The 60,948-nt window shown below is 49.1% G+C and overlaps 6 protein-coding genes, 1 long non-coding RNA gene and 1 pseudogene across 7 annotated transcripts in view; 6 read left to right on the top strand and 2 right to left on the bottom strand.

Annotated features, from left to right (window-relative positions):
- The first annotated feature begins 7,635 nt into the window (after positions 1-7,635).
- LOC112936839 (uncharacterized) lies at positions 7,636-10,515 on the top strand. Its single transcript, XM_066305144.1, has 5 exons — positions 7,636-8,396; positions 8,489-8,787; positions 8,880-9,147; positions 9,402-9,936; positions 10,034-10,515. The coding sequence occupies exons 1-5, from the start codon at positions 7,716-7,718 to the stop codon at positions 10,339-10,341; spliced, it is 2,091 nt and encodes a 696-aa protein (XP_066161241.1). The 5' UTR covers positions 7,636-7,715; the 3' UTR covers positions 10,342-10,515.
- A 483-nt stretch (positions 10,516-10,998) lies between these two features.
- On the top strand, positions 10,999-12,206 carry LOC4350163 (probable carboxylesterase 18; annotated as a pseudogene).
- A 3,056-nt stretch (positions 12,207-15,262) lies between these two features.
- Positions 15,263-31,156, bottom strand: LOC107279308 (uncharacterized). Its single transcript, XR_003239215.2, has 3 exons — positions 30,906-31,156; positions 29,828-29,884; positions 15,263-15,592 (listed from the first exon to the last, which is right to left on the bottom strand). It is a non-coding gene; the product is annotated as an uncharacterized lncRNA (long non-coding RNA).
- Positions 31,157-35,953: 4,797 nt separating this feature from the next.
- On the top strand, positions 35,954-37,449 carry LOC9267725 (probable carboxylesterase 18). The gene has a single exon (XM_015760118.3). It carries the CDS (start codon positions 36,000-36,002, stop codon positions 37,101-37,103), a length of 1,104 nt encoding a protein of 367 aa, XP_015615604.1. The 5' UTR covers positions 35,954-35,999; the 3' UTR covers positions 37,104-37,449.
- Positions 37,450-39,638: 2,189 nt separating this feature from the next.
- On the top strand, positions 39,639-40,644 carry LOC107275683 (serpin-Z2A). Its single transcript, XM_066305210.1, has 2 exons — positions 39,639-40,086; positions 40,174-40,644. Exon 1 carries the CDS (start codon positions 39,674-39,676, stop codon positions 40,058-40,060), a length of 387 nt encoding a protein of 128 aa, XP_066161307.1. The 5' UTR covers positions 39,639-39,673; the 3' UTR covers positions 40,061-40,086; positions 40,174-40,644.
- Positions 40,645-45,432: 4,788 nt separating this feature from the next.
- Positions 45,433-47,027, top strand: LOC107275734 (serpin-Z2B). Its single transcript, XM_015760701.3, has 2 exons — positions 45,433-45,858; positions 45,956-47,027. The coding sequence occupies exons 1-2, from the start codon at positions 45,499-45,501 to the stop codon at positions 46,808-46,810; spliced, it is 1,215 nt and encodes a 404-aa protein (XP_015616187.1). The 5' UTR covers positions 45,433-45,498; the 3' UTR covers positions 46,811-47,027.
- Positions 47,028-54,039: 7,012 nt separating this feature from the next.
- LOC107275426 (serpin-Z2A) lies at positions 54,040-55,595 on the top strand. Its single transcript, XM_066305082.1, has 2 exons — positions 54,040-54,496; positions 54,596-55,595. Exons 1-2 carry the CDS (start codon positions 54,101-54,103, stop codon positions 55,472-55,474), a joined length of 1,275 nt encoding a protein of 424 aa, XP_066161179.1. The 5' UTR covers positions 54,040-54,100; the 3' UTR covers positions 55,475-55,595.
- Positions 55,596-57,760: 2,165 nt separating this feature from the next.
- The window catches only part of LOC4350158 (disease resistance protein RGA5), a 12,506-nt gene continuing 9,318 nt past the window's right edge, over positions 57,761-60,948 (bottom strand). Inside the window, exon 3 of the mRNA XM_026021417.2 lies at positions 57,761-57,781. Within this exon, the coding sequence (XP_025877202.2) occupies positions 57,761-57,781 (21 nt within the window). The remainder of the gene's footprint in view (positions 57,782-60,948) is intronic.

Below are 60,948 nucleotides of genomic sequence, written 5' to 3'. Positions count from 1 at the left end.
AAACTGAGTCGGGTCAAGACTTATTTTTCCAGCACGTGAATTTTAAAGGTGCCGTTTAGAATTCAGCTTTTATAGGGATGAATTAGAGCATGTACAATAGCACTATTAACATTAACAGTGCTGGCTATAAACATATTTTAATAAGATAAAAGATAAGAGAGAAGAGCAGCGGGCTATAGATCTGTAGCCAGCTGCAGCATAGGCTTCAAGGCGCAATGTATGTATGACAGGTGGGACCATATATTAATAGTAGGAAAAAGTATGAATTACCCCATTAACTATCGTGGTCGACCGAATTACCCCCTAAACCCAAAAACCAGACATTGCTCACCCTAAACTTTCAATACCGGATGAATTAGCCCCCTCAACTTAATTCAGAGCAGTTTTGTCCTACGTGACTACACGTGACAACCCAATCAGTATTTTCTTTAAAAAAAAAAGTTGTGGGACCCACCTGTCATATCTCCCCTTCCCCTCCTCTCTCTCTCTTCACACTCTCTCCCTCTCTCTCTCTCATGGGGCGGCACGGAAGGAGTACCTAGTCTCGGGCAGGCACCCGAGCGCTGCGAAGAAGTGCAAGAGCACGGTCAGCGGCGGCGCGCACGCCGGGAGGTCGCCGGCGAGGAGCGCGGTGAAGCCGCACGGGATGGAGCACCTTCTTCTTCTAAAGCTTTTCTGCCATTGCAACGGCGGCAGTGGAGCTCGCTGCTCGCATCGCATTGCGGAGAGTAGGGAGGTGTGGTGACTTGAGGCGGCTCCGGTTGATGGGCATTGGCAGCAGCTCGAAAGAAGGGGAGCCCCAGGAATAGTGTGCATTTGTGTGTCAGTGAAAGCTTGCTATTTTGGGAGCTCAGCGAGTGGCGGGAGTGTCGTGTCATGTCGTCGAGTGTTCTTCTCGCTCCCGCCGCGTGCATGGCGCCGTGGAGCGGCTTCTGGGCCGGCAGCAAGCCCGCCCTCGCCGGCGCCGGCGAGACGCCGGTCGTCGTCAAGATGGACAATCCCAACTGGTCCATCTGCGAGATCGACATCGACGCCGACGCCGACGACGACGACGGGGAGTTCTTGGCCGGCGGACGACGGCGAGGCAGGGGCAAGAACGCCAAGCAGATCACCTGGTGCAGCTGCTCAGGCGCACCGCGCCGCGGGGTGCCTCGCCTCCGCCGCCGCGTCGCCGCCGGGCGGACGGATGATGCCGACGCCGAGACACCGTCGCCGCGTTCCCGGCTCTACGCGTTCATCAGGGCATCGCTCCTGTTGTCCGTCTTCCTCCTCGCCGTCGAGCTCGCCGCCAACGCCAACGGCCGTGGCCACGTCCTCGTCGCCTCCGTCGACTCGTTCCCTTCCTCGTGGGTGTGCTTCCGCGCCGCCTACGTCGCCCCGCCGCTCCAACTCCTCACCGACGCCTACGTCGTGCGCTTCCTCGTCCAGAGCGCCGACCGCCTCGTCCAGTGCCTCGGCTGCCTCTACATCCATCTCAACCGCATCAAGCCTAAGCCCATCTCCTCGCCGGCGATAGAAAGAGAGCGGGGGGCTGGGAGAGAGGTTGGGCGAAGAGAGGGATGACAGGTGGGCCTAGGGGTTATTTAACTTTTTTATTTTTGCTGACAGGTGGCGCCACGTGTACTAGCTCAAATCAAAACCGCTCAGAACGGTGTTGGTCATTAGTCCGGTATAAATAGTTTAGGGTGTAAAATGTCTGGTATTTGAGTTTACGGGAGGTAATTCGGTCGACCGCAATTGTTTAGGGGGTAATTCATACTTTTTTCTTAATAGTATAGTAATCAACTATTGTATGAATTGACTATTAGATTAGCTATAGATGAATTGGAGTTAGTAGTGGACTGTACTAACTTGCTCTTAGAAGAATAATACTCGAGGACAACGAACAAGATGAGTGTGGGCACCTTCGATCAAAGACAGAGCGGCTTTCGCTAGCATTAATCATGGTCGTGGTTTCGGTTATTCAGTAGTAGATGCATTTGCTGCAATCAATGTACGCAAGGATAAGGCCAATAGGGAAACCCTACGTAATTAAAGTTTAACGTTCTCCCCGTTTTCTTCTGTAGATAAAATTCCTATCAAGTAGAGCATTTAGTGCGTATAGGTTTTGACGACTTCCTTCTTTGTTTACAGAAAAGTTAGCCGATTTTTTGAACTACTCGTCCTATGTTGTTATCCTCGTAGCGAACTAGCGCAACGAAACATCCCGTACGTAGTAATTAGCCGGTGACAGTCGGCACAATGTCAACTAGAGGAGGGAAGAGAAGATAGATAAAAGTTTTGCACGGTAATATAATTAGTAGCCTATTATCATTTGTTCGTTCACATGTCAGCCTAAAAAAATAAATTACTCCATCCGTTTCAGGTTATAAGACGTAAGTCGACGAAGTTTGTATAAAAAAGTATTAATATTTCCAACCCAAGATAAATTTATTATGAAAATATATTTAATTAATTATTTAATGAAACTAATTTACTATTATAAATATACTATATTTGTCTATAAACTAAGTCAAACTTTAAACAGTTTGACTTTGACCAAAGTCAAAACGTCTTATAACCTAAAATGGAGGGAGTAAATAAACTTAATTATAGTTGTTTCTACTTAAGACTTATGTTTCTATGAATTTTTTTCATCGCAGTGTTATACTTCCTCTATTTTTTAATAGATGACGCCGTTGACTTTTAAACATATGTCTGACCATTCGTCTTATTCAAAAATTTTATACAAATGTATAAGATATGAATCATGCTTAAAATACTTTGAGTGATAAAACAACTCACAACATAATAAATTATAATTACATAAATTTTTTTGAATAAGACGAATAGTCAAACGCATGATAAAAAATCAACGGCGTCATCTATTAACAAACTGAGGTAGTATTTTTTTAACCCTTTGCCTTGTAAACCACGAACAATACATTTATATTTATATATAAATACTGTACCTATAAATTATCTTTTTATTATTATTTGTTGATATTTCTATATCGCTTATCAGTTTGAAAGACACTTGTTGCAAGATAAGGGCACACATTGAAACACTGTCAGCTCGTCACACGCCATATATCGAAACCGTGTGCTGTTGCGTTGGTCAAATGTGAAATGCCCTACGGCCGACACGCCCCCGCTGCAGGTACACTTGCATCTCCCCAAATGACGGCTACATACACGAGTAGTTGCACTAATTGCACCCATGGGTAACATCGCAGTTAATAGCGTCGTCACCGTAATTACCCCCAGTTGCATACATATGGCCGGCGACGGCGACTAACTAGACTACTAGAGCGGCGGCTGTGGCCCCACCCGTCAGCCACCGGTCGCCTCCTATAAATAACCCACACGCTTCCGCATCCGACAAAGCGAGCTCAGCGGAATTTTTTTGAGGATTAATATTATTTTTATGGAAAATCGCAAAAGTAGTGGCCAACCGGGGAAAATCGTGAAAGTAGGTCCCTGTCGAACGGGTGCAATTCGATAGGGCATCTATCGAACGACGGGCAGTCGACAGAGCCCTGTCGAACGGCTGGCGTTCGACACGCTCGCCTGTCGAACGGAGGGAGTTCGACAGGGCCCACCACCCCGCGCCGCCAGGCCTGTCGAACCGGGGGCGTTCGACAGGTCCCTCCACCGACCCTGTCGAACAATGGGCGTTCGACAGGCCGGTTTAAAGCCCCGTCTCCCCAGCCCGCGATGCTTGTTCGATTTATTTGAGGACCACATCGCCAGCCGCCGTCGAGAGTCGCCACATCGTCGCCGTGAGCACCGGAGGGAGCGAGGGGAGGGGATAGCAGGCCGGAGAGGAGGCGCCGGCCGGGAGGAAAGGGTTGGCGACGCCCTCCAGCAGTGAAGTTAAGGTATACATTAGTAATCCCTAAGTACAATGCATATGAAAGTTTAATAAAAAATTGGTTTAAGAGTTGTTAATTGTTTCGCATTGTTCAATGTTAGTATGTATGGTTAGCACATATTTGTTATTGCTAAATGTTGGTAGAGGTATTTAAGTAATTGTACGGTTAAATTAGTTCTTAGTTAGTACATATTATTGATATGTTGTGTGTTAAAATATGTACAAAGGTGTTATATTTTATTTGGATTATTAAACTAGTTGTTTGTTACTAATAGTTGTAAATTAGTACACGGCAATGTAGTATAAGTTGTAATAGGGTAATTATCGAATGATTAAATGATTAAACGTGAGACTATTTGTCATGTTTTATCAGGATGTCAGGTGATATGCCCATTCGTCTGTATTATGGCGATGCTCCTATACAAATATGTGATAGCGGGGTGGATTTGACTGTATATGCCTTCCATGATACTAGTCTGAATGCACCGGAGCATATGGGTTTGAACGACGTGTTAGGGTGGTTGTATAATATGTTTGGGGTAGATCCAGTGCATGATAAATTTGTCATAAATGCCGTGTGGCCAGTGAGGGGTCAACATGGATGGCAGTGGAGAGTAGTGGAGGTTGCGTCAACTGGGAGTTGGAGGAAGTTTGTTAGTAAAGTAAGGGAGAAAGGCTATAGCCTGGCAATAGTGGTGCAGAAGACAAAATGTGTTGATCGATCGGGGGAGTCAAGTCATGCCGTGGTGGAAGAAACTCCGTTGGAAGGTGGACAAGCTGAAAATGTTTGGCGGACTGAGCAAGGTCGAGGGGAAGAAGTAGTAGAGGGTAATACACAAGGAGAGGTCATTGTTCGTGGTACTAATCGTGAGGCCAACGACTCGGACGATGAAGAACCGGATTCGCCTATGCGTGTTGATGCAGCGGAGGAGAATGAGGCGGTAGTGGATCAGATGGAAGTGGAAAACGAGGAATACATTGCGCTTGTAGTGGAAGGAGAAGATACAACACTGTGGGACAACGAAACTTACATACCCGATAATTGGACGACCATATCAATGAGTCGTATGAAGGTAAACGATGGTTTAGATGCCCACTGGTGTTATGATAGTAAGCAGGTGAAAGTTGGACAGATGTTTCATGACAAAGGTCACTTACAAGATGCGGTGAAGAGGTGGGCATTTGTCCAGAAGCGTGAGTTCAGGGTGAAGGTTTCAAATAGGACGACGTATGACGTGAAGTGCATACAGGGTGGATGTCCTTGGAGAGTGCATGGTTACAAGCCACAACATGACACTTTATGGGTAGCTTCGAGGGTTGAGCAACATACGTGTTTGTTGGAGAATACCCGTCTGGTGCACAGAAACCTGACAGCGGCATTTGTGGCACAAATGGTATATTCAAAGGTGGTTAGAAAAACATCTTTGTCCCCTTTCACCATAATGCATGACGTTGAGAAAGAGTACGGATATGAGATATCGTACGACAAGGCTTGGAGGGCAAAACAGAAAGCATTGGAGATGAGGTTTGGAACTTATGAGGATTCTTATCACAATCTTCCCCCACTATTGGAGGTGATGCAGGCAAGAAACCCGGGCACACACATGGCTATTCTCGATGAGGTGAATGAATATGGGGAGAATGTTCTTCGTCGGGCTTTCTGGTCATTTGGGTGCATGATAGAGGCCTTTAAAAATTGCATTCCTTTGCTCTGTGTTGATAGCACTTTCATGACAAGCAAGTACAGAGGAACAATTCTAACCGCGATCGGAGTCGACGCGGATAGCCATGTCGTTCCTGTTGCTTTTGCATTTGTTGAAAGCGAGAACACATCAAGCTGGCTATGGTTTTTGCGGCACATTAAAATGTGTGTTGTTGAAAACAGACCAAATGTGTGTGTTCTGCATGACCGACACGCCGGTTTGCTATCAGCGATACAGAAGCTTCAAGAAGATGTCACACAGTCCGTGCCATGGCCAGATTTACATAGCAGATGGTGCATGCGACATTTTGGGGCTAATTTTTATAGACAATTCAGGAGTAAGAGATTGATGGACCTGTTCAAGAAGTTATGCAAGCAGAATCAACAAAGAAAGTTTGATGCCATATGGGAGCAACTGGATCATTTGACCACTACACACATGGAAGAGGTTAGGAAAAAACCCATAGTTGCCAGACAGGAGGAGCCGGAGGGACTTGAACCCATTCCTAATGAAGCACCAAGTATTACTCGGCGCAGGAAGCGTGGAAGGGCCACGAAGTGCTTCACGGAGTGGGTAGAATTTGAGCCAAGGGAGAAATGGTCGTTGTTGTACGATACAGATGGATTGAGGTATGGTGTGATGACAACAAATCTTGCTGAAGTGTATAATTGGGTTATGAAGAATACACGACCTCTACCACTTGTTGCTATCCTGGAGGGCATCACGAGGGGTACACAGAAGTATCTCTGTAAAAGGTATTCCATGGCTAGTCTGAACCTCAGCAAACCCAGTGTTAAGTATAGCCCCGCTATTACACAGTACATGGATGAGAAAAGTAAGAAGGGAGGAATCCACAGAGTGTGGCCTGCTGGGAATAGAGAGTTGTTATTTGAGATACGACTTCGTGACAAGAGTGGTGTCGGCATTGGGACTACTGACATCACATTGGAATGCACGTTGTGGCCAGAGTATCACGCTTGCAAATGCAATTGCAACAAGCCTTACCTGTTACATCGGCCATGTTCCCATGTTCTTGCTGCTTCCGCAAAAGGGGGTGTTGATGGAAACATTTTTGTTTCTCCCTACTTTAGAAAGGAATCGTGGGAGGCAACTTGGCGTGGTGAATTGCGTGGTTGGCGTGCCGTGTGTGATTTCACTCGTCCTCCTCCAGGGCAAGCCAATTGGGTTCCTGACTCAAATTTATTAGTTGATACTAAGGGTCGTCGCCAGTCACGCAGGATCAAGAACCTTATGGATGAAGCTGAAGTGAAAGATCGTTCTCGTCGTAAGAAAGCTTGCATTCTTTGCGGGGAGAACCATTCCCGTAAAGATTGCAGCATGTACAATGTAGGGCAAGATGCCACAGGCGCTGATGTTCGTCGCGTTCCAAAGGGGAAGTCGAAGAAGAAAAATAATCCTTAGTTCGCTATTATCCTTGGTGGACTCCCTACTTTGAAGATCGTTATCGTTCAATTTATGTTTAGTGCGTCTGTAATTTTAATTTGAACTTTCTTGCACTTTTATTACCCGAATCTATTTGTAATGGCCTTGTAATTTTCATTTTGAACTGCACTGCACTTTTAATATCGTCATGTATTTGTATTGGTGGACTAATTTAAATTTCGAACTGCACTGCACTTGTAATATCGTAATATATGTGTCGTGGGCTTGTAATTTTAAATTGAAATGTACTGAACTATTCTTATCTGTATCTATGTGTGCTGGTACTGTAATTTTAAATTGAAATGGCATGCAAATTTGTTAATTGAATTATGTTGCATACATTTATTGTACTGTTACCATACGTGCATTGTACTAATGTGGTTTTTGATCTGCAGGTATGGCTGATCAAAATGATGGGCAGCTGATAGACAAGGAGATCGATAGGAACCATCGATCGCGACGTCTTAGTACAGGAACTTTCTGCAATGTGCTAAAGATGCGAGGACCGGATCAATATTGGCGTATTGATCCTCGTTGGGTTCCAAGGTGTGTGAAAATATATTGTTTTTACTAATACAAGGTGTTTATATTTTCATGTATTAATAACTTGCGCTCTGTCATGTTGTAGGCTGAGAGCAGCTGGGTTGTTGACATTTGCACGGTTGGTCGAGCCTTCACGTGCAAGGTCCGAACGAATCCACATTGACGCGGCGCTTATGAGTGCTCTTGTCGATAGATGGAGGCCTGAGACCCACACTTTCCACCACACAGTTGGAGAGATGGTGCCCACTCTGCAGGATGTGTCTTATTTGTTGGGGCTGCCGATAGCTGGGCCAGCAGTTGGCCCAACAATGGTGAATGCTGGATGGGCGGATGACCTTCTGGCCAGTTTTGGTGGTGTGCTGCCTGTTGCACTGGAGGATCTCACAGATGGGCACGGGCCTACGAAAAGTTGGTTGAATCAGTTTCGACAGGATGTCTTCCCTGATGACCAGGAGGAGTGGATCGTGCAGCGGCACTTAGTCGCTTACCTGTTGTGGTTGTTTGGATGGGTGATGTTCACGGGAACTCACGCTGACTCCGTGGACAAGCACTTCATCCACTTTGCGGAGCAGATTGCAGAGTTACCTATCGCGGAGATTCCACAGTACAGTTGGGGGTCGGCGGTACTTGCGGCGACATATGCCGAACTGTGTGATGCTTGCGTGAGGAACAGCAAGCAAAGTTCACTCCCTGGATGCCCGTTGCTACTTATGTTGTGGGCGCACGAGCGCTTCGACATTGGGAGGCCTCAGCTTGACTCGTACGCAAACTACGGTTTGCGAGAGATGTACAGGTCTGGTGTTGATGACATCGACGATCGTCCCACTATGGGATCCTTGTGGACACACCGTGAGGTAATTTTTGTTAAATTCGTTTATGTTATCATTATGAATACTAGTTCACAAACTTTCCTTATATGACTAATGAAAACTACTACTTGTTACAGCCGCAGTGGGTTAGCGGGACGACACGTCGTGTCTACACTCAGTTTGTAGCTGACTTTGATCAGCTTACGCCTGACCGTGTTCGGTGGACTCCCTACACTCAGCACGATGTCAATGATCGTGCACCGCACGGTCTCGCGGATCTTTGCACGCGAGATATGCAACTCTGGAGGACGACTTGTCACCTCGTGGTGGACGTGCACGTCGAGCCACACAATGTCCACAGGGTTCTCAAACAGTTGGGCATGTATCAGGACTTCCCTCCGAGAGATGGTCGTCCTTTGGCTGATAGTCTTCATAGGTTAGTTCACATCACAGTTGTTTAATCCTACATTTTTTAAAATAAATCACTGCACAACATTTTTTCTGATGTGTGAATTTGTTGTTGTGCAGGTACTCCAGAAAGGGGCTCGGGCTTTCCTACGAGCTAGTTATTGTGACCACGGTTCAGCCGACGGTACAAGAGTGGGAGCACGCAGCTGATAACTTGGCACTTCAGACACCTCCAGACGATGGGAGTTATTATGGAGCTTACCTTCGTTGGTACCGCAGTGTTACACGATGGAGGTGTTTTCCTCCACAAGGAGATAGCACCGTCCCCCACCAGGCAGCGATTACTGACACGTTTGCCCCTCAGCCTAGATCAGCTTACAACTCAATGGTACGTGTTTATTTGTGGAATTTGAGCAACTAGTTCAATATTTTTAAAAAGTTAGCAAGTAGTTCAGTATGTCTAATAAATGTGCAATTGGTTCACCTAGTTCCTTTTCTTACATAAATGTGGAACTAGTTCAGTATTTATAAATGATGTGCAACTGGTTCATTATTTCTAACAAATGTGCATCTTGTTAAATACTCTTAATAAATGTGCAACTGGTTAAATAATTTTAATTGCCTTGATTATTTGTGGAACAGGCGGAATTTGTTGAGCACGTTCACGTGGAGTCCGACACCCTGCTGCAAAGACTAGAGGCGAGACCTCCAGTCGTCAGGTCTGACGACGTGACGAGTGTCCTTCGCAACTTCCGTGCACGTGCTGCCGCACTACTACGTCGTGTCTCCTGTCGGAGCGCGGCAGATGTGGTGCAGACGTCGGGCCGACGGCCATCACCACCACTACCCCGACGTTCCAGCGTGGATCGGAGTGGTCCATCCTCTTCACGTCGCGGGTACGAAGCGGCCCACACATCTCACGGTCGTCCTTCCTTTCAGCACACCCCAGCACCGGAGTACACCAGGGGGTCAGCCGGATCAGGGGTACCCACGTCGAGCACGGCACCACCACGTCCGCAGGTATTCCAAACTCCGCCTTATGTTCACCCCTCGCAGGGAGCATCTGGGTCGGCACACTTCCCTTACATGCCAACGGGGGACAACGTGTTGAACAGACCAGCATGGGGACTTCATATCACTCCGCGTGCGCCAGAGCAGGGCCACACACAGCACACATGTAAGTCATTTTAAACAATAACACGCTTTAGTTTCTAATTATATGTATCGTTACTAACTACGCCATATTTTTTGGTTTCTCCCTCTTGTACAAACAGACGATGAGTACGGTTCGGCGTCGACGCATCACGGAGTGCCTGCTTACTCCCCTCGCACAGCATTCATTGAGGACTTCTTTTCCACTGATCCTCCCCAGGGGGAAGTAGGGATGGATTACTGGCACGCAGCACCTCAGGTCACACAGCCGACGCAGGAGACGGAGGCCGGTCAGGGGCCAGACGTGACACCACAGCAGGCAGCTAGAGATAGGCACCCCCCTGATAATTTGACATATCCCACTGAGCAGATTAGGCGTAGGAAGAAGGGAGGACCTAGCAAGCGTGCGAAGGGCACTGATCGTCCTTGACTTATCTATTTGTATTAAACTTTTAGTCATTTATGTTCTGTCCGTACTATTTGAGAAACACTTTACGATTAACTTAGTACTATCAGTACTATTTCATAAACTTCTTCGGATAATTACTCAGTAGCATACCCTTCGAATGAATCATGACAAATTATCATTCAAATATACAAATAATGAAACTAAATAATTCAAATATTTTAACCAACAAATAAATACTACAATTTCTGACCAAACATTATCAAAACCCTAAATCACATACATATAACATTACAAAAATATTTTCCTTTCTTACACACTAAAATAAATTACATATTATTAAAAAAAATAACTTATTACAAATAAATGGAGAACGCGACCCTGTCGAACTGTGGCAGTTCGACGGACATCCTGTCGAACTGCGGCAGTTCGACAGCCCAGCCTGTCGAACGGGGGCTGTTCGACAGCCCTGCCTGTCGAACGGGGGCTGTTCGACAGGTCCTGTCGAACGGCAGCCTTCCGATCTCGTCGCCAGTCGCGCTCTGGCCGTTCGATAGGCGCCCTATCGAACTGCACCCGTTCGACAGGGACCTATTTTCGCGATTTTCCCCGGTTGACCACTACTTTTGCGATTTTTCATAAAAATAATATTAATTCTCAAAAAAATTCAGCTCAGCGCGCTGTCCCGAATTCCGAAACGAGGCCATGCATTCGGATTCGGACAAGACGAAGAGGGTGGCGCCGCCGATGACGTGGCCGACGCGCCTGTTCGTCCTCGCCGTCGGCTGCGGCGCCGACGCCACCTGCCGCGTCGACGGCATCATCAGCTGCCGCCTCCTCGACCTCCTCGACCCGCCCGTGCCGCCCTCCGCCGCGCCCAGGGAGGGTGTCGCGACGCGGGACGTCGTCGTCGACCCGGCGATCCCGCTCCGTGCCCGCCTCTTCTACCCCTGCCGCCCCACCGGAGGCGAAGCCGGCGGTGGCGGTGGCGAAGCCGGTGCGACGAAGCCGCTGCCCGTCGTGGTGTTCTTCCACGGCGGCGGGTTCGCGTTCCTGTCCGCGGCGTCGCGGGCCTACGACGCCGCGTGCCGACGCATCGCCAGGTACGCCGGCGCGGCCGTGCTGTCCGTCGACTACCGCCGCTCGCCGGAGCACCGCTACCCGACACCCTACGACGACGGCCTCGCCGCGCTCCGCTTCCTCGACGACCCCAACAACCACCCCCTCGCCGCCGACGACGGCGACGTCCCGCCGCTCGACGTCGCCCGCCGCTTCGTCGCCGGGGACAGCGCGGGGGCCAATATCGCGCACCACGTCGCCCGCCGCTACGCCCTCGCCGCGCACACCTTCGCCAACCTCCGCCTCGCCGGCCTCATCGCCATCCAGCCATTCTTCGGCGGCGAGGAGCGCACCCCCGCCGAGCTCCGCCTCGTCGGCGCGCCCATCGTCTCCGTCCCGCGCACCGACTGGCTCTGGCGCGCGTTCCTCCCGCCCGGCGCCGACCGCACCCACGAGGCCGCGCACGCCGCCTCCCCCGCCGGCGCCGCCGGCATTGACTCCCCGGCGTTCCCTCCGGCCACGGTGGTGATCGGCGGCTACGACCCGCTCCAGGACTGGCAGCGCCGCTACTGCGAGACGCTCCGTGGCAAGGGGAAGGCGGTGCGCGTGCTGGATTACCCGACGCCATCCACGCCTTCTACATCTTCCCGGAGTTCGACGAGTCGCTCGACCTCATGCTCCGGATTAAGGACATCGTCGCCGCCGGCGGCAGCGGCAGCGGCGGCGAGCACTGACTTGTCGGCGTCGCGGTGCACGAGGACGAGCTCCTGTGGTTGGGGGTGAAGTGGTGATTGATTGGTGCTGCGTGATGTGGGAGTGGGTGATGACGTGGAATGATTAGGCAGCATGCCAGCCACGTGTGTCACTAGGCACTAACGACCTAAAGCCAATAGCAAGATGACGCCAATAGCAAGATGACGCGTGGAGTAGTCTTTGTTGCATAGTAGTACCCCGTATACCTCGTGTGTATGAATAATTTGTTAAAAAGTAGAGGTTGCCAATAAATATGATTTATTGTTTGTGAGTTGTGACAGATGAGGTAGTGATTTAAGTTTGAGTTTCGATTGTAACCATTATATAAAGAACTTCCCTCCATTACATGTTTTACTTTTTACTCCATCGGGGTGGTAATACTTGTAAATAAAATTAAAAAAACAAGGTTAAAAACAACTCTAACCGCTGTCTATTGTATTATTAAAACAATTTTAAAATAAGACACCACGTTCGCTGTGGAAATTAGAAATAACCACATTAAATAGAAAAAAGGGAAAGAAGAATTCTGATAGAAACACATTTAGAAATAATTGAAATTCAAAATGAAAAAAAATTAAAAGAATAGTCCATGTAGAACACAATTAGAGATTAATTGAAATTCGGAATAAAAAATTAAATAAAATTGGAGATTGGAAAAAATAAAATAAGAGTTCAAGTAATTTACAAACAACCAAAATTTAGAATAAAAAATAAATATTGAAAGAATAGTCCATATAAAACATAATATGAGATTAATTAAAATTCGAGATACAAAGTAAAATAAATTCCGAAATTTGAAAACGAAAAATAAGAGTTCAACTAGGAATAAAATTTTTAAATAACCAAAATTCAAAAAAAAAAGACTATTGAACATGAGTTTTTAAACGAATCAAACATGACTTGCTCACATATCTAGTTTTTGGAGGTTCACAGCATAAAAAAAAAATTGTTTGAGTGATAATTGTTCGAGCGGAAAAGGTTTCTCCAGTTCATGATTAATGCAAGAGAACGGTACGTTATGAAATGGGTTTTAGTAAACAGGAATATTAACCACCTGAGACATGCATATCGTGCAGATTTTTTTATGTATATGCATGAACCAATACACATCTTCAATGAAAAACGTAGAAAGATTGATAACCAGAATTCTAGCTTGAACAGATAGTCAGAAAGCATCAATCCATGATGACATAGCTACAGATCCACAAATTTGTATATGCACAATTCAGATCAAGAATCATCAGAATATAGGCTACAGTTTTCCTGGGTTGGCATGCAGTTTTCGAGGGCAATATAGGTCATCTGATTAATACAATCTTTTATGCCTTGCCTCCTAAACAAACATATTTTATGGCTTCACTTCTCTATTACATATGGCCATGTTGAACATCAAAAGACAAAACAGAACATTTGGCAAAGGCTAGATTTCAGTCACAATTTTTTTTACATGCCTAATAATGTCTAACTACAATGAAGCTGAGAAATCAAATTCGAAATGGGACATCCAGTTTTACACCAATGCCTATGATAAAATGAGCCATACATTCGTTGTCATTTTGATTGTGTTAGCACTTCATGACAATGCCTATGATAAAATGAACCAGATATCAAATAGTCGAAACCAAATCTATAATGTGTTAAAAAAAAAAACCTCCAGTCGGTGATGGGCTAGCTAATGGCTACATGAATCCTTCCTGTTGGGCTGGCCTGGGGTAGAGTTTCGGCCTGAAGCTGGGCCATAAGCGTAGCTGCTCAGCCGTCTCAACAAATTGGAATAAGTTCACCATCCTTCCCTTAACTTTACGTTGAGTTTGTATGACATCCCTAAACCCCAAAACCAGAAATGTTCACCCTTAAACTTTACAAAACCATGCAATTTCGGTCCCATGGCAGTATGGATATCTGGTTTGCTGACGTGGCATCCTACTCAGCAAAATAAAAAAATAAAAAATTGTGGGACCCACATGTAAGTCTCTTCCTTCTTCTCTCCTATCTTCTCTTCTCTTTTCTTCTTCTCTTCGCTTTTCTTCAACAATGTTGGCAGAGAGGGGAGACTTTCCCAACAAGGAAAAACAATGCGGTGCCGTTTTAGAAAAGGAAAGAAAACGGTCCCGCGAACAGATACGGTTCGTCATGCAAAACGAAACCGCGGACTGAGAAGAGAGTGAATTGGGCATAATTCACGACCAAAGGCAAATGAGGAAGATGTTTATCCTTTAAGTTCTGTTAGTGATTTTCAGAGCAAAGAGAATTCGAAAAAAATTCTTCCTAACAATTCCGATTATTAAATGCATTGCTAACTGGGGTTTTCTTCTGGTTAACTAAAGCAAATTCTTGAAGCCATTTATTAGTGATTTGAAACCTAAGGGAAGGGAAAATCCGAGTGTGACAGACAGGTGGCCGCCAAGCTCCGCCGCCTTGAGCGCCTCGCGACAGGAGGGGAAGGGGGAGAGGGGAGGGGAGAGGCGCGGCGATGGCGCCATGGCAAGCCTCACCGCCTGTGGGTCCCGTCATAGAGGGGGCGCAGCCGCCGCCGCCTCTGGATGACGACTTCGACCACCCTGATGAGGTGTCTCCCGACGCCGTCGTCTTCCTCTCGACAGGACGGCACTGTCCATCGCCATGCATGACTCTGCGGCCACGTCGAGGCACCTGCACAGGAGGAAAGGGAGCGGTTCGTTGGGTGCGGGTGCTGGTCCACGAGGGCGTGGTTGCTGGAGTCCGGCGCTGAGCACGACATTGTCGTCGCACTGGACGGTAAGGCGGAGGTGCCAATGCTGCGCTGCTTTTGATTCGATCACATTTACTGCTACTCGAGATCAAGATCTTGGTATTACTCATCGATTAATTAACTTGTAGTCAAGAGGGTGCGGTTGTTCGTCGGTCAGGAGCCCTGCAACATGGCGGAGGAAGAGATCCTCATTTGGTTTGTGCCGCTGCTCGCGCCGCCAACACCACCATCATCCGCGGCTGCGCCGCCGTGTTCACGTTACAGAGGCGCCTCCGGATGACGACTTGGACCGCCCCGCCGCCGCCGCCGCCGCCGCGTCGTGCACAGTGACGGACAGCGCCGGCCCGTCGCGAGGAAGGCGAGGGCGTCGGGAGACACCTCGTCAAGGCGTGTAGACCCCCATTTTTATAACAGGAATCACTCGTGTTAATAGTACCATTTCCCTGGATCAAGTAGTCTGGTACTCACGATTACATTGCTGAAATATCAAGTGCGCATACATAGATTGTCTAGCGCGAATTATTACATCATAGGCCCGCAGGCAGTCTTAGAACATAGGACCAAATGGTCCGGAATACATCCAAAAGCAGAAATAGATAAGCAGCGGAATCAAGGCAGCGGTGACACCATTGCCACAGGCAACGACCGTAACTAAGACCTACTAAGCGTCGCCATCTTCTTCACCCTCCTGGTAGTAAGCATATGGGTCATCCGAGACTTCATCACCGGCTTCTGATGGAATTTGTAAATAGCAAGAGTGAGTACCAACCGTACTCAGCAAGCCACCATAACAACGATGCATATGATAGAGGATATTCAATGAAAGGCTAATGGTTTATTTGCATAAAGCCAATTTTGCAATTCTTTTCATAAGCCTAAGACCTAGCATAAACTGATCAAGTTTTAACTCCATTGTTCATTAAACAGCGACGGTTCTGTCTACCATCCATTGTGTCCCAAGGATAGCTTCCCGCCACTGGTCGTAATGGTTTTCTGGGGTCTACCCCTTCTCGCCTCTTGAGAAGTTGATCCACAATTACAAAATCATCATGCATATCCCTTCCCTATCATATTAAGAAATTAGAGTCTAGCCAAGTGTAATACATGTCCCGGTGCTCAATAACCGCGAGCACGGCTATTCGAATAGATTGGTTTACTCATACTTCAGTGGATGTACACTTTACCCGTACTCCGCGACTTGCCTAACACATGAGCCTACGTCCCAACGAATGAGACTTGCCACGGCAAAGCCTTTCAACAACCTCACTTTGGCAGTACCCGCTCCATGAACTTGAGTCCTCATGCACTCTAGGCGTATACGGTTTCTAGCAGCGAGAGGAGTTCTGGCGCTCCCGGGATGGGAAAAACACATGCATTCCTACGTTGCTTCCTGTAGTTGAACCCAATCCATGCTGTCCTCTTTTGGTTATCTCCTTGTAGTCTTGTAGTCTTGACAAGTCAGTCTCTGGCCATCCGTATCGGGTATCCGCCATTTGGCCATCCGTTTCGGGTATCCGCCAGTAGACTGCTTGTTCGTCCACATCTGCTTGTTTCGGGTATGCAGGGATACTGCCTCCGCTCGGCTATCTACTCCGCTAGGTCTATACCCATTCGAGAAATACGGATGTACTGGGGTCGATTCATGCTTAACTTCATGGCTCGGTCCTTAACTGACCAGGGACGGCACTAGCCTTTACCGGACACCACCCAAGTCCTCCAGCCGCCTCAGTCGAAAACATTTGTTTAGTTTAATTTTCTTTCACAAATCATCTCATCATTATCATAGCAATGTGGCGCTCATGTCTCCACATGCCGTATGTCAATTACCTTCCCTAAGGTAATTGCCCAAGCATAAAGCATTTTGATAAATATGAATATGCATGAATCTAAATTAGCATGGGCTAAGCATTTGTCAAATATTGACTAAAGACACACGATATCATGGATTACAAAGATTATATGGTGATGGAGCGTGGGGCTCCTCACCGGGAGACCGCGCAGGCCCCCCTTTGCCGGTTCGGCCGGGGACTCAGGGAGAGATTCTAAGCTCTCTGTATGTGGAAGGCTCGCGAGACAGGAAACACACAAGACACGGGCGATGTATACAGGTTCGGGCCGCTGAGAAGCGTAATACCCTACTCCTGTGTTTTGGGAGATCTGTGTATGAAGGAGCTACAAAGTATCAGCCAGCCTCTCCCTTGTTCTGGGTTTCTAATCTGGAAAAGTCCAGTCCCCCCTCTCAGTGGGCAAGGTCCTCCTTTTATATCTTAAGGGGACACCACATGCACCATTTCTCTCTTTTTTGTGGGGACTTACCCCCCCCCTTTTCATAAATGGACGGAGATTTGTATAGTTGCCGTCCGAGTCACCTTCTGATGAGACGGCCCACAACTACCTCCACTTTCGCCGGGAGCAGGTGCGACGTGGAATCGTGGCTGTCTGCTGACGACATGACCGGTATCAGACCAGTCACGTCGGTCATTCTTGTCCACCACGTGTCAGCTTAGCAATCTACATGCTCGCCCTTCTTCACACAACATCTTGCCTGTAATGGTTAGGATGAAGCCTGGCATATATCTGACCAGGACTAACGTGCCATCTCTGGGAGGTAACACGCTAGCTCCAGCTGGGGACGAGCGCCTAGAAGCCCTCGTCCTGACGGGATGGGGCGAGGCGTGCGTCAGATCGCCTGTCGCCACCTAACCCGCGATCTGACCGGTCTGTGACTGGTCACAGACCGGATAAACGAGTGCACTGCACTGCGTTACATGCGGCGTGACACGCTCAGCCAAACCGCAATAAATGTGGTTAGGTGAGCCCCACTGTGCTCACCTAACCCATACGCGGAGCAAAAACCCACGAGGGGTCGGGGCGCCTCGGCCCTCGGGGCCGAGGGGGGTGCGGCCCGACCCCCTCGGGGGGACTAAGAGGAGGGCGAACGCATCACCCTCGGGCCCGACGTCCCTCGGGGGTACCAGGCCACGTGTGCGATTGTGTCTGCCTCAAACCTCTAGTCATGATACTCCTGATCCCATGTCACCGACAGTAGCCCCCGGCGTTATGCCAGGGCGATCGCCCTCTTTAAGGGAAACGGTCGGGCGTGACGCCACTCCTAAGACCTGGTGACAGGTGGGACCGGTCTCCACAATTGGGCAGAAACCCAACGGTCACAAACCACGCACATCGGCAATGGTAACTCGGCTGTCAACAATGAGCGGTCTCTTCAAGACTGCCACATTACTTGAGTAGCACACGAATCTGGACATGGCGATTCGTTTCGTCTGAAGATATGGTAACGTCGCTTCGGTCGGCGAGCGTAATTAACGCGCGCACGATATGATCTATCTCGACTGCCACAACCGCATATCCACCTCATGCGCCGCAAGCGGGCGAATGGGATTAGTGGGAGCGTGGGCGCGAGAAACGAGGGGGCGAAATAGTGGGCGCGAGAAGCGAGGAGCCGGGCACAGCGTTGGCAAGAGTATAAAGGCACTGAGGAAGGGATCTGTTTCCTTCCTTTCGCCATTATTCCCCTTGTCTTGCGCCCTAACTCCTTCTTTCCTGTGCCCTACCTTCGCCACACGCGCTCGCTCTTAATCTTCTCTTCCTCCGGCGCCATGGCACGGGGTTCCGCTCTGCTCGATGGTAGCGTGCTGCCGCCTTCCCGTATCGTGAGCGAGAGGCAGGCTGGGCTGTCGCGCCGCTTCATGCCGGAATCTGCCACCGGCCGGGAGATAGTCACGCTGGGCGAGGGACGCCCGGCGCCAGACTACCCGGGGCGGTCCGTCTTCTTTCTCCCCTTTGCAATGGCAGGGCTGGTTCCACCATTTTCTTCTTTCTTCATGGATGTTCTGGAGTTCTACGATCTCCAGATGGCGCACCTCACCCCCAACGCGGTGATGACATTGGCCATCTTCGCGCATCTGTGCGAGATGTTCATTGGGGTGCGCCCATCTCTTCGGCTGTTCCGGTGGTTCTTCACCGTGCAGTCGGTGTCGCCGCCATCGGTAGTCGGTGGCTGCTACTTCCAGCCACGGGGGCCGGTGCTGAACCGCTACATCCCCTGCGCCCTCCGCAAGAAGTGGGACGACTGGAAGAGCGACTGGTTCTACACTCCCCTCGCCGACGAAGCGCGCCTCCGACTTCCGAACCAGCCCCCGGCGCAGGCCTCCAGCTGGCGGGCGCCGGTAGATCTGGGGGATGGCTATGACGCCGTCCTCGACCGCCTGGCGGGCCTGCGATCCCAGGGGCTCACAGGGGCCATGGTGTACGGCGACTACCTCCGTCGTCGGATTGCGCCGCTCCAGCGATGCGCTCGGGGCGCCTGGGAGTACACCGGGTCCGAAGACTTCACGAGGACCCACCAGGGAGTGAGATGGGACTGGGCTCCTGAGGACTTCAAGATATTGGTCCAACGGGTGCTGAATCTCAACTCCGTAGAGGCGGCCCTCATTCCCCAAGGAATCCTCCCCCTCTGCAGCGATCCAGACCGCGCCTCCATCCTGACCATTATGATGGCGGTCGGGGCCTCAGAGGAGCGAGCTCCAAAGGGCCACGACGGCGCAGGCGGGAGCCGCAGGGGGGAACAATCTACCCCGAGAGGGGGTCGTGCTTCTGGGTCCCGCGACAGGGGCCCGGGGAGCAGCCGCCCTGCCGACGCCCGGGGGAAGAGGAAGCAGGGAGGAACACCTCCCCCATCTCCTCCCCGAGGGGGCGGGGCGGCGCGTGCCAGTAACAGGCGCCCGGAGGGGGCCGCGCCAACATCGCAGCCCGAGGGGGAGCGCAAGAAGAAGCGGCCCCGTAAGATGTGGGAGACAGAACCATCTCGGGGAAACCTCATTTCCCCTCCAAAGTGGTCGTTTAACCGACCCCCTCGCAGGTTCGTCTCTCACCCATCGTGGCTGTATTCATTCTCTCAACGCGAGTTTTCACTCACCCATCTTGTTCGTCTTCTGGTTTTTTCTTTTGTTTCAGCGAGATCCCGTCGCGTCCCTCCCGCCATTCCAAGTCCGGCCAGTCTGAGGCCGAGGATCCGGCGGCCGCAGAGGCCCTCAGGCGGGAATCTGACCGGCGAGAGGCCGCGGATCGCCTACGGGAAGCCGAGGAGGCCGCCCAGGAGGCCGCCCGGGCTCGCCAGGCCGAGGAAACCGCTCGGGAGGAGGCCGGATTTCGCCAGGACGAGGCGATGGCGACTTCCGAGGCAGCTCGCGACGAGGCCGCGGGCGCGTCGCTTGGGCCCACTCCCTCAGGCGACACTCAGGCGACAACTTCCGGGGCAGCTGGCGACGAGGCCGCGGGCGCGTCGCTTGGGCCTACTCCCTCGGGCGACGCTCAGGACCAACCGGGTCCGGGGGACATCCCCGAGTCCGGCACTTCCATCGGCGGCCCGAGCCGCGTGGCATCCTCTCCAAGGCGGCTCTTCCCCACGCCTTCTATCGCCCTACTGAACGCAGAGCCCCTTCTGCAGGCCTTGGCCGCCGCAAACACCACGGTGTTGGATGGGTTAAGTGCCCAGGTGGAGGTCCTGCAGGCAGAGCGGGCGGAGCTCGACGCCGCGTGGGCGCGTGTCGAAGAGGGGCGACGCTCGGTGGAGGCCATGGTGGAGGTGGGCCGTAAGGCTCACCGCCAGCACGTCTCGGAGCTTGAAACTCGTAAGAAGGTGCTGGCGGAGATCGCCAAGGAAGTGGAGGAGGAGCGGGGGGCTGCCCTCATTGCCACCACCGTGATGAACGAGGCGCAGGACACCCTCCGCCTTCAATACGGGAGCTGGGAGGCGGAGCTAGGGAAGAAGCTCGACGCCGCCCAGGGGGTGCTTGACGCTGCCGCTGCCCGAGAACAGCGGGCGGCGGAGACCGAAGCGGCGTCCCGGCGGCGCAAAGAGGCCCTTGAGGCGCGCGCCATGGCGCTGGAAGAGCGCGCCTGCGTCGTGGAGAGGGATCTGGCGGACCGCGAGGCCGCGAGCAACGCTGGCGGCGCACGAGGCTGCCTGCGCCGAAGAAGAGTTCACGCTCCGCCTCCGCGAGGACGCGCTCACCGAACGGGAGCGAGCTCTCGAGGGGGCCGAGGCCGCGGCGCAACAGCTGGCGGTCAACCTGTCCCTCCGCGAGGCAGCGCAGGAGGAGCAGGCACGCCGCAATCTGGAAGGTGCCCGCGCCGAGAGGGCCGTACTGAACCAACGGGCCGCTGAGCTCGAGGCGCGGGCGAAGGAGCTGGACGCGAGGGCGCGCAGCGGCGGGGCGGCCACGGGCGAAAGCGACTTAGCCGCCCGCCTCGCAGCTGCCGAACGCACCATCGCCGATCTGCAGGGCGCGCTGGACTCGTCCGCCGGGGAGGTCGAAGCCCTCCGCTTGGCAGGCGAGGTAGGGCCCGGCATGCTTTGGGACGCCGTCTCCCGCCTAGATTGCGCCGGTCGGCAAGTGGGCCTCTGGAGAGGGAGGACCGTAAAGTACGCCGCCAACCAGGGAGGCCTCGCCCAGCGCCTCTCGAAGATGGCCGGGGCTCTCCAACGGCTCCCCGAGGAGCTCGAGAAGACAATTAAGTCATCTTCGAGGAACCTCGCCCAAGGAGCGGTGGAGCTCGTCCTGGCGAGTTACCAGGCCAGGGACCCCAATTTCTCTCCATGGATGGCGCTGGATGAGTTACCTCCTGGGACCGAGGACCGCGCGCGCGCGCAGGTCCGGGATGCCGCCGACCATATCGTCGACAGCTTCGAGGGCTCGGCCCCTCGGCTTGCGTTCGCCCCCAACTCCGACGAGGAGGGCAATGCCGGTGGTGCAGACGACAGTGACGTCGAGGCCGGCGATCCGGGCGCATCGGACTGAGCCCCCAGACCCCCGCCATTCTTCAGTTTTTTCTTCTTTTCTTTCTTCTAAGGCCTTCGGGCCTCTTTTTTGTATAGATCAACTTAATCTGTAATCAAAAATGAAGAAATTTTTGTGTTAATTTCATCTTGCTGTGAGTATGAGATGAGGATGATCTGTGCCGTGGTCCTTTTGTGTCTTAGCTTGAATAAGGGCTTGTGCCCAGGTTCTGGTCCTCAAAAGGCGCGGGTCGGGGCTAGTGCCTGGGGAGATCCACATGTCGAGACTGGCCAGGCCGGGAACGTGGTGACCGAGGGTTATGGGTGACCCGATTGTGGGTTTTTGCCGATTCCCCCCCGGAGTTCACCACGCCTCGGGGCACGGCTCGGTTCTGGGCCCCGTTTGGCGATTTTAGCCGACCCGAGCCCCCGAGGGCAGGATTGAGCACGAGTGACCTATTTCAAGTCAAGATTCTTCAAAATGAAAAAACAGCACAGATACAGCCTTTAGGAAATTGAAACTGCTTTTATAGAAATTCAGATATAAGAGAAATAAGAATATGCATATGTTGTAGCCCCCGGCCAACCCTGCACGCCCGAGGGGGGTGCGGGGTTGGCGCGAGCCCGAAACCTGACACCCGACCCCCCCCCTCAGGGGTAGAAGCGACGAAGGTGTTCGATGTTCCACGGGTTAGGCAGCTCAGTGCCGTCGCCCGTGGCCAGCCGTATGGAGCCCGGCCGGGGGACGCCGACCACTCGATACGGACCCTCCCACATTGGTGAAAGCTTGCTCAATCCAGCACGCGTTTGGACGCGGCGTAGGACGAGGTCGTCGACGCAGAGTGATCGGGCCCGGACGTGGCGCTGATTTTAGCGCCGCAGGCTCTGCTGGTAGCACGCGGCTCGGAGGGCCGCGCGCCGCCTTCGCTCTTCCAAGTAGTCGAGGTCATCTCTGCGAAGCTGATTTTGATCAGCCTCGCAATACATGGTAGCCCGAGGAGACCTCAGGGTGAGCTCGGATGGGAGAACCGCTTCCGCGCCGTAGACGAGGAAGAAAGGCGTTTCCCCGGTTGCTCGGCTTGGTGTAGTTCGGTTTGCCCAGAGCACCGCTGGCAACTCCTCGATCCATGAATCGCCGTGCTTCTTGAGTATGTTGAAGGTCTTGGTTTTAAGGCCTTTGAGGATTTCCGCATTGGCGCGCTCCACTTGGCCATTGCTTCTGGGGTGGGCAGGTGAGGCGAAGCAGAGCTTGATGCCCATGTCTTCGCAGTAGTCGCCGAAGAGTTCACTAGTGAATTGGGTGCCATTATCCGTAATAATACGGTTAGGCACTCCAAACCGGGCCGTGATGCCCTTAATGAATTTAAGTGCGGAGTGCTTATCGATCTTGACGACCGGATAAGCCTCGGGCCACTTAGTGAACCTGTCGATCGCGACATACAGATACTCAAACCCGCCCGGGGCCCGCCTAAACGGTCCTAGGATATCGAGTCCCCAGACAGCAAATGGCCACGAAAGTGGTATGGTCTGCAGGGCCTGGGCTGGCTGATGGATTTGCTTGGCGTGGAATTGACACGCTCTACATCGCCGGACCAGGTCGACCGCATCATTAAGAGCTGTCGGCCAATAGAAACCCTGGCGAAAAGCTTTACCAACCAAGGTGCGCGAGGCGGAGTGGGCTCCGCATTCGCCTTCATGGATATCGGCAAGAAGCACAACGCCTTGTTCCCGAGGAATGCACTTCAGGAGGATTCCATTAGCCGCGCGCCAATAGAGGGTCCCTTCTACCAGCACGTAGCGTTTGGAGATGCGATGGACGCGTTCACTCCCTTCGCGGTCCTCGGGTAGAGTCTTATCTGTGAGGTATGCTTGGATCTCGGCGATCCAAGCAATCAATCTAAGGGAGTTGGGAGCACTCCCCTCGGGTCCCGAGGCCTGGACTCCGACAGGCCTCGGGGGCCGGTCAGGCGCATCCGTCTCCCCTAAGGGGTCGGGTCGCGCCGACGGCTGGGCAAGCCTTTCTTCAAAGGCGCCCGGTGGGGTCTGGGCTCGCGAGGACGCGAGCCGTGAGAGTTCGTCGGCAATCATGTTATCCCGTCTGGGCACATGCCGAAGCTCAATCCCGTCAAAATGGCGCTCCATACGCCGTACTTGGCGCACGTAGGCGTCCATCTGCGGGTCAGAGCACCGGTACTCCTTACAGACTTGGTTAACGACCAGCTGGGAGTCGCCTAACACCAGGAGGCGGCGGATCCCCAGTCCAGCTGCCACTCTTAGTCCGGCAAGGAGTCCCTCGTATTCTGCCATATTATTGGTCGCTCGAAAGTCGAGGCGGACCAAGTATCTGAGGACGTCTCCGCTCGGAGAGGTCAACGTGACCCCCGCACCGGCGCCCTGAAGAGACAGGGAGCCGTCGAACTGCATCACCCAGTGGGCGGTGTGAGGCAGCTGCGAGGGGTCCGTGCTGGCCTCGGGGATCGAGACGGGCTCGGGAGCCGGGGTCCACTCTGCCACAAAATCGGCGAGGGCCTGGCTCTTGATAGCGTGGCGTGGTTCAAAGTGCAAATCGAACTCAGAAAGTTCGATTGCCCATTTCACCACCCGTCCTGTACCCTCTCGATTATGCAAGATTTGACCGAGGGGGTAAGACGTAACTACTGTGACCCGATGCGCCTGGAAATAATGGTGCAGTTTCCTCGAGGCCATCAGAATAGCGTAAAGCATCTTCTGGGCCTGAGGGTATCGGGTTTTGGCGTCCCGGAGGGCCTCACTAACAAAGTAGACGGGCCGCTGCACCTTTCGGTGGGGCCGATCTTCTTCGCTAGGGGCCGCATCCCTGGGGCACTCTTCGTCCAAGCAGCCTCGCGGGGCGCACTTATCTTCTGTGCTGATGACCTCGGGGTCGGAGGATAACAGGGGCGGCCTTCCCACAGTGGCTTCGGGGCCGTCCTGGGGGTCGGGGGTTCCTGGCGTCGTCGGAAAAGCGGGCAAAGGGCCAACTCCGGTCGTCAGGGGCCTTAGGCCTCCGTTCGGCTCGGGGGCCTCTTCTCCCTGCTCTTTCCCGGGTCGGGTCAGCACAGGGTTAGCCTCGGGGTCGAAGGGCGATAGGTGCGGCCTTCCCACAGTGGCCTCAGGGCCTTCCTGGGGGTCGGGGGCTCCTAGCACCGTCTGACAAGCGGGCAGAGGGCCAACTCCGGTCGTCGGGGGCCTTGGGCCACCGTTCGGCTCGGGAGCCTCTCCTCCCTGCTCTCTCCCGGGCCAAGTCGGCACAGGGTGGGGAAGCGTGAAATGAGAATTGTTCTCATCGCGCTCCACAACCAATGTCGCACTAACTACTTGCGGGGTCGCCGCTAAGTAGAGTAACAAGGGCTCGTCTGGCTCCGGGGCGACCAGAACTGGGGGAGAGCTTAGATACGCCTTCAACTGGGTGAGGGCATTTTCGGCTTCCTCCGTCCAGGTAAACGGTCCGGAGCGTTTGAGAAGCTTAAATAAGGGTAACGCCTTCTCTCCCAGCCTCGATATGAACCGACTTAGGGCGGCCATGCAACCGGTGACGCATTGCACATCCCTAAGTTTGCTGGGGGGCGCATCCGCTCTATAGCCCGTATCTTCTCAGGGTTGGCCTCAATGCCTCGGGCAGAGACCAAGAACCCTAGAAGCTTGCCCGTAGGTACACCGAACACACACTTATCGGGGTTTAGTTTTATGCGGGCGGAGCGGAGACTCTCAAAAGTTTCCGCTAGATCTGAGAGTAACATTTCCTGGTTGCGCGTCTTTACAACCAAGTCATCGACATAAGCCTCAACATTACGTCCTAATTGGTTACCCAAAGAAATTCGAGTAGTACGTTGAAAAGTAGGACCTGCATTCTTTAACCCGAAGGGCATTGTCGTATAACAATAGGTTCCTATGGGGGTAATGAACGCAGTTTTTTCCTCATCCTCCCTAGCCATGCGAATCTGATGGTAACCAGAGTATGCATCTAGAAAACACAAAAGGTCGCACCCCGCAGTGGAGTCGACAATCTGATCTATGCGAGGCAGGGGGTAAGGATCCTTAGGACATGCCTTGTTAAGGTCGGTGTAGTCGATGCACATCCGAAGCTTGCCGTTCGCCTTGGGAACAACCACCGGGTTCGCCAGCCACTCCGGATGGATGACCTCACGGATGAATCCGGCTTCCAGAAGTCGCGCCACCTCCTCGCGGATGAAGGCTTGACGTTCCGGGGCCTGCCGCCGCACTTTCTGCCGGACCGGCCTTGCGCCCGGCCGCACGGCGAGACGGTGCTCAATCACCTCCCTGGGGACCCCGGGCATATCCGTCGGTCTCCATGCGAAGACGTCAGCGTTTGCCCGCAGGAAGGAGACGAGCGCGTCTTCCTATTTGCCGTCCAGAAGACCACCGATCCATGTGGTCTTGGACGGGCCGTCGCCCAGGGCAACCTCCTTGACCGGGACCTCGTCGCCTGTGATCATCCGTTGCCTCGGGGTGGCGGGGGCGGAAGCGCCAAGCCTCTCTTCGCCACCCTCGGGCTTGGATGTAGCGGCGAGGTGGTCCGCGCGCTGCTCCAGACAAGCGAGCGCGACTTTGAGGTCGCCATGGACAGAGATGGGGCCACCGGGGCCCGGCATCTTCATCTGTAGGTAGGCGTAGTGGACCGCCGCCATGAACTTCACCAACGCGGGCCTCCCCAGGACCGCGTTGTAGGGCAGACTGAGGTCCGCCACATCGAAGTTCACCCGCTCCGTGCGGAAGTTGGCGGATCCACCGAAGGTGACCGGTAGGTCGATGTGACCTAACGGCCACGTGTGCCCCGGCGTCACACCGATAATTGGCTGGGACGGCCGGAGCACCATCCCCGGGGCCTTGATGGCGTCAAAGGCCGCAGGGGAAAGGATGTTGAGGGCCGCTCCCCCATCAATGAGGACACGCCCCAACTTCACGTTGCAAACGGTGGGAGAAACCACCATCGCAATCTGCCCTCCCCGGGCAACGCACGGTGGGTGGTCGGTCTGGTCGAAGGTGAGGGCAACCTCCGACCACCGCGCCCGACACGTCGCCTCATGAGTAGGGGCCGCGGCCAGAAGCTCTCGCTTCATGGCCTTGAAGCTCCGGCGAGAAACGTGAGCACACCCTCCCCCATCGACGGTGGCAATGGTGGCCCCAGGCTCTTGGAAACCTAGGTCATCATCGCCGTCATCGATGTCCTCGGCGGGGGCCTTCTGCTTGGCCTCACTTCGCCGATTACCGGAAGGAACCGCCGGGGATTTGCCCTCTCGGCGCTCCTGCCTCCTCTCCTCCTCCCACTTCCTCGTCCGCTCAGCCAAACTTTTGACTGCACGGCAGTCCGCGAGGTCGTGAAGGGAAGTGTTGTGGACGGTGCACCACTTGCCGGTTGGGCGCTCCCTGTTGGGAGCGCCGGCCTCGTTCTTTTTGCCTCCCGCAGGCCTCCCCTTTCGGGTGGCCCGCGAAGCGCCCTCGACGGCGAGGACATGACCCTCGTCGTCGGTATGGGCTGACCTCTTCTTCCTCCTCCTGTCACGCCGCCCTATCTGAGCGGCGGATCCGGGGGTGGCCGAAGCTGCCACACCGGAACCGAAGGGGTTCCAGGTCCATGCCTCCTCCTTACGAGCCACTCGGTCCGCGAGCTGAAAAAGCTCCGCGGTAGTCTGGGGCTCCTTGGAGGCGATCTTTTCAAGCATGCGGTTGTGCCGCACACCCCCCCTGAACGCGTAAATCACCGCGTGCGCAGGGATGCATGGTATGGTGTTGCGGACTTGACAGAACCGCTGAATGTACGAGCGAAGTGACTCATCATCCCTTCGCTGTACTGCGTGCAAGTCCGCTTCCTCACCTGGGCGCGGATATGTGCCTTGGAAGTTCATGGTGAACTGTTGGCACAAATCCTCCCAAGAGTGGACAGACGCGGGTGGCAAGTTCATTAGCCAACCCCGCGCTTGTCCTTTCAGGGCCATGCGAAAGAAATTCGCCATGACCCTGTCGTCACCCCCGGCGGCCTCGATCCCGGTCGTGTAGACCTGGAGAAACTCGGTGGGGTTGACGCTCCCGTCATATTTTTCGGCGATGGTGGGCCGGCACCTTGGGGGCCAACGGACATTCCGAAGGCTCGCCACAAAGGCTCTACAGCCGACACCACCAACCGGGGGCACGGAGGGCTGATCCCCGCGTCCGTGGTGACGGACATTCCGAAGACACCACCAACCGGGGGCACGGAGGGCTGATCCCCGCGTCCGTGGTGAGGTGACACTCCGGACGAGGAGGCGCCCTCCGTTGCGTGGGGAGCACGTCGGCCATTACGCCGGCGCTCGATACTGATGCGAGCATCCGGTTCCCCACGCAGATCTTCCCGGGTCGGAGGCGTTGACGAAGGAGTGGCGGTCGAATGGCGAACAGCGGCTGCCGCTCGCCGCGCCCTCCGTCTTGACGATGCGGAGCCGGTGGTAGCAGCACCAGAGGCCTTGGTGGCGGAGGACCGCCCACCAGCATCTAGGCGCTGCCGTGCAGTCATGACCAATTTGGCCACATCGTCCAGCCAACGTTGGGCTGGAGACTCCGGGTCATGGGCGATGGGCGGGTGACGTAGGAGCGCGCCCGCAGCTTGGAGCGCGCCCTGGGGCGTGCTGCCGTCGCCGTAGACGAGGAGGCGACGCTCCCCATCTCGCCGCCCTTCTCCACCTCCTGTGGGTGTCGAAGTCGCGGATCCTTCGGCCCTCTCGAGCGCCTTCTCCCGCCTAGGACTTTGGCGTGGAGGGGGCGGTGGAGTACGAGCTCGACGGCGTGGGTTTGGCTCCCCGTCGTCACCGCTCATACTCGGGGAGAGGTCGTGCGCCTTTGCTGGCTCGGCCATTGGGCTGAACAAGAAAAGCTTGGCGCACACGAAAGAGTGCGAGAGCTCAGAAAATCCCTCGCAGAGCCCCCTACCTGGCGCGCCAGATGACGGAGCGTGGGGCTCCTCACCGGGAGACCGCGCAGGCCCCCCTTTGCCGGTTCGGCCGGGGACTCAGGGAGAGATTCTAAGCTCTCTGTATGTGGAAGGCTCGCGAGACAGGAAACACACAAGACACGGGCGATGTATACAGGTTCGGGCCACTGAGAAGCGTAATACCCTACTCCTGTGTTTTGGGAGATCTGTGTATGAAGGAGCTACAAAGTATCAGCCAGCCTCTCCCTTGTTCTGGGTTTCTAATCTGGAAAAGTCCAGTCCCCCCTCTCAGTGGGCAAGTTCCTCCTTTTATATCTTAAGGGGACACCACATGCACCATTTCTCTCTTTTTTGTGGGGACTTACCCCCCCTTTTCATAAATGGACGGAGATTTGTATAGTTGCCGTCCGAGTCACCTTCTGATGAGACGGCCCACAACTACCTCCACTTTCGCCGGGAGCAGGTGCGACGTGGAATCGTGGCTGTCTGCTGACAACATGACCGGTATCAGACCAGTCACGACGGTCATTCTTGTCCACCACGTGTCAGCTTAGCAATCTACATGCTCGCCCTTCTTCACACAACATCTTGCCTGTAATGGTTAGGATGAAGCCTGGCATATATCTGACCAGGACTAACGTGCCATCTCTGGGAGGTAACACGCTAGCTCCAGCTGGGGACGAGCGCCTAGAAGCCCTCGTCCTGACAGGATGGGGCGAGGCGTGCGTCAGATCGCCTGTCGCCACCTAACCCGCGATCTGACCGGTCTGTGACTGGTCACAGACCGGATAAACGAGTGCACTGCACTGCGTTACATGCGGCGTGACACGCTCAGCCAAACCGCAATAAATGTGGTTAGGTGAGCCCCACTGTGCTCACCTAACCCATACGCGGAGCAAAAACCCACGAGGGGTCGGGGCGCCTCGGCCCTCGGGGCCGAGGGGGGTGCGGCCCGACCCCCTCGGGGGGACTAAGAGGAGGGCGAACGCATCACCCTCGGGCCCGACGTCCCTCGGGGGTACCAGGCCACGTGTGCGATTGTGTCTGCCTCAAACCTCTAGTCATGATACTCCTGATCCCATGTCACCGACATATGGATAATCAATATCAAAGGTATGGCATATAACAAAGTAGGATATTCACATATAAATAGCATGCAAACTTTATTTAAATCAAAATAAGTTCGCAATAGGTCCAACATGCTCAAAGATTAGTGATGACTTGCCTTGCTCACAGATTTGCTGACCCGGATCTTTGATTAACTCAGCAACTCCTTCGGAATCTAAATTTACGTGCGAAAGATTTGATTTGAATTCAATTAGAATTCAAATAAAATCACCAAAAATTCAAACAGTACAAATTAAATTGATAAAGTGGTACCAATAGTTAGATCTTGATTTTAGATAAATTTAGGTTCAAGTTTCATTCGAATCCGAGTTAAAATGAGTGAGTTATGCTAGTTTAAAGATTCAAATTTGAATTAATTCCAATAATTGTGAAACAGTACTGTTCATAATTGATTTATTTTTATTGCAGCGTTAACAGTAAGTGGTAGTGACTGACAGGTAGGTCCACTCTTATTTTCTTTTCTTTATCTTTATTCTACTAAGGGAAATGTGATGTGCTACTGACAGGTGGGTCCGGCCCCCTGTTGACTGAGGTCAAGCCGGTCATATAATTGCCGGTGGGTCCCCTCTGTCATGGACACAAAATCTATAATTAAGTTTTCTTAGATTTTAATAACAGGGACCCCACATGTCATTGAGTGGGCTAATAACCATTAGGGAGAGCATTACTGTGTGCTAATTACATGTGGGCCCCACACGGTTTCTCTCTCTCTCGTTCCTTTCTTTTTTTCCCCGTCGTCTTCTACCTCTCGCCAGGCAGAGGCAGCCGCGCCATGCGCCTAGCGCGCACGCCGGGACGGCGCGAGGCCGGCACAGAGGCGGCCGGGGAGGATGAGGCGAATCTCCGGTGACCTCCCGCCGGCAGCCACGGCGCACGACGGCGCGGGGGCGAGCGGCGCGGCATGGCCGCCATGGCCGAGCTCCGGGGTGCAAGGGGATAGGGCGGTAGGGCTAGGTTCCAACCAAATTGATGGGTGCGAAAGCTTCTACAGTGTATGGTGATTCCATTTTTCCTAACAAGATGGAAGGGAAAGCCTCCGGGATAGCATGTCCACGGGGACCTCGCCGGCGGCGGAACAGCAGCCGGGCCGGCACGGCCATGGGTGCTAATCGCTAAAATAGGAACCGAGGCTAGCTAATAGTAGGGTAGAGGACGCTACGGACGCGAGGGCTCACCGTGGGATGGCGAGTCGGCGAAACGCGGCGTCGCGGTGGGGAGGCGGTAAGGAAGCAGAGGATGCCGACGGCGGCGAGCGCGCAGCCGTTCGTCAGCAGGTCCTCGAGTTCCAGCAGCACCCGGCGTTGATCCAAGGCAGCAGCAGCAGTAGAGGCGTCCCGAGCCACGGTTCCCGCAGTCAGCTACGCCGGCTTCGGCTCCAACCAGTGATGATGAAACATGCTCACAAGGTGTTCGATGAAATGTATTCGAGGAAAAGGCAGATAAGGATGGAGTTTTTAGGGGGCTTGGCTTGGGGATAAGCCAGGATGGCGTGGAGGATAAGATCGGCAGCTGGTGCACTCAATGGCTGTCTATACGGCCTAGATTAGGGAGGTTGACGCGGCTATGTTTCCTGCTCCTTTTCCATTAAAGTTCTGTAGTAGATCATTGCATCTATGACCCCTATACTGTGTGTTCTAGCTCTAGCTAGAGAGGAAGGCTCCGTTTTACCCATCGTACACAAGGAAGGGCGCTAGTAATCATTAGTTGTGGATGAGGCGGCGGACGTGGCCACGGCAGCGCGCCTATCCACTCGGTTCGCTCCCCAACCCTTGGAGTGGAAGGTTCGTGAGGATGGCGTCTTGACCGGGGTCCGATCGCGGGCCCGCCTGGCGTGGCGCGGCGTCACGGATGCGACGGCAATGACGCGCGCACATGGGCGACGGCAGAGTGGCGGCTCGGTGAGAGGGGGATTTCCGGCTGTAGGGCGGTTGGATAGGGTTTAGGGGTGATGTGGGGTGGCGTCACGGCCGTTACCTATCGGCTCCGAGACGATGGGCGACGTGACGTTGTTGACGCGCGCTCCCGTGGCGGCGCGGCTTTGGCGCGGGTTTCCGGCGGCTCGGTCGGCGGCGGGGCCCACGCGCGAGTGTGGCGCGGTGCGGCGCGTGGTTACGCGGTGCACGGGCAAGGAGGGCGCGCGCGCGTGCACGGGGAGGCGGATGCTGCGCTGGGTGTTTGGCCGGGTTAGACCCGAGTCGAACACCTGGCGCACAATGAACAGTGCCAGGCTGTAAATTTAGGGTTTTGATTGATTTTATAAATTGAGGAAAGAGGGCTATTTCAATTTATATTTTCACCAATGCATTTTAACGACAATATGCAGTATTCAAATGTGAATTTTGTTCAAAATTAATATTGTCCAAAAATTTTAAATTGTACTATACCTTTTATGATTTCCTATACTTTTGGGATTTCGGTATTTATTCGTTTTCACCATGTATTGGTTTAACATAATTATTATATAACTTGTAGGCTTGGACATTTATTAATTAGAATATACTAATATCACCTTATTAATACAATGGCACATTGGTCGAGTTAATTTGGATAACAATGTATTTACACATGGATAGGTTTAATCTATTTATTTCACAAAAGTAAATTGAGACTTGGTACCATATTGATCTAAATGTTTAATTAGACATTCACATAAACATATTATATATATAAAGCTCAATTTATTTGCATTACCATTTACTTTATGTGAGTGAATTCTATTCCATGAGAGACTCAATGAACATTATAAATATTAATGTAAATATTCTAGTGGAACGCTCCTTTTATATATAGAATCATCGTAGTGGCGATTATTTCATGTGTAGCATTTAATATTTGACTTATAAATTGATTTAGTAATTAACCTTCTCTTTGTATTGCTTTGTTGTGTTGTGCATAAATATTTGTAGGGTTCATAATAAATATCATAACTTTATAATTTTTACGTAGTTATATAGCTTTAGCTTAATTTTCATTTGTGATATTTTATAGTTTGGCAAGCAATAACAACCATAACATCCACCATGATGCACAACAAAAGAACCAATAACATCGGCATGATGCAATTTATTTAAAAGTTTTTGAAAGTACTTTAATTTCAGGTTTCGTTTTATTTGTCGAATTTTCAGGGTGTTACAAGGCGGTCCAAGTCATCATCCGGAGGCAGCGGTGGCTGCGCCCTTCCGCGGTGGGACCCACAAGTGGTGAGGCTGGCCATGGCGCCGTCGCCGCGCCTCTCCCCTCCGCCATCTTCTGCCGGCCGCCTCCCCTCTCCCCCTTTCCCTCCCGTCGCGAGGCGCTCGAGGCGACGGAGGTCGCCGGCCGCCTGTCCCCTCTCTGCCTCTGCCGCCATCGCTGAAGAGAAGTGAAGAGAAGAAGAAAACAGAAGAGAAGAGAGGAGAGGAGAAAAAGAGAAGAAATAAGAGACTTACATGAGGGTCCCATCATTTTTTATTTTTTTATTTTGCTGACTAGTATGCCACGTCAGCAAAACCAGAGATCTATACTGTCATAGGACCGAGATTGCACGGTTTTGTATAATTTAGGGGTGAACATATCTGATTTTGAGGTTTAGGATGTTATACAGACTCGACGTAAAGTTGAGGGACGGCTGGTGAACTTATTCCTCAACAAAATTCCCGGTCATTCAATGTGTTAGCAGGAAAGGTCGGTCACCAAACATGGTTGGAGTATCAGTATGGATGCCCATAAAGAGGAAGTACCGGCAAATTGTTTTTCTTTTTCTTTCCTGAGAAAAAAAAGAATATTACAGAGTTTCAATAAGATTTACACAATTCATTTTTTAGCGGTTTTAGCTTGAACATTTCTTTTGTAAAAATTTCAGCCTAGTATCAATAGGTTTTAGAGCATATACAATTTCATTTCTTTTTGTGCGCCACTATTTTGTTTATGTTTATGTATATAAGTCAAAATTTAAAGTTTATAACCTAGTTATGAAGTTGATTTTGTGGTTTTTCATCGTAGTTTAAGTTACGATATTTGTTTGTATATAAAAATTTTATTAATAAATTATATTTTAGTTGGTAATAAGTGATATGGATAAACGTAAGTATAAGCGTAATGACGGGGCTGTTCATTTGGCAAGTGCTATTAAATTTTTAAGAAGACATGAAACGAAGTGTTGCTTGGTTTCGCAGGCTTTGCAGCTCAGGTCTTGTTCAGCTGCACGAACAACTACCCATTTGCTTTCCTACTTGCGTCATGGGAGCTCCATCAAGGTTGTTCCCTCCCTTTCTATAAATTATTGTTCTTCAAATTCGTTTTCCCCGATCCTTTAATTTTGTTCCAATAATACCTCAACGTAAACAAATCCACACACGCGACGATTGTGTAAATCACCTCTAAATTCACCACTCTTCAAACCTTGCCTCTACAAGAAAACCACAATAGACTTCGTCAATTGAGCGGGCATAGCTGTGACTGTTACTGGATCAAAATAGGGATATTTGCAACGGTCATGGCCATTTTCTTACTGTACTTCCTCCGTCCCAATATAGATGCAATCTAGTGCATATATGTAATTTAGATAAGCTTATCGGATTAGTAGTTATGGAACATATTACATCTGTGTAATGTTGCACTTCTATTAAGACGTCGATCACATGTGAGAGCTCCATACTGTTAAGCTTACAAAGACTAGATTAGGTCATTTCAAATATTATACTCGTGAGATATTGATATATAAAAGCAACACTGGCTGATGTGTACTAGGGTTCCCAATCTTCTGAAAGGTTCTGATAACCAACGATTTGAGCGGAGTCGCGACACAAATTGATCCGGCTTCTTGAACAAACATGCTCTTGAGCCCCGCAATCGCAGCACCACGTCTCCTCTGGTTATCACCCGTGTCGAAACGCGGATGACCTCACCGAGAAGACTAATCCCTATTTACCAATCGAAGAACACAAACAAGAACAAGGTAGAATACAACCAAAATTGCAGGTGAAAGATTAAGCTTACAAGTTGGGGTCTTACAAACCGATCTAGCGGCGAAACTGTTCTCGACAGAATAATCTAAGCGAAACCCGACTCTAAACAATGATGGCTACTGATTAAGTATGATTAGGGACGTCCTAGGGTTGGCCTAGGGTGCACAACCCCTTGGGCTAAGCCCACGACACAACTAAAAGGCCCAAAACCTAAATCAGATTCGGACTGGATGAGATACGTGGCTTGTTTTGTAGATTCCTGGCAGCTTGGTAGGAATTTTGACATGGGACCAAAACCATTTGATAGTAGATTCCATAAGCTTTCCAACAAGTACACATGAGCCCCAAAATTCCTTCTAAATCAGCGGCTAGGTCTGTTTGAAGTTGATGCTGTCAGAAGGCCCGAATCCGAATCCAAAATATGTAGAATTTTATCCCTTGTCTTCTATGGACCAAAAGTGACATGGTGAGGTAGAAGTAAACTTGGAGAAGGTCTTGATTTAGTCCCCAATCAACTTCTTTTCCTTCGCCCAAGCAAGTACCTCTGCAAACGAAAACACACAAAACTCATTGTGTAGCAACATTTGTTCAAATATATAATAAGTAAATCTAATATAGAACATATGCACATTTGGTTGATTAATACATAAGGTAGTCATGGTTATATCTAAGCTAGTCGTGTCCTCATCACTGGCTTCGACCAATAGTATAACTAATGTTCTCCAAACGATGATAACCCTGATGTATACAGGAGTAGCTATATTTATGGCGTCATATTTTTCATAAAAAAAATAGTTAAATCATTTTTACACTAAATTACATTCACTCTTACATTGCAATTACACCGTACTTACCATGAAACTCTTATATATTTACATTGTAATTTTCAAATCTTACATGTAAATTTTAAAATTTACATTGTAATTTTCCTCGTCTCTAAATCTAAACCATATTCACAATTGGACTAAACCATATTCACAATTTTCAAACACATGTATATATATACAAAATCGAGAAAAATAATGTATATTTTAAAATTTAATTCCACAATTTTAGCAGTTCCGTATACTTTTTTATTAATAGCCATCCACGGTTGTTGCGAGCTGCCTTTGTGCCTACCCAAAAATTCAACACGAAACCCAATAGCCAATAGACCCAATTGGCAATACGGCACACGAAAACCATCCGTAGCTATCAACCGACGCGACACCACACTCACCCCCATCTCCTACGTCCAATCCCCCATAAATACGTGTGTGCCCCGACTCGGTCTCTCCACCGATCGCGCCCGCGACACGTACGACGGCGACGGCAGCGGCGGCCATGTCGTCGGACGACACGACGCCGACGCCGCTGGGGCGGAGGACGAAGCCGAAGCCGCCGATGTCCCGCCTGATGCGGCTGTCCCTCAAGGCCGTCGACTGGGCCACCGACGCCACGCGCCGCGCCGACGGCACGCTCAACCGCCTCGCGCTGTCCGTCCTCGACCCGCGCGTCCCGGCCTTCTCCTCCCCGTGCCGCGGCGTCGCCTCCCGCGACGTCCTCGTCCACCCGCCCACCCGCCTCCGCGCGCGCCTCTTCTACCCCTCCGCCGCCGCCGGCAAGGACGAGCGGCCTCCTCCTCCTCGCCCTCTCCCCGTCATCGTCTTCTTCCACGGCGGCGGGTTCGCGTTCCTCTCCGCGGCGTCCGCGGCGTACGACGCCGCGTGCAGGCGTATCGCGCGGTACGCGTCCGCCGCGGTGCTGTCCGTCGACTACCGCCGCGCGCCGGAGCACCGCTGCCCGGCGGCGTACGACGACGGGATCGCCGCGCTGCGCTACCTCGACGACCCCAAGAATCACCACGGCGGCGGCGGCGGAGGCGTCCCGCCGCTCGACGCCGCCCGATGCTACCTCGGCGGCGACAGCGCGGGGGGGAACATCGCGCACCACGTCGCCCGCCGCTACGCCTGCGACGCCGCCGCCTTCGAGAACGTCCGCGTCGCCGGCCTCGTCGCCATCCAGCCCTTCTTCGGCGGCGAGGAGAGGACGGACTCGGAGCTCCGCCTCGACGGCGCGCCCATCGTGACCGTCTCCCGCACCGACTGGATGTGGCGCGCGTTCCTCCCCGACGGCTGCGACCGCACCCACGAGGCGGCCAACTTCGCCGCCCCGTCCGCCGCCCCCGGCGTCGACTCCCCGGCGTTCCCGCCGGTGCTCCTCGCCATCGGCGGCTACGACCCGCTCCAGGACTGGCAGAGGCGGTACGCCGAGATGCTGCGGGGCAAGGGCAAGGACGTGAGGGTGTTCGAGTACCCCAACGCCATCCACGCCTTCTACGTCTTCCCGGCGTTCGACGACGGCCGCGACCTCATGATACGCATCGCCGAGTTCGTCGCCGAGAGCGCCGCCGCCGCAGCCGCTGCCAGCGGCGGTGGCAGCGAGTGACCGGGCCACGGAGCAGCAAGGTGTTCGTCCGCGTGTCAGCGTCGACGTGGCGTGCGTGGCGGTGGCGCCGACTTGTTTGGCTGGGTTAGCGTGTGTCTATGATAAGCAGTGCAGTGTATAGTCTCTTGGTGATGTAATTTTTTCGAGGTTTAGGTGTGGTTTGCTTGAGTGATTAAGTAAGAAATAGTTAAATTAATGTGGACGATAATTATATATTAGTATTACTTTTGCTATGTTTGGTATGAGATGTATGAGTAGTGTTGATTAAGTTGGTGATTTCGTGAACGGATGATGAAAACGGCTGATGTGGATTGATTGATGCAATGAGATATTTAATTTATGAACATGAATTCTGATGACGGAGGATTTCTCAGCTCGCTTATCATAAGTCCCATCTTCAGGAATGTTTTAAAATTTCTAAACTTGTTAGGCACATTCATATGTTAATTATGATTATTTTGTTTGATTATTTAGCTTAAGTCATAAATGAAAGTATGTAAAAATTTCAATTCAGGAGTGTATAATTTAATTCATCAAAAGTAATTTATTCACAAATGTAATTTTTGAAATATTTAAAAGTAGTATATATATGTAAAAAAACGTACGCTGTGGTACTGATATTTTTTTCATAGTCCTCTCAGATCTACACTATCAAAAGAGAGTAATAAAAGCTCAAATCCTAGCATGAATACCGTTATACGTAGCGATTTGAAATTTGAATACAGTGAGGATCTAATCTAATTATGGATATTGAGATTAAAATTTTAGACATAAATCCACAAGACATTGGAAATTTAAAAGATTTATAAATTATAATTTGAATATGAAAACATGGTAAATAAGATTATTTCATTATCAATTATATAGAAGATGGTAAACAGGTAAAATATACTAAATAAACATTAATGTTTTGTATGGCTCTAAACTCTGGATAGTTGAAAAAAATATATTATCTTCAGGAACTCGCTTTACGGGTAGGCGTAGGACAATAAAGGTAGGCAAACACGTAAATCTTCCTCTTCCATAGGTTCAACCCTGAATTCACTGCTACAAAATCTTTCACGGGATAAAAAAACCGGCACCTTTAAGCACATATAGTGCCGGTTTTAGATAAAAACCGTTATCGTATCATTTTTTTAAAAAAAATTTGACACAACCGGACCTTAAAAAAAATTGCGTGGGAGCCAAATATCTATAGCTCCTCTCTATACCTTATCCTTATCCTCAGCTCCTCCCTCTCCCACTTAACTTCTCCCTCTCCCCATCCCCACTTCTCCTGCTCTCCTTCTTCGCCGGCATCTCTCCTCAGTGCCCGATGGCCATCACCCGGCACCCGATGGCCAGTGCCCCGCCTCTCTCCAGCCTACTGTGCCGGATTCATCGGCAACGGCGAGGGTGGTGGCACCGATGCCAGATCGAACGGGCCTGAGCTCGAGGGCCTCTGGATCTAGCCCCCGCGTGGAGCCCTCCACCAGATATGCTCTCGATGACCTCAATAGTGGCGGCGATGGCGGGCGGTGGCCTTCACTCGACGTCGTCAAGTGCACTACCCACGGGTTTGTTGATTTGTGGATGTTTTTGTTGTTGATTTTGTGTATGTTCACAATTCTATGATATCAATCGATCTTGATGGTGATCTAATTTGGATTTGGAGATTTGAATTTGGATTCGAGGCAATGGAAGCATCTTATATTTGACTTGTATGGAACAGAGCGACTAATTCACCATTTCAAATTTCCCTAACCAAATATGTTGAAGAACAGGAGAGTCAAACATGGCATGCATGTGTGGGCCTTCAGCGATAATGGTGGCTTTCTTCTCGACGAAGCTCCAAGTATAGATGGCCGTAAAGCTTGAGGCCCGACAGCCCGCCCCAAGCACAACACGGCATGACTGGTGTCGAGCCCATGCCGACCCAGTCCGACAGTTGGGTCATGCCTAGATCGATGCCTCAGCACGGTGGGCCAGCTTGGCAAAGCACGGTTCAATGAGCACGGAAGAAAAATGGTTGAGGGACTCAAAAAAGACACCCAAAGATAAAAGGGATACAAAATAGACTTAGTCCAGCTGTATAATACACGGCCCAAAGAGATTGATGATTGAAAATAGACTTATCCATAAAGAAGTACAATAGACTGTGGTGCCTTCGGGCCGGCTCGGCAATGGCCCGAGTCTAATTCAGCATGCCTGGACCATCGGTGCAGCCCGTGGGTGGGCCCAGCCCGGCCTGGCATGTAGGTCAGACCGTACCGGCCTGACTGATATCGGCCAAGGCCTGGTCGTGCCTGGACCCATTTGGGCATATATATAGCTCGAACCTCGAAGTAGCTTGCATGCGGCGGCTGCACAGGTGAAAGGAAAACCTAGGTCTTAAGCTGGGCCCAACCATTTTATTATCCTTAAATTTGTGTGGTTAATTAATTGGGTAATTGATTATTTGATCTTCTCTATAGTGTGCAAATTCAAGGGAACATATCTTAATTTCCATCTGCCATATATATGCGCACCGTTATTGTAGTTTGAGTTTCACGTACGGTGACCTTGCCTGCGTTGCCATCCAATCAAGAACCATGGATGACGCCGCCGGCAACTGCGACGGCATGACGGCCTTCGCGCTCCGTCTGGCGAAGCGTCTCGCCGACAACGGCGACGACGTCAACAACAACAGAAACCTCGTGTTCTCGCTGGTGTCCCTGTACGCCGCGCTGGCGCTGGTGGCGGCCGGGGGACAGGGCACCACCCTCCACGAGCTCCTCGCGCTGCTCGGCGCATCGTCGCTCGACGACCTCGCGGAGTCCGTCTACCGCGCCGTGGAGGTCGGCCTCGCCAACGAGTCGTCCGCGTCCGGCGGGCCGCGCGTCTCCTACGCCTGCGGCGTCTTGCACGACGAGACGCTCGCGCTGAAGCCGGCCTACCGCGCCGCCGCCGCCGGCACGGCGGCACCTACAAGGCCGTGACGCGCGCCGCAAACTTCCGAAGACAGGTCAGTCAGTTCAAGCGGCTCCCAATTTTTCGGTTTGACGATTTCTGAAATTTGATCAACCTTGGTATGTAAAATTTTCATATGCAGCCAAAGAAATCAAGAAAGAAGATCAACGAGTGGGTGTCCAAGGCGACGAACAAGCTCATCCCTGAGATCCTCCCAGATGGATCAGTTCATCGCCTCACCACCCTGGTGCTCGTGAACGCCATCTACTTCAAGGGCAAGTGGTCCGATCCCTTCCCCAGGGAGAGCACCACCACCGGCAAGTTCCACCGCCTCGACGGCAGCTCCGTCAACGTCCGGTTCATGCGCAGCCGGGAGGATCAGTACATCGGCTTCTACGACGGCTTCAACGTGCTCAAGCTGCCGTACAACGGCGGGTTATGATTATTAGATCTAACAATTGAAAATGATTTTGTTGGGCCGGAGCAAATCTCGAATGGAATAGTCTATAGAATAATAGAGCTGTTATGGCATGTTCAATGATAGAGTCAGCGACACGCCGAAAATAAAAAAAATTCTAATCTAGAGCGAATTTAACCTACTTTTTTTTAACTATTTGGTAACATGTACAGGCATACACACGAGAACCATTGCTCCTTTATTTCATCTACATCTGAAGTGCAAAATGCATTTGATCACTCCCTCTCGCTCACGGGAAAACTGATGGATTTCAGATGGTGAACAGTATCTAACGAAAACTGATGTTTCATATGCTTGCAGCTTTTCTGTTTTTCTTCTATTTATTCTGTGACCGATTAAGCAGCTAGATCCTGAATTTGTGCTATCCCACGAAACGTCTCCAGCTCGGTCAAAGAACTGAAACACGGCCACTACTTCTTCTAACTCAAAATCCACCAACTGAATTCCGGTGCATCTACATTCGACAATGCTCGAAATAAACAATTAGAAGTAAAAACATAATGGGCGCAAGATTAGAGCTCAAGTCAAGATATTAGTCCACGAATGTTTTTGTAAAAAAAAAAATCGTCAAATATTGTGGTCACCCCGTCTACGTCGATCAATGGAATGAATGTTTTCAGTAACCATAAAATATGCTTTACTTTCCGGTAGTGTCAGTAAGAATGACTGTCTATTTATGATTCGACAGAAAATAAGGGGTTGTATCATGCAGATTTTTGAGCCACGGGATCAACACCAAACGGCTCAGATGTTTCAGCAGAAAAACAATTACAAAAATATATATAAAAAGAAAAAAAGGGGATAGCAAGCCTGCCCTTTACCGAGGCCAACTACCCGAGGCCCATTAACAGATCCAAAAATTGTCTAAAGCCAGATTAAACAACCAAACTTTTACCAAGACCCATTAACAGGCCCAAAAATCATCTTAGCCACATTGAACAAACAATTTTGCTATATATTTATCGATAAATTTTCTCCCAAAAATTTGATAGATGTAATTACAGTATAATTATAGTGTAATTACATTGTAACTTGCATGTAATTACACTGTAACTACAATGTAACTTATATGTAACTTTCAAAAATCTCTCTGTAAGATGTTATTTCGGTAAAATGGAGGTTGTTGAAACAAATCCTTTCACATATGTGTGTGCTGCGATTTTTTCTTTCTCACCACAACAAATCTTATAATAGATCTAACGATTCAAAATTACGTGAAACTTACATACAAATTACACTGTAGTTATATGCAAGTCACAGTGTAATTACATATAAGTTACAGTGTAATTACACTACGATTATACTATAATTACATCTGTCAATTTTTTTGAAGAAAATTTATCGATAAATGTATAGATGGTCTTGCGAGCAGCACAAAAATCAAAATTGAACAGCCTTGCAGGGCCCAATTGACTCTGCTCTACAGAGCCCATGTCACCTTGCCACATGTGGGCCGATCCAAGCACACATCTCAAAGAATATCTAACGACCAAAAAATCGCATGATGCAGACCACGGAAATCTGTCGACAGCTAGTTAGCAAATCCGAATAAGTAAACGTCAAACGAACAACATGCTAGAACATATAATAGATTTTCTTACAGGCATCATGTACTACGAGATCGTGGCTAACCAGCAACTTGATCTCCATCCTCTGCTTCTCTACTTCATTTGCACATACTGGTAAGCCTGGTAATGGGCTGGCCAACCCATGGGTTGTACAGGTTGAAACAATAATGGGTTGAAAATGGTGTGTCTTGTATGGGTTATAGGAAGGATAAGGGCAGGGTTGGGTTGGGCCATATAAAATGAGGGTTACGATGGGCTGGACACTGTAGCTCAGAATGGGGTTCAGCCCATGGGCAGTAAAAAAGGGTCTTCTTTGTGGGAGAACCCACAGCGGTAGGAGCTCGGCGACTGGATCGGCGGCCACCGCCCGCCGCCGCCTTGCGCCGCCCTCTCCCCCTCCGCTTCCGCCTCCTCCTCTCCCTCCCCGTCGCGATCCTCCGTCGCTGTCCCGATCCCTGTCCGCGAGCGCCGACGCTCCGTCCTTCCCATCCAGATCGCGCCACCCCGTCCGCCGGCGCGTCGTACGCCTCCATCAGCTGTCGGTCCTCCGCCTCCCGGTCAAGATCCAGCACCGCGCCGCCGTCCTCCGTCGCCTCCGCCTCCTGTTCGAGATCCACAGCACCGTGCAACCCTTTCTCTGCAAGTCGGTTTCTGCAACCAAGGTTTGTTTTCTTTGCTACAGGCATTGCTATTTTTGTTCTTGGTTTCGGTGCAGCAGATTAGATTGCTCTGCTAACATCTGAATGAAGCAAATCTTTATCACATGTTGAAATTGTTGATCCAGCTAGGGATTGCTTATTTGTTTGCCGATTCACAGTACAAACTTGTAAAAAGCTATTAGGATTAGATTAGACATTGAATATAATGTATAAGCTTGTATAGAGAGATCATAGGATTCTCTTAAATAAGAAGTATATGCAGAGGAACGAATATTGTTTCAAGGCATTGTTATTCTTGCTAGTCCCTCTTTGTGTCAAAAGCCTTCTTTGCCACTTTCAGTTGTACTACTGACACTGAAATGATTTTTCTAACGAATATCATGTTTTAGATTATTAGTTCTTTGTGATGATTATTCCGAGAAGTTAACTGTAACTCATATTGAATTTTAGGAATCTATAATAGAGAAAATTCTGGGCATATAATGATTTGTACTTCTGCAACTTGTAATACATTAAGTTGTATATATCTTGGATTTTAAATAAACACACATATATAATCTGAAACTGTGTTGGTCGAACTAGCTGCTCTTCTGTTTGAGATTAACTGAAAGTTGGTGGCCATGTGTTGATCTGAATTTGAGGATACAAGGATCTGATATTCTGCCTTTGAGTGCTGAATATACATTTTTTTCATGCCACTTAGGTAGATGGCGCATTGTGCTGAATATACTTAGGCTGATGCTAAATGCATGCTATTTGTTAGAGGTTGTGTGGCTACAAGTTACTGCATGTCCTTTTGGCCTAAGTGAATTCTTGTGCTATATAGGTAATTTAATTTATACTGTAATAAAACTTACTTGATGTCAACTAGTATAAATTTTCAATTTGTTTCTAAGTAATATACTTAGAGTTACATATCTATTCAGATGTAGCTTGATCTGCACTATATATTTATTGTTGCACCGGATTGTTCTGTCCTCAACATAGACCTAAACTGGTGATAAATGTTTTTAACCCCTGTGTTCAACTTGATTTTGCAACTTCTAATTCTGTTTGTAACTTGATAGACTATGAATTGGTGAATGATTAAGCAACTGGTAGGAGTAAAGCAATTCTGAATTTCCATTGCTTAAGTATAGGAACATGGATTATTGTACTGATGCCTCCTTCAATAGGTTCTAACTTCTAACCTCATTTTGTTTCTACAGGGAGATGGAAACATTGCACTGGACAAGCTGTGGCATAAGAGGAAGGCTGAGATTAAGCATCAATAGATCTTGCTAGTACTTTTGAATGAAAAAATTCTGATATGATTCATAGATGTTTATTAGTTTCAATGCGTGCCTATTTGTGGCCTAATTTTGCTAAACTATTGTGTATGTCTTAAGAAAGTTCAGTCATATACTTAAACCTGGCTTAGTTTGTGGTAATCTCTATTTAACTTATCTGAAAATTATTTGTCTTACTCCCTATAGCTGTGCTATGCATGTATACAAAGCTTCATTTTCATGTATGTGCGAAGGCTCTACAGTTGTTGTACGGTTGACGTGCTGTCGTGCTGAGCCCAATGGGTTAGTCCCTTCATTGTTTATGGGTTGTCCAAGGGTTCACAAAGGGTTAGGGTTCAACAAGCACTAAGAAGGTTACAGGTTGGGGTTGGTCTGTGCTAAATATGCATGTTAGTGGGTTAGGGTGGGGTTTGGGTGCAATATATAAATAGAAATGGGCAGGGGTGGGGTTCGGGGTGGGCCACTACCCATTACCAGGCCTACATACTGGCAGAGGGAATGCAATAGGCGGGGAATGCAATAAGTCGCCTCCCTCTTCCTCTCTTTGTCCGAATCCGAGCAATGAATTTGATAATTTAACACTTTTTATGTTGCGCAATTGTATTAATTGACTTGGGTCAGCTCGTGGATTGTCAGATCCGGTCACTTGGATGTTAGTGGTACGGGGTGTCGGGGTCTGGCCTCCACGATCTCGGTGGCGGTCCGATCCTATCGATTCGGTCCACTCGACGGCACGGCTCTCTCCCCTTCTTTCGGACGTAGCGGTTCTGTCCCTCTCTCCTTGGATCCGGCGAGCGAACAAACTTCTCCACTTACAGCAGGCAGAGGACTTCTCCACGTCGGACTTCTTCCTTTTTGTTGCTCATACACGAATGAATTCAGTCATGCACCAAGTTGACTACTGTTGATTCCAATGATTTAGGATGGAATGCCGTTGATTTTGTGACTCTTTTTTTTTGCGATTTTATTACCTTTGGTGGATTTAAAGCATCAGATCTAATTAAGTTGAGCGCTTTTGTTCTCAATCGGCACAGAAAATCCCCTCTCATCAGTACCTCTTTCATGATGCTGGTTGGGAATCTGGCACCTACACGAGATTTCTAGCCGGCACCAATATGATGTTGTGCAGTGGTGACACAATATCATATTGGTGCCGTCCGCGATGACGATGGCTTTCTTTTCGACTCTCGGCCCGTGTGCTTCGAAGCGCAGCATTAAATCTAGCCTGTATCCTTTGATGAGGCGCGCGGCTACAATAGTAAAAGGGAAATTATGCGTGGTTAATTTGGTAGTTTTATCTTCTCCATATTCTGCAAATTTAAGGGGAAAATATATCTTAATTAACTTCCATCTGCCATATATGCGCACCGACTTATATACAGTAATAACTTGTACGTACGTACGTTTCACAACGACCCTTGGGGCTTTACGTCCTGCACGATCTACCTTCGGTTGCATTGCCATCCCATCGCCATGGAAGACGACGCCGGCAACTGCGGCGGCCTGACGGCGTTCGCGCTCCGCCTGGCGAAGCGTCTCGCCGACGACGGCGACAACAGCAACAGGAACGTCGTCTTCTCGCCGGTGTCCCTGTACGCCGCGCTGGCGCTGGTGGCGTCCGGGGCACGGGGCACCACCCTGGACGAGCTCGTCGCGCTGCTCGGCGCCGCGTCGCTCGACGACCTCGAGGAGTCAGTACGCCGCGCCGTGGAGGTCGGCCTCGCCGACGAGTCCGAGTCCGGCGGGCCGCGCGTCTCCTACGCCTGCGGCGTCTGGCACGACGAGAGGCTCGCGCTGAAGCCGGCCTACCGCGCCGCCGACTTCCAAAGACAGGTCAGTCCAGGTTTCGATATATATTATTTCGGTTTGACGATTTCTGAAATTTCGTAGTAAATTCGATCGATCTGGGGTGTGTAAATTTGACATGCAGCCAAAGAGTTCAAGAAAGAAGATCAACAAGTGGGTGTCCAAGGCGACGAACAAGCTCATCCGCGAGATCCTCCCAGATGGATCAGTTCATGGCGGCACCGCCCTCGTGCTCGTCAACGCCATCTACTTCAAGGGCAAATGGTCCAATCCCTTCCCCAGGGAGAGAACCACCACCGGCAAGTTCCACCGCCTCGACGGCAGCTCCGTCGACGCTCCGTTCATGAGCAGCCGGGAGGATCAGTACATCGGCTTCTACGACGGCTTCAAGGTGCTCAAGCTGCCGTACCACCGGACCATGAAGAACCATGGCGATGGTGGTGACATCACTCCGGCCATCCTCAAACACTACGGCGAGAACGTGGGGTTGTCGATGTACATCTTCCTGCCGGACGCGCGCGACGGCCTGCCGGCGCTCGTCGACAAGATGGCAGTGGCGTCGTCCGGCACGGCCTCCTCCTCCTTCCTGCGTGACCACCGGCCGGGGCGACGGCGGATCAAGGTCGGCGACCTGAGGGTGCCGAGGTTCAAGGTGTCGTTCTACAGCGAGATGAACGAGGTTCTGAAGGGGATGGGGATTGGGGCCGCCTTCGACGTCGGCAAGGTCGACCTATCCGGCATGATCGACGGCGAGCTGGTGGTGGTGGAGAAGGTGATGCACAGGGCGGTCGTGGAGGTGAACGAGGAAGGCACGGAGGCGGCGGCGGCCACGGCCTGCACGATGAAGTTCTTGTGTTTAACTTTAACCTCTCCTGTGGACTTCGTCGCGGACCATCCGTTCGCGTTCTTCGTGGTGGAGGAGAAGTCGGATGCGGTGCTCTTTGCTGGCCACGTCCTTGACCCAACAAGCTTGGAGTAACAACGCAAGAAGATGAGTACTCCCTCTATCTTATACTCCTATATAAGATAGAAACGGATGGAGTAGAATGAAGTAGATAAACATAGTGATATTTCAGTGTTTACTAGAAATACGTAGAATATCTCTAAAGCCAAATAAAGTAAGCTACATTTTGTTTGTTTGGTAACATGTATCAGCATACATGTGAACCATATTGCAGCATTGCTCCTTTATTTCATGAATGTTTTGGTAAAAAAAGAAAATTCATCGATCAATGAAATGAAAATGGTCAGGATGGGCCTGGTGCAGTCCTTTTTTGGACCGAGCTAGGCTGAATAGTTTTTCCTTTAAACAAGCCTATCTATACCTAATTAAAAAATACGTATGGTTTCCGGATGATTTTTTCTCCGTCATTGTCAACATCCGCTACACGATTTTTTTTCCAAGCGAAACGGACGAAACCCTATGTTTCTAGCTAGGTTCGCTTGTCTATGATAGGGCTCGATTCCAAGCTCAATACGAAGCGGATTTGCTCCGATTCTTGGGGAAACGGAAAGAGGCGATGATAGGGCTCAATTCCAAGCTCTATACAAAGCGGATATGCTCCGATTCTTGGGAAAATGGAAAGAGGCGACGAGGATAGAAACCCCTTAAGATTTGCTCCGATTCTTGGAAAAATGGAAAGAGGCGACGAGGATAGAAACCCCTTAATCAATTTTGGATTATCCTCATTCTTCAAGAATACAACCGGATTTTGGGCAACCAAGTGAGTCCGGACGGAGGTTATATAGCGATGGGCCCACGTGACAGTGAGAGGAAGAGCAGGGGACACCAATTAGACTTTCGGTTGCTTGCTGGGCCGAACGTGCGCTTGCGGGCTGAGGGCTGAGGCGGAGGTGAAAAGAAGGGAGGAAAGTGGGCTGGTATTTGGGAGGCTAATTAGACTTTCGGTTGCTATCTGGGCCGAACGTGCGTTTGCCGACAAAGGACAAGGGAGGAAAGTGGGCTAGCTCGGCTGCTGGCTGAGGAAGAACATGGGATGAAAATGGTCCAGAGAGAAAAGATGGTTTGTATTTAGATTTTTATTTAAGTGAATATTGAAATGGTGTTTGTATTATTAAAATTGGCAAAATTTGCTATAAGACACGTAAAAATTGTGTAATTAGCTGAGAGACACCGCGAAAATATGACACTACCCCAGGACACTACAACAACTGTGAAAGTCATAGTAGGACACCAGACGCATTAATTTATCATTTCCTGGTTAAAAGTGGTGAGATTTTTTTCCAAATGCCCAGATTGCCCCGTGCGTCACCACACAAAAAAAAAATCTCTATTAGGATGGTGACGATGAAAGAGTGGTTGGCCAGAGGGGCGTGGCGAGTGGCGGCGGCATACCCGTGTGGCAGGGCGCGGCCTGGCGGCAGCAGCGCCGGTGCAACGAGGGAACGGACGAGCGGAGGAAGAGCTTGGCCGGGTGTTGGCACCAAGCGCGGTGGGGCTAGGATAGCACAGCACGGTGCAGCGACGCTGGTAGACCGGCGGAGGTAGCACGACGTTCGCGAGATGTGTGGCTATGGAGGTGGCATGGCAGCCCTACGGTGGCCGGCAACCCAGCCAAACAAGACGTCGGCGCCGCCGAGTAGCTCTTACGACGCGTCATGCCTAGACGCAGCGGCATCGCTGGCCAGCAGCTCGGCGCGGCACATCCCGCGCCACAGGAAGACGCAGCCGGCATGGTACCAATTCCCGCCAGGCCGAAGCAGCTCCCTCGCAGTGGCAGCTGCCCCAGCATCGGGCCGAGCAAGCTCTCGCTGTCGTCGTGAGCCCCAGCCAAGGTGGTGGTCGCGGCGCCGCTGGACGAGCTCACGGCGTTCTGCGGGGGCTTTAATAGGACGAGTGTTGCAGCATGAGGATGTCCAGCATTAGTGTGACCGACATGGATGTGGACAACCCCGTTGAGCTCCGCCTTTGTCCCATTGAGCACCGCTTGCCTGCGCGCCGACGACGCCCAACCGAGCCGGCACCACCTCCCGTCCTACTCTAGCACCACCTCCGCCGCGTTGAGCCAGCCCCGACCCTTGCGCACGACCGCGTAGCGCTTCCCCAGCCGAGGTGCCGCACCGGACTGCGCCTCGCCGTGCTGCCGCTCTCGGTTGAAGAAAGAGGAGAGAAAGAGAGAGAAGATAAGGAAGAATAAAGAATAAAGAAAAAAAATGAAAGGTAAAACCGTACTTACATGGGTGTTTCTCTCTCAAATTCCATCAGATATAATAAAATAATCCGACGGGTGTCCAGCAGCTAATTACTGGTTTTTTACGGTGTCCTTTAGCAAATTCGCGTTTCTTGCGATGTCCACCAGCTAGTTACGTGGTTTTTGATATCCCGTAGCAAATTTTGCCATTAAAATTAGCAATTGACCTCTAAAAATTATGAGAAAATTCTAGAGAGTGTAACTAGTCATGGATAATATTTTATAAAAATTAAATCCAGCCATATAATTTTATTTCTCACACTTACTTTACAAATTAATTTAATTCTACACCAACCTACGTAGAAATACCAAGTATTCTGAAAATGTTGTATTTTTAATTAATTATATAATGCAAATCTTTCTCACCTTTTTTTTTCTCAATTTTGTTATCTTTTCTTCTCGTTGCAACGCACAGTCTGTTTAGTTTTTTAGTCTTATCTTTCTGTATATCTAAAGCTGGCCGTGTTGACGCCAGCTGATCGGCTCCCACATTCACCAATTAATTTACTGACACGTGGTGAAATACTGGTCGTATGATTCCTGAAGCAGAGTACCCAAGAGAGATGGAAGAGAAAGTGCGTGTGAGAAAAAAAAAACTGGCTACTTATCGTCCATACCCTGTCCAAACAGTACAATTTCACAAAATAATCCCTTGGCTTCTTTTCAATTGCATATTTAACGTCTTCAGAAAATTACATGATAAATTAGAATGTTTGCATGTAGCAAATAAAGCATATACAGTGAGAGTAATTCATCTTCTTTTCTGTATTTTTAGCGATGATAAAAAATGAGCCCAATATATCTAATATATTTAAAGGTTTAAATGTAAAAATAATAATAAAATCAATCGCACAGATTCTTTAAAATTGATTTACCTATAAAATTTCATATAGTAATAAATTAGCAGGAACACGAGTGAAACTAGGGATGAAAACGAAGCGGATTCGGACGGATAGTGGTTATACCATATCCTAAACCATATTTTTTAAGCGGATTCAGAACGGGTGTGGATAGTGTACGGATGCGGATACAGAGCGGATTGTTTCGGATGTCGGAAATGGTGCGGAGTCGGTGCGGAATCGGTTCGGAAGCGGATTAAATTTATCGGATGTTACGTGTATATGCAATCAATGCAACATCGAGTTAGCAATCCAAGGAAAAATAATACAATAATCAGTAAATGACCTATCGTAATAATTACATGATTAAGCGCTAAACAATATGAATACATGATGTCCATAGTATGAAAAATATAGTTACGTGAGTGTGACATGAGACGATAAAAGCCTTAGACTAAAAAATCTATGTTAATTGATGAATTAGGGAATTGGATGTACCAACTTATATTATATGCAATAGATAGAGTGGTTATATATGTTGATAATTTCGGATTATCCGACAAACGGCTTATCAGATAATCCGACAAAAATATCGGATAATCCGCATCCGTCGGATTTTAGAGATACCATATCCGCATCCGCCTCATACTAACCGCATCCGCATCCGTATCCGCCGGATTTCTAAAAGCCCATACCATATCGTTGTTTCGGACAGATTCGGAGCGGATATTATCCGATCCATTTTCACCCCTAAGTGAAACAACAACCCATTTCACAGTGATGGTAAAGAACATTAACACTACCTAACACCATATAAATTTATCAGCGTGTAGGTCAGTGGCAGTGGCGGGCCCAGGATTTTGAACTTGTGTATTCGAAATGGGGAGAGGAAAAAAATTTGTTCATACACCTAAAAACCTAATAATTAGCTTGTATATATAGTATCACACACTAATAATTATATAATATATAGCGTATATAACATAAAATTGAGCATAAGTTCACACATTGATAGAATTGATCATCACGTTTTAACATATAGAAATACTAATTGATAAACATATCAAAGTGCCACCATATGGAATACAAAAATGATAGAAAATGATAAATTGGGAAGAAATCTTACAATTTAGAGATTAACTTTTCGACGCTTGGCTTCGATTTTCCTTCTTTGCAGCAGATTTCTCAAAAAAGACTTCGAATCAATAGCAGGACCCTTCTTCCTCTTCATGTTTCAATTCTGAAAATTAAACAATGAATTGCAACTACAATTCAACAAACTAGGCAACTACAATTCTACAAACTAAGCAAGCAAGCAAGTATACTACATCAATCAATTGCAATTCCCAATCCTAAAATCTTCATTACAATTATTTAAAATTTGTGCTTTTGACTCACTATGCGGCATGGCCCGTCGGCGTCTTCGCGGTCTCGGGTTCTCAGCGAGTGGTGCCTGGCAGGCTGGCCACGGTCGTTGGCGCCTCGGCGGAAGAGGTCAAGGGGAAGGCTGGCCACGGTCGCTCAAGCCGGTGACGCCGACGCATGCGCCGCATGGCCGTTGTCGGCGCTGCGCCGCGGCTGCGCCTGTGCGCCCAGCCGGCGGCCGCCCCTGCCTGGCTTGCTTGCGCTGCCCCATGGTCGCTGGCTCGCCGCGAGGCCGCCGCCGCACGTGGCCGCAACCCGCAACGCACGCCGCTCCCGCGCCGCAACGCACGCCGCCACTGGCCTGTCTGGCTGTCTCTTGCAAATTTAGGGTTAGGGAATTAGGGATTTTTGGGAGGAGGGGATTTTTTTTTTCGAAATGGGCTCAGTAGCGGCTCAAGTAGAGACTGGGATTTATTTCGGGCTGGGAACCAATTTACTCATGATAGGTACAACAAAACATCCGGATTAGTTCCACACCTCTTAACTAGTGGATTGATTTCCGGTCTCTTATTGTCCCTATCATGAGTAAATTGGTTGCCGGTCCGAAATAAATCCCGTGCCGTCCTGTTGGCTAGTGGTGACAATAGTCCTTGGCTGGTAGCCCTGCTGAGTAATCTCTAGATAGGGTCGATGGCCAAAATGAATAGGTATGGGGATAAGGGATCTCCTTGTCAAAGGCCTCTCTTGTGTGCAATTTGCTCTCTTGCGATCCCATTGAGCAACACTTTTGATGATGCCGTCGACAATAGTAGTGTGATCTAGTTACACCACCTGTGGCTAAACCTTTGGTATTGCAACATTTCCGAAAGATATTCCCAGGATACCGAATCGAAGGCCTTTGCTATATCCAATTTAAAGAAGAGGCATGGCTTCCTCTGCATATGCATGGAGCAGACCATGTTTCTGACATAAAGGAAGTTGTCTTGGATGCATCGTTTCTTGATAAACGCACTCTGCGCATGTGAGATCAGCCCATCTAGGCGTTGTGCCAACCTCATGGCCAGTGTCTTAGAAATGAGCTTCGCCACTAAGTGGATCAGACTAATAGGCCTGAAATCATGGACCAGAGAAGGTGAATCTTTCTTTGGCAGCACGGCTATCATGGCTCGGCTAATGCTTCCAAAATTTCCCCCCGATAAGTTATAGAAGCATTGAAAGACCTCTAGAATCTCTCGCTTGATTATATGCCATCAGTTCTTATAGAAAGCCCCAGTGTAACCGTCTGGCCCTGCCGCCTTTTCCTTCGGACATTGCCGCCCAAATCTCTTCTTCTGAGAAGGGGCCATCCATGTCATCTGTATCTTCATCTTGTAGTTTTTCCAGGGCTAGGGCCTCCCAGTTTATTGTGCAGTTCCTCCGTTCCCTTGCTCCCAGATTAATTGAGGTGAGATGCGCATGGAGGTGTTCTGCTTTGTCCTCATGAGTGTGAATGGTGTTGCTGCCACGCTGCAGACAGTGGATAAAATTCTTTCTTCTGCGAGCATTGACTTTGATGTGAAAAAGTTTTGTGTTTGCATCCCCTTCTTTGAGCCATCTAACTCGCGAGGCTTGTTTTTTCCTTGCCTTTTCCACTGCCGCCACCCCAAAATTCTGGCTTTATTTGAGATCTTTTCTAAAACGGTGCTCCTGTGCCGACAAGGTCCTTACTTCCTGTGCTATATCCAACATGTATATTAGCTCCTGCACCATTGTGAATTGCATTCTTGACTGCCCAAAATTTGTGGACTTCTTCCTTTTTGTTGCTCATTCGAATGAATTCAGTTATGCACCAAGTTGAGTATTGTTGATTCCAATGATTCGGGATGGAATGCCGTTGATTTTGTGACTCTTTTTTTGTTAGATTTATTATCTTTGATGGATTTAAAGCATCAGATCTAATTGAGCTAAGCCTCTCTGATTTTTTAAATAAAAAATCATGCAGTTCATGACGTTCTCAATCGGCACCGATAAGTGAGAACCCTCTCTCATCAGTGCCTCTTTCATGGTGCTGGCCGGGAATTAATCTGGCACTAGCCGGCACCAATATGGTGTTGTGTAGTAGTAACACTGGCATAATACTAGTAGCCGTCGGTGATGACGGCTTTCTTCTCGACTCGACCTGTGTGTCGTGTGCTTCGAAGCGCAGCATTAAATCTAGCCTGATGCGGCGCGCGGCTGCCTACAATGGTATAAAAGGGGAAAGTGAAATCATCCCTCGAGGGGATATCCTCTCGTTTCGTGCATGTCACCTAAATAGTCATAAAAAAATATGAAAAAAAAATTAGAAACATATATTAATATGAAATATATCACTCCACAAACATGCAAGTTTAAATTTAACTTCTATAAGTTGTAACAAAAATAACAAATATAGTTGCGAATGTGCGATAACTATTTTCAGTTTAATTTGTAATTTTTGTTGCAACTTATAGAAGTTGAATTTGGTCTTGTATTTTTGTGGAGTGATATATTTCGTATTAATCTACGTTGTCATTTTTTTTTTCAAATGTTTTGATAACTATTTTGCAACGAGGTGAGGTGATGTCCCCTCGAGGGATGAAAATCCCCATCCGTATAAAAGGAAATTATTCATGGTTAATGTGGTAGTTTTATCTTCTCCATATTCTCCTGCAAATTTAAGGGTAAACATATCTTAATTAACTTCCATCTGCCATATATGCGCACCGACTTATATACAGTAATAATTTGTACGTACGTTTAACGACCCTTGCGGCGTACGTCTAGCACGATCTACGTACCCTGGTTGCATTGCGATCCAATCAAGAAGTATCGATCTCATCATCACCCATCACCATGGAAGACAACGCCGGCGACTGCGGCGGCATGACGGCCTTCGCGCTCCGCCTGGCGAAGCGTCTCGCCGACGTCGGCGTCAGCAGCAACAAGAACCTCGTCTTCTCGCCGGCGTCCCTGTACGCCGCGCTGGCGCTGGTGGCGGCCGGGGCACGGGGCACCACCCTGGACGAGCTCCTCGCGCTGCTCGGCGCCGCGTCGCTCGACGACCTCGAGGAGTCCGTACGCCGCGCCGTGGAGGTCGGCCTCGCCGACGAGTCCGCGTCCGGCGGGCCGCGCGTCTCCGACGCCTGCGGCGTCTGGCACGACGAGACGCTCGAGCTTAAGCCGGCCTACCGCGCCGCCGCCGCCGGCACCTACAAGGCCGTGACGCGCGCCGCCAACTTCCAAAGACAGGTCAGTCAGTCCAGGGTTTCAATATGACGATTTGTGAAATTTCGACCAACATATGTAGTAAATTCGATCAATCTTGGTATGTAAAACTTTCATATGCAGCCAAAGAGATCAAGAAAGAAGATCAACAAGTGGGTGTCCAAGGCGACGAACAAGCTCATCCCCGAGATCCTCCCAGATGGATCAGTTCATGTCGACACCGCCCTCGTGCTCGTGAACGCCATCTACTTCAAGGGCAAATGGTCCAATCCCTTCCCCAGGTCGAGCACCACCACCGGCAAGTTCCACCGCCTCGACGGCAGCTCCGTCGACGTCCCGTTCATGAGCAGCCGGGAGGATCAGTACATCGGCTTCCACGACGGCTTCACGGTGCTCAAGCTGCCGTACCACCACCGGACCATGAAGAACCATGGCGATGGTGGCGACACTATCACCAACAGTAGCATCACTCGGGCCATCCTCGAGCACTACGGCGGCGAGAACGTAGGGCTGTCGATGTACATCTTCCTTCCGGACGAGCGCGACGGCCTGCCGGCGCTCGTCGACAAGATGGCGGCGTCGTCGTCGTCGTCCTCCTTCCTGCGCGACCACCGGCCGACGCGGCGTCGCGAGGTCGGCGACCTCAGGGTGCCGAGGTTCAAGGTGTCGTTCTACAGCCAGATCAACGGGGTTCTGCAGGGGATGGGGGTGACGGCCGCCTTCGACGCCGGCGAGGCCGACCTGTCCGGCATGGCGGAGGGCGTGGATCAGCGGGGCGGCGGGCTGGTGGTGGAGGAGGTGTTCCACAGGGCGGTCGTGGAGGTGAACGAGGAAGGCACGGAGGCGGCGGCGTCCACGGCCTGCACGATCAGGCTCTTGAGCATGAGCTACCCGGAGGACTTCGTCGCGGACCATCCGTTCGCGTTCTTCGTGGTGGAGGAGACGTCGGGCGCGGTGCTCTTCGCCGGCCACGTCCTTGACCCAACAAGCAGCTCAGAGTGACAATGCAAGAAGATGAATAGCATAATAATAGAATAGATAAACAAAATGAAATTTCAGCGTTGATTAGAAAACTACCTAAATTTATGGCGCCATACTTTTTATGAAAAAATAGTCAGCATATATTTTTATATTGTAAGTTTCTAAACGTATAATTTTAATGTATTTATAATGTAAGTCCCAAAATTACATATGTAAGTCTCTAAATTACATATATAATTTTAGTGTATTTACTGTATAAGTTCTAAAATTACATACCTAAATTGATGTAAGTAGCTATTAGTAGAGAATCGATGCTAGTGCTAATTTAATGGGAAACTAATGGTGGCACTTTTTTAGTGAACAGGAAAAGAGAGGAAAATCTCTGACCATGCCGGCTATGATCTACGGACGTGAGTCGACCACGACGCTCGCATGCGCATCATGCGGATCAGGCTATCCGATTGAAATCGAACCCAAAATATGGCGACAGAGATTTAGCAATACCGTTAGAAATATATAGGATTTCTAGAGCCAACTAAAGCTACATTTTTTTTTCATTTGGTAGAGTAAGACCTTTTTAGTGTCACATCGGACGTTTGACCAGATGTCGAAAGGGGTTTTCGGACACAAATGAAAAAACTAATTATATAACTCGCCTGGAAACCGCGAGACGAATATTTTGAATCTAATTAAACCGTCATTAGCACATGTAGATTACTGTAGCACTTATGGCTAATCATGGACTAATTAATTAGGCTCAAAAGATTCGTCTCGCGATTTACATGCAAACTGTGCAATTAGTTTTTTTTTATCTATATTTAATACTCCATACATGTGTCAAAGATTCGATGTGATGTTTTTGGAAAGGTTTTTGGGGAACTAAACAAGGCCTAATTTTATCATCCTTGAAAAGATATATTGGGAGGTAAAACTTGGTACCTTCCGTACCACGTGGTATAAAATTTTAGCTAATTAGAGATATTTTTTCAATGACCATAAAAATTTTCTATATGGTACTCTATCTATTCCAAAATATAACAACTTAGAATTGGATGAGACAAATTCTAATACTACTAATCTAGACAGTAGGTCGGTCCAGAGTCGTAATACTAAATATTTCATATCCGGTTCTAGAATTTTATATTTTGTGATAGAGGTAGTAACATGTGTTAGCATTCATGTGAACCATTGCTCCTCTATTGTTAATGTTGTATTATTATGCAATGTTTCGGTAAATGTGAAAAAAATTATCAAATAATGTGGTCACCCGCAACATAGTCTACGTCAATCAATGAAATGAAAATTTTCAGTAACCATAAAATAAATTTTACTTTCTCGTAGTGTATGTAAGAATGAAATAAATAAAAATCAAATCATATGTGATGGCTTATATAGCGGAGGACACACTTAATTTATACCAGTAATATACCCATGCTAATGCTACGACCCATAATAAATGACCAAATTTTGTGTTAGTAAAATAATCAGTTTAATCAAAGCTTTAATTTGAATTAGGCCATACATTAAATATATTTAAGAAAAAGTACAAAGTAAGTATTTCACCACACCTATTTTGTTGGAACGTGTTAGAACGGGCCGAAGTACTTTTTAATTATAAATATTTCGTGCAAGTGGGTAAGCAGTCGAATAGCACGTGACTTGGAAGGCGGTATAGGATGAAAAAAACTGAAAAAACACGACTGCCGTTACAATTTTTTTAATTAACTCAAATCACTGTGTACACTGGTTTTTGCCGTACTGATTAAACAGACTTCAACCCATTTGAGATAAACAACAGAGCACCCAAGGTGAAAAAAACAGAATAACCGAATAGTCTATTTATGAATCTCTCGGTTTGAGAGAGAGAGAGAGAGAGGGGGGGGGGGAATCGCCAAGGATACCTAATCGCACATGTCAGGAGTTTAAAGGACAAAATTTTTCTCATAAATGGCTGGAAACATCAACAAAAACTGCCCAGGCCCCAGGGAAGATATAAAATCCACACATAGAATTGGTACTTGCTCTGTACAAAATTTCTATTATCATGTGAATATCGCGCATGTCAATTATGCACCAAAATTAGCCAAATTTCGTTCTAAAGCAACACAATTTCTTTCGAAAATTTACCAACCGCCCTAGCTATTAGCAGTGCTAATTTAGCACCATACGACCAATTCTAAATTAGCCACAGAAACCTGCACAAGGTATCATCTAGAAATCCCTTAGAACTAATTCACCATTTGCTCAGAATTTTAAATCAGATACAAGAACATTTTTGGCAATATTGAACAATCAGACTACTATTATTCATGGTAATGTAGGTTGATCCTGCAATGGAAACAACATATTCCACAGTAGATAGAACCTCTCGCTTTTATGATTTGTACTAAACTTAATTACAAAATGGGTTCTGGATAGTTTGATCGTAATCACTGGTCATCAACCATTGCTATAGACAGGAATTTTCTTCATCCTCACATATCATCAGATAAGAAAGGGACCAACATTGTTCTTAAAAACTCTGTTACCATAACCCATGTAGTAAATGTCAACGGGAAGTAAATGAAAAAAAAAGAAATTATTCAAACGTTTGATGAAAATAGGAAAAAAAAGGCAAACCAATCAACCAACAAATCCATATATTGTCTTGTTTGATAACCTCTTCCTGCACAATCTCGAGACCACATTTTCAGTTTTGACAAGTAAAACTAAAAAGATAGAACATATCATGTTCAGGTGAAAACATCAACAAAACATGGGTGATCGGTTGTACTAGAATTGGTGAAGCCGCAATCATCAAGCTAGGCACCGTGATCACCTACATGTCAGCGGTGGTGTTCAAGAGAACCACCATGCTCGTTGTGCTCATCCACTAAATTACTGAATATATAGGCTCATCCACTAAAACCAATCATCCGTCACAAATGCCTAATACTCATGAATTCATCCACCACAAATGCCTAATACCTGAATAAAGCCCATGAGATTTAACTGAAAACAAGTGGCAAACAAATATAGATTGAAATCCATATCTACAACCCAATCAGAGAACATGCAAGGATACCTCAACTGATATCAGAACATATTTGCATGCACTTGGAATCTAAATTGACTAAGTGCAGCTATAAATAAAGACGTTCAGAGCTCTCTTAAAATCGAAAAGTAACATGTTATGTTTGATTTCAATATTCGTGAACCAATTACACAAAATCAAATATGAAATCATCCAAAGTTTATTTTGATTATGAGTTTGCCATCATATCAAGAATTTTGTTTAGAAAATCCGCAAACTCATAAGACGCAGAAATTGGATGCAAGCTGAATTTTGCATCCAATTCATAAGCTAGCTATAATGATGATGGCTGTACAACTCTGACTGGACCAAGTTTTTTCTAAAGCCATAATGGATTTATGCAAAGAAAGAGGGAAAAGTGGGCGTTTGTATACTGTAGGAACGTATATATAAAACCTTACAAACTCCATGCACAATAAAATAGCAAATTGAGAAAGAATCATTTGACCAGGTTGCATGGAAATCTGACAAGTCTGAAGTTTAGAGATTGTATCTCATCTTGCACTTTCTGTTGAATAAACAAGAATCCTTTCACAAAAGCAATGTTGCTACCTGTCCGGAACAGAAAATAGGAAGTAAAGGGCAGCAAAACTGTACAGCAATGTTGACAAATCCTCCTCTTGATTTCACAAAAGCAATTTATCAAAGACAAATAAAATGGATCTCTGTAATTATGTGCATGATTTGCCTCACAAAATTAGTTTATGAACTGTAGCAGATATGATGCTGCCCTGGGAAGTGCTATGTTCCCAATGTATCAGTAATACAAGAAATAAACAATTAATAGGACTGAGAGGCAAACATCTGAATTGTGATCCATATAGAGACTCCTGTACAGCTCTTGAATCATGGAGCTGAAAAAACACATTATTCATTTGAAAACACCAAAATACACACAATTCTCTCCAATAGCAATTTACTCTGGTCAGTGTTCCTCTGCAACTGAAGCCATATAAAAACTTGTCACCATGCCATGAATCAGAGGAATGTAAATATCCCTTATCCTAAAGCTGGCATCAATATTTACATAATGCTATACCTCACCTATATACATGGCAAGGTCTTTTGAGCTGTATTTTATAGCTCAACAGTACAGCAAAACCAAATGCTGGAACCAAATGCACAGAAGCTTCGGGTTTTTTCCCTTATACAAAGCAAGTTACTGAAAATTTATAAACACATTTTGAATATATGTGATGATACTCTTTGACTTTTTAGATGCCTTGCTAGCAGACATCTTAACAGCCAGGAAAATACCCCTATGCTCACCTCACAATCATAACTTTCCTATAGAACGGAAATAAAAAATAGGTACTTTTACATGAAAAACAAACCGAAATTCACTCTAAAATGCATGGCAGATTTCAGGAAAATAATGCAGTCAGTAGAACCATCAACTCGTAAAACTCATGAAATCTTTGGAGGTACTCTCCATGGTTGCGCTATGTATGTGTGTGACCTAAATTAGTTTCATCTTACACCTTCAGCCAACCTTGAGCTTGGACAAGTCCAAGTTCAGCTTTTTAATTGCCCTTTTTAGGATAAGTCCTAGATCATATATTTTTTACCCTTTTTAGGATTCGGGTAAAAAATGGTTTACTGAACTTATGAAATTTAGCTGCAACTTAAGAGGATTGAAAAGACATTGTGAAGGCATCTATTTTCACTTATTTATTTATTTATTAGAAGGTAGATAAGGAAACTGCAAATATCAAAATACACGAGCCTAAATATTTTGATCCGAAAATGTATACCGATCTGAAACCAATCTTTTCGTAATTAAAAAAGAGTGAATTACATATTGGGCTAGGTTTTCTTACATGAATTGCACAATGGACTAAGTCTTAGCAAATAATTTCACTTTATACCGGCTATTGTTACCATAGCATGCAATTTGGACTATAGGCCCACATGTCAGCCAGATCAAGTGTTCTCTCACTCTTCCCCTTCTTTCTTCTTCCTCCAGACCCATCATTCCCCAACCCCACATCATCACCCTCTACTTCCATTCCCTGTCTACCACCATATATTTTTGCTCACTGCTGTTTGAGTTTGATGATGAGATCGAGCACTAGCAGATCCTGCCGCTACTGCTGCAAGAATTAGAGCACAATACATCACGAGGAAAAGGAGCAGCTCCTTGTTGGGGGGGGGGGGGGGTGCTGGTGCAGCCTGAGCTCGATCTCGATCTCGTAGGTTGATGTACACAGACCTTGAGTGTTAGGAATGTGAAACAAAAGCTTGAGCTCGACTAGGATGCTCAATGGCACCATTCTGCTGCAGCATTCAGGTTAGTCGTGTTGTGCTTGTGCCAATCCACCAGCGTGAGCCATTATCATTGGCAGGCAGGTGAATCTAGCTAGGTAGCACGTTGCAGGCAGTGACTGAGTTGGAACAAGTAGGAGACGTTGAAGATAGGGTT

The sequence above is a fragment of the Oryza sativa genome, chromosome 11 (assembly GCF_034140825.1).
Source record: "Oryza sativa Japonica Group chromosome 11, ASM3414082v1".
Classification (NCBI taxonomy): Eukaryota; Viridiplantae; Streptophyta; class Magnoliopsida; order Poales; family Poaceae; genus Oryza; species Oryza sativa.
This window is presented reverse-complemented; position numbering and strand designations above follow the sequence as displayed.

Excerpts from the sequence above, each read along its gene's own strand:
- LOC112936839 (XM_066305144.1), top strand. The coding sequence starts at position 7,716 with ATGAGTGCTCTTGTCGATAGATGGAGGCCTGAGACCCACACTTTCCAC. Across the intron at positions 8,397-8,488 it reads CCTTGTGGACACACCGTGAG|CCGCAGTGGGTTAGCGGGAC; the intron begins GTAATTTTTGTT and ends TACTTGTTACAG. Across the intron at positions 9,148-9,401 it reads GATCAGCTTACAACTCAATG|GCGGAATTTGTTGAGCACGT; the intron begins GTACGTGTTTAT and ends TTTGTGGAACAG.
- LOC9267725 (XM_015760118.3), top strand. The coding sequence starts at position 36,000 with ATGTCGTCGGACGACACGACGCCGACGCCGCTGGGGCGGAGGACGAAG.
- LOC107275683 (XM_066305210.1), top strand. The coding sequence starts at position 39,674 with ATGGATGACGCCGCCGGCAACTGCGACGGCATGACGGCCTTCGCGCTC.
- LOC107275734 (XM_015760701.3), top strand. The coding sequence starts at position 45,499 with ATGGAAGACGACGCCGGCAACTGCGGCGGCCTGACGGCGTTCGCGCTC. Across the intron at positions 45,859-45,955 it reads CCGCCGACTTCCAAAGACAG|CCAAAGAGTTCAAGAAAGAA; the intron begins GTCAGTCCAGGT and ends TTTGACATGCAG.
- LOC107275426 (XM_066305082.1), top strand. The coding sequence starts at position 54,101 with ATGGAAGACAACGCCGGCGACTGCGGCGGCATGACGGCCTTCGCGCTC. Across the intron at positions 54,497-54,595 it reads CCGCCAACTTCCAAAGACAG|CCAAAGAGATCAAGAAAGAA; the intron begins GTCAGTCAGTCC and ends TTTCATATGCAG.